At 43.2% G+C, this 70,357-nt stretch overlaps 4 protein-coding genes and 1 pseudogene across 8 annotated transcripts; 3 read left to right on the plus strand and 2 right to left on the minus strand.

The window, feature by feature from the left end:
• Positions 1 to 396: 396 nt before the first annotated feature.
• LOC107509437 (PWWP domain-containing DNA repair factor 3B-like) lies at positions 397 to 13,992 on the minus strand. Of its 3 annotated transcripts, XM_036226985.1 has the most exons (5): positions 13,840 to 13,992; positions 12,480 to 12,546; positions 10,069 to 10,165; positions 8,891 to 8,958; positions 397 to 2,811 (listed from the first exon to the last, which is right to left on the minus strand). In XM_036226985.1, the coding sequence occupies exon 5, from the start codon at positions 2,599 to 2,601 to the stop codon at positions 622 to 624; it is 1,980 nt and encodes a 659-aa protein (XP_036082878.1). In that variant the 5' UTR covers positions 2,602 to 2,811; positions 8,891 to 8,958; positions 10,069 to 10,165; positions 12,480 to 12,546; positions 13,840 to 13,992; the 3' UTR covers positions 397 to 621. The 3 variants fall into 3 exon arrangements, 2 of the variants coding, with proteins under 2 accessions (XP_036082878.1, XP_036082879.1); XM_036226986.1 differs by lacking the exons at positions 12,480 to 12,546; positions 13,840 to 13,992 and adding an exon at positions 10,627 to 10,704; XR_001596543.2 differs by lacking the exons at positions 397 to 2,811; positions 8,891 to 8,958 and having other exon boundaries at positions 9,901 to 10,165.
• A 185-nt stretch (positions 13,993 to 14,177) lies between these two features.
• Positions 14,178 to 21,717, plus strand: LOC107504097 (synaptonemal complex protein 3-like). 2 transcript variants are annotated; one of them, XM_036227157.1, is made up of 9 exons: positions 14,178 to 14,258; positions 15,546 to 15,686; positions 15,998 to 16,079; positions 16,249 to 16,283; positions 17,721 to 17,838; positions 18,699 to 18,798; positions 19,063 to 19,161; positions 21,010 to 21,114; positions 21,229 to 21,717. In XM_036227157.1, the coding sequence occupies exons 2-9, from the start codon at positions 15,560 to 15,562 to the stop codon at positions 21,280 to 21,282; spliced, it is 720 nt and encodes a 239-aa protein (XP_036083050.1). In that variant the 5' UTR covers positions 14,178 to 14,258; positions 15,546 to 15,559; the 3' UTR covers positions 21,283 to 21,717. The 2 variants fall into 2 exon arrangements, with proteins under 2 accessions (XP_036083050.1, XP_015988579.2); XM_016133093.2 differs by lacking the exon at positions 14,178 to 14,258 and adding an exon at positions 14,405 to 14,458.
• A 1,812-nt stretch (positions 21,718 to 23,529) lies between these two features.
• Positions 23,530 to 23,648, plus strand: LOC118607954 (annotated as a pseudogene).
• A 23,267-nt stretch (positions 23,649 to 46,915) lies between these two features.
• LOC107509436 (synaptonemal complex protein 3) lies at positions 46,916 to 55,870 on the minus strand. The gene is made up of 8 exons (XM_036227061.1): positions 55,006 to 55,870; positions 54,439 to 54,520; positions 54,235 to 54,269; positions 52,693 to 52,810; positions 51,750 to 51,849; positions 49,855 to 49,953; positions 47,605 to 47,709; positions 46,916 to 47,490 (listed from the first exon to the last, which is right to left on the minus strand). Exons 1-8 carry the CDS (start codon positions 55,133 to 55,135, stop codon positions 47,437 to 47,439), a joined length of 723 nt encoding a protein of 240 aa, XP_036082954.1. The 5' UTR covers positions 55,136 to 55,870; the 3' UTR covers positions 46,916 to 47,436.
• Positions 55,871 to 56,769: 899 nt separating this feature from the next.
• Positions 56,770 to 70,083, plus strand: LOC107504106 (PWWP domain-containing DNA repair factor 3B-like). Of its 2 annotated transcripts, XM_036227044.1 has the most exons (5): positions 56,770 to 56,922; positions 58,224 to 58,290; positions 60,604 to 60,700; positions 61,811 to 61,878; positions 67,894 to 70,083. In XM_036227044.1, exon 5 carries the CDS (start codon positions 68,104 to 68,106, stop codon positions 70,081 to 70,083), a length of 1,980 nt encoding a protein of 659 aa, XP_036082937.1. In that variant the 5' UTR covers positions 56,770 to 56,922; positions 58,224 to 58,290; positions 60,604 to 60,700; positions 61,811 to 61,878; positions 67,894 to 68,103. The 2 variants fall into 2 exon arrangements, with proteins under 2 accessions (XP_036082937.1, XP_036082938.1); XM_036227045.1 differs by lacking the exons at positions 56,770 to 56,922; positions 58,224 to 58,290 and adding an exon at positions 59,991 to 60,142.
• The last annotated feature ends 274 nt before the right edge of the window (positions 70,084 to 70,357 follow it).

A 70,357-nucleotide genomic window follows, 5' to 3' on the forward strand; every position in this document is an offset into this window, starting at 1 on the left:
CCGCTTTCCCTACAACCGTGCCACGGCGATGACGATGGAGAGAAAACGGCGCTGTCGTTGGGGTCACCGCCCAGAGCTGGTTTTTGTCTGTTCGTTTGTGTCTTTAAACGAGTAAGAATAGCGGGGAAAACTCCGGAATCGTCTTGGGAAGAAATTCCGTCGTTTATGCGGACACATCGCAGGACGAGCACCGTGCGATGTTTCTGGGAGCCAGGCCTCAGGCTTGAAACCGATTGTCGCTTAATGCCTGACGCCAGGGCTCGTTCACGCAGGAAGGAGCACGCGCCGCGTACAGAAGTGCGAAGCGCCCTCGGTCTGAAGCCGGGCACGAAGCTCTCTGGACAGTTCGCGCCGGGCGAGCAGAGGGCAGCGCGTGCGACTGTCGCAGCATTTCCACGAGCCCGTCACGAAGCGTTTGGGACAGGGAGGCGGTGACGGTGCCACCCGCAAATGCCGGAGGCGGAGCCGAGAGGAATTAGGCAGGGCCCCGAGGTCCCGCACTGGCGGGATGTCTTTCTGTGCCCCAGGGGATGGAGGGACCCTACGTTTCAAGTGGGCCGCGGGTCTCGTCGATGGCTCAGCGCCGCGCCTCCATCCCGAGGAGTGGCCGCAGGGGCACAGTCACTTAGCCCTGCCCCTGCCCGTGGGTCTCCTTCTCACTTTCTTTAAGATGTTTCTGTCAAACAGCTCCTTCTCCCGCTTACGCACAGGGGGCCCTTTCAGGTACTTCGCTTCCGCCTGCTTGTAATCGAGCCCTTCGAGCGCGGCGATGGAGCAGATGATGGCTTCTGGCAGGAGGACTTCCAGGACGAAGCTCACCTTGTCGTCCCTGGTCAGGGCCAGCTTGTTCTTGTCCACCTCTTTGTAGATTTCCTGTAAGTGTTTCACCACGACTTCCAACTGGTCCTCGTCCTCCAGGTACGTTTCGACGCAGATGACGTACTTCTCCGACTTGCGGAACGACGCCAGCCACCTGGACTCTTTCCTGCCTTTGACGATGTCCAGAAGATGGTGGTCGGCCCCCTTCGTTTTCACGATGAAGTCCACCAGCTTCCGGTTGGCTCGGTCCCGAGCGGCCTTCATCCGGTCGGGGAGAATTTTCTTGTGGGGCCCCTTCCCCAGCAGGGCGCCCTCCTCCTCGGAATCTTCCAGGTCGGCGTAGTTCACCCTCGGGAAGTCGAGGTCCAGGTCGCCCTCCTGGATGGCCTTCCTCACCGGGTAGCTGACGTCGGCGGCGTAGTAGTCCAGGAAGGAGCCCGTGAAAGCGCCGCGACTGAGCCCCTCTCTGTAGTGGGAAATCACGGACAAGCACCACTTCACGCTCTGCTCGTACGCTCTGCCGGCTCGCCGCACCAGCTTCTCCTTCTCTTTGCAGTCCAGGTGCTTCAACCTGCGCAGGGGCACTCGGATGCCTCTCCTCCCACGGGGCATGAAGGCCTCGATCAGCAGCACCCACGCCATCTGCTCCGGGTGGCTGACGCTCTTGACCACCGCCGGCCAAAACGGGTGATTCTGAAATTTAAACCAGACGATCGTTCCTCTTTCGATGGCGCCCGGGCGCTGTGCGGAAGCCAGGCCTCGTGCGCGTCTCGCCCGCTTGGGGCCACGCTTCTTGCTGGACGCCTCGTGGGGAATGTCCTTGAGGTCGGCCGCAGGCTGACTCTCTTGCCTCCTTTTCTTGCCTGCCAGACGGGCTGACAAGCGCCTGAGGCCAGGGGCACTGGAGGCTGGTGCCGCGTCTTGCGAGCCCGGCCCCCCGGCGGTCCCCTCTCCAGGGTCCTCGGTGTTCGCGGAGACGGCAGGGCACTCGGAGGAGACGGCCAGGGTCTCCGTGCGGCTGCCACGCACCTCTCCTTTGGGAGCGCTGGGCACGGTGACGATGAAGCCGGGTGGCTGAGAGGGCAGGACGCCCCCATCGTTAGCACCTGCAGCCTCCCCGTTGACCGTGCACGGCTGCAGCGCAGCTCTGGGGGCGGCCCTCTGTCCCGAGCCCTCTTCCTCACGGCCGTCTGCCGAAAGCGACGGGACGCCGGGGCACGGGCGGAAGCTCTGCGAGGACCTGGCCGGCGTCGCCCCTGGGACCGGAGCGGCGGACGTCTGCGCCTGGGCTTCGTCTCCGTCCGGGGCACCCTCGCTCGCCAAATGCACCAACAGCGGCCCGGGCTTTTCTTTCTTCCTGAGTCTTCTCCGTGACGTCCATCTGCGCTTTCGAGACTTTCTGCGAGATCGCTTTCGCGGTCCCTTCTGAGGCAGCGGAGTGGCCTCTGGGTCGCCCGATGCTCTGGCCTGAGCCAGGTCTGCCCTCGCCTTCAGAATCTGCAGTGCCGCCGTGAGGGCGCTTCTGTAGGCCACTTCCTCTCCCGGCGGGGCCCTCGCCTTGGGCGGGGCCCCGAGCGAGGAGGCAAGGGATTCCATCTGAGCCTCGTTGAGGACCTTTATGGTGCTTCTTTTCACTCTCACTTTTTTAGCTACCGAGAGGATTTCCACTTGCAGAGAGCGTGCCTTTTTCCTCTTATCTTTGGATAAAGTCCTGGATCTGGGCAAAACCTTGGCTGGCCAGCAGCGGCCCCTCCAGTTGCACAGGACGTACTCGGAGTCCATTGTGATTTCACGTGGGAGTCGAGAGGTCCTCAACCGAGCTTCGGGGCTCTGGCCGTGGGACCCGCGGCGGCAGCAGGTCTTCCCGACGCAGGCCTCCGGCGGGCTCTCGTGCCGATGCCCACGAAGGCGTTACAGCTTCGGTGTCCTGTCCTTCTGCACCTGTCCCTCGGCCGCTGGAGCTCCTGTTTTCGCAGACTATGCTGTGGGATACTGGCATACGGAAAAGGAAAAGAAGAGTATCAGAAAGACTCCTTTTCTGGAAGGCGAAGGGAGCGAGAAGTACACGTGGGTCGTTACGGAACAGCCGCGGGGACGTGGAGTACGGCATGGGGAGTGTAGACGGCATCGGGATGGCCGTGTGCGTGGCCGGATGGCTACGCGTCGAGGCGATTACCTTATGAATTGTGCAAACGACTAACCGTTGTGTCGCATACCTGAAACTAACAGAAAATAAAAAGGATAAAAGGAATCACTTAGAAGTGTTTAAATCTTATCAGATTAATTTCAGGTTCACAGCACATCGGTTAGACGCTTTCGTGGTTTATGAAACGACCCCCCTCATTGCCCCGCCTCCTCCCTGGCTCCCCACCTGCCACTACATTGCCGCCGACTGCGTCCCACGTGCCGTCTCCCCATCCCCCTGACCACCCATCAGCTCCGAAAGAAGAATTCCTTTCGTGGAAGTACAGGAACGGTGGTCAGCGAGAACCGATGAGACATGAAACAAAGAAATACAGTGCGTCCGACTGGAGGGGTGAGTGTGGGGAGGGGGCAAGACGGAAGCAAAGCGTTTGAGAAAAGAGCACACGGTTACCGGAGGAGGAGGGGGGAAGCCTCTGAACCCCGCTCCAGCCCTACGCGCTACCCCTGCGCGCTGAAGGCACCCGTGTGGGGAGCTGGTGTCATGTCCGGCTCGCATTTGTGGTTTTGGCTTCGCCGGGCCCTTGTGGCCCTCGGCGCTCACCGGAGGGGAATGCTTTCGTGCCTCCCCTCTCGAGTGCAGGTGCCCCCCTGTGCACCCAAGGAAGCCAGAGGGGACGTTGGAGCCACTCACGCCAGGTGCCAGCGCAATGGCGTGTTCAAGAGCGTGAGCTTAGACTGCAAACCTTCGCGAAGATCGTCGCGATGGTCACCGGTCACCGCCTTCACAGGCACTGCTGCAGGCACTGGACATGGGCTGGGATTTAGACCTCTCGATTCCTCTACGGGGGCTGACACAGTCCCCCCGGCCAGCACCTCATCAGGGTAAAGTAGTGGCCGCAGAGAGCGAGGAGCCAAATAAATCTCAGCGCAACGTGAAGAAATGGTTGCAGGTGCAATGTTTGGGAAAATGGGCAAGTGTCACCGAACTCCAGCTGGATCTCGGGAGCTGTGTCTGTGTGAGCAGGATCTGTCGATCTGCGAACTCCAACTGCTCCTCTGACAGCCCTTTGACCCTGCTCTGTGCCTCCGAAGGGCACCGTCCCTCCAGGGGTCGAACGTGGACACCAGGCCCCACATATCTCTCATGTCAAGCTGGAAAAGCCAAAAGAGTTAGAAAACCGAGCCCCAGAAGAGGGGAGCGATTCACCCTTTTGCCTTCCCCGGGGCTGGAATGCACGCCGCTCTGAAACAGAAACGGTAGTTAAAGCTCGCTTACCACGCAGCTGTCAGGCGGCTCCTCTCCCTTCTTTCGCAACCGGAAACATTTCCACCTTAAGCTCCTTAGTTCATGCCGCCCCTTCCACTTTCCCAACAGTGCGAACTGCCGCTTTCATGACGGCTCGTGTTTGTCTTGGTCACATGGATTATTTTACAGTAGCAGCGCGCGCCAGCGTGTGTGTGTGTGTGTGTGTGTGTGTCTGTGTGGGGGTGTGTGTCTGTGTGGGGGTGTGGGTGTGTGTCTGTGTGTCTGTGTGGGGGTGTGTGTGTCTGTGTGTCTGTGTGGGGGTGTGTGTCTGTGTGGGGGCGTGGGTGTGTGTCTGAGAGATGCAACCTGGGGCCTGTCATGATAGTGTGTTGTTTTGTGCTTCTAAGATAACAGCAAATGGGCTTGCGGAGGACAGAAAATGTGCCAAGAGAGGTACGCAGAACAACACATTCCAGAGGCCCGCTCTCGGCACGGTGGGGAGCGGGCGCCCACCCATTTCCTGTGCGTCCATGGGCACAGGCCTGCACGTACAACCTCAAGTGTATTTCCTCACTCACGAGCATCGTAGATCACCGTTTCATGTGAATGCCTGTTTCGCACACCATTTTCTGTAATCTCTCGATAAGGTGGGATGTCTGAGATTCAAAAACTTACAGTAGGCTGCGAACATTGAGACGTGTGGAATGCGGGAGATGCAACCTTTTCTCAATGACCCTCTTCCCACCCAGAAATGCCCGGTCATAGGTTCTACTTTTCTGTACACAGTGTACAGGAATGCATTATAATTCACTTACAGATTTTAGTGGAGCTCCTTTTGAACTGTAGCTTTCGTGATTCTAACTGTCCCCGAAACATGGATGTCCATAAAAGGATGAGTTGGCAGTTCCCTTTCTTATAAAGGCACACTTTGTAAAACTACTGTTATGAAGAAAATACATTCTTGTCTATTTTTGCACCTGTCTGTTGCCGGATGAATTTGGAATACACTTTCACCCACAGTTTTTTTAAGTTTTAAAGCTTTTAGGATTCCATTGGGATTGAATCCCCTTTGCAGAATGATTGAGTGAGAACCAATAGCTTTGAATACTTTTTTCCTATGTGGTTCACTAGTTTCATAATTTCATGGAGGTCACCCCTACCTGCAGATCTGGGTTCTGTACATGATATTTAAATGGGAAATGTTACAGACCGAAAAATCATGAACCGCCCTCAGCTTTCTCAAAGGCATAAAAACAGTGAGAGCTGTTTCCCGCCTGCACACGCTCAGCCGTGACTCTACCTCACGTCTGCCTTGCGATTACCAAGCTCGGCCTCCCAGCTTTTCCTGAGCAAACGGGCAGCCCCAGCACCTAGTCTCGCTGGAACTCACGCTCTCGTGACATCTACTCAGAGGGGAGAAGTAAGAGCGCTCGAGGGAAGAACAGCACAAGGCCAAAGCTTCTCAGGAGCGCCTTGTTTTAAGACGAGACTGAGTTCTCTCCCGTTCCCTTTGCAAACTCAGGTGTTGCCTCCCCTCCAGGAGGCCCACTTTTTTTTCACAGACGCTCTGGTAACACTCCGTTTCCTGCCAACGGCCACAAGGAGACCTCCAGTGTCCTCTACAACACTGATGAAATCACTCACAGCATTACGGTTGACAGGTAAGGGGCAGCCTCCTCTTTACTGCAGGCGAGACCTGCATCGTGACCAGCATCCCACAGAGAGAATGAGGCCTGTCCCTCAGAACCTTCCGGTTCCCCTGTGTCCCGCACAAGAGGAAAAAGGTGCCCTTGTTCCCAGGACAATTCAGTGCATTGTAGCTCATCACAACAACATTAGACGTTCGCCAGGGGCTTGCTGCCCACGGGGAAGGACCGACCCACCCCGGGCTACACCAACAAGGGCACGTTACGTATTCGACACAGAGACTGATGCAGACCTTCACGTCCTGACTCGGGGAAAATTCAGAGAGAACTCTGACTGTGGACCATTTGCGTACAGGTTACATGCTTGAGGTCCAACGCACACTCACACGGGGAGCGCTGCCTCCCAGTTTACCTTGGGACAGGAGAGACGGCAAAGGCAAGGAAAAAGTGGAGCGTGCCGACTGCAAATGTCAGCGTCACGACCGGTTCCATCCGAGAGAGACAGGGAACAGGGATGAAGTGGGTGGTGAGGGCAGACGTTACTTTTGCAATCGCGTTGTAAAATATTATAGGGAGAACACAGTTCCTTGTGCGTATGTGCCGAAAGCTGACCTTACAAGCATTCTAAGGGGATAGGAAACGAAATGCGGGATGTTAGTGAACAGCAGCAGAGCGGGTGTAGCAAAATGGCAAAACAGCACGGCACGGAATGCAATGAGACTCTATTGGAAATGTCTGAGAGGCGTTCGAGGCGTGTTTTATACGACCAAGGGAAATATTCACTAGTAAAATGTACGTACCTCACCGCACGGGACATAGTCGATTACAGCAGTCCAGGCAGAGGCGGGGTGGGGGTGGGGGTTGCAGGATGTGTGAAGGAACAAGAGTCAACGACTGTCCACGCTAAAGAAACATTTCAGGTGGTCTATCTGACGTGCGCAGCCACAGGCATGATTCACACGCACACACACACACACATGCACACAAACACGCTCACACAGACATGACAGCACACACAGGGATGGGTCCAACGCCTTTTAGTGAAAGTCCTAGGAACCAAAGTGAAAGACAGGACCTTAAATGCAAAGAGAGGGAAACCCACCTGGCTATTGGGCAGGGTTCGCTTATATTTTAATGAGGGAGAGGGGAGCTCAAGAGAGTGACTTGGAGTCCAGAAAAGGCAAAGAGGGAGCAAAGAGGCACTGAGAAGTGTGCCCTGGGAGGAAGCATGGGCAGCTGCAGTTCTGGAAATAAACACAAGGAGGGAGAAGGTGGTTCCGAGAACTCATGACCTTGGACCAGGAGGCCTCAGAACTTGGGCTGAGACTTCTAAGGAAAGGGGGCTACCTAGCTCCATGAAGTTGCTCAAGGGCGCTGGGGGAGGCACCCATGCATCCCAGTGATGATGGGAAAAGTGATGGGCTCCCACCACAGGGCCAGGATCTGAGGGGACCACCCAAGCCCTTGATCCGGGACCCCGGTCTCTTGGGAAAGAGTTCACCAGTCTGCTGGTGCTGGGCTCTGCTGAAATCACATATCCCTGTCTGTGTTGTGCGAAGGCCCGTTACTGGGGTGGCCCGGAGAGGAGCAGGAACGGAGAGGAAGGGACAGCCAGTTGTCTCACATTGGGACCTCCTGTCGCCCTCCAGAGACCCCACAGGCTGACCCTCGCACGCAGTCAGAAGGTAGAGGAGAAAGGGAGTTGGCAGAGCCCGCTCTCAGCAGCATGTAGGACAGGAGCTGAGCGGCGTGGGGACCTGTCCCTAGGACCTGCTTCTTCTGAAGGCACGTCCGTGGCAAAGAATGCGACGATACATCCTAGAAATGCTGTGTTTTCTCTAGAAACACAAGGACACAAACGCAAAGTGTAACATCAGCACCATTCACTTCCAGACACACAAACAAACAACGCAGAACCTTCTAGAAGAAAGTTTTAGTTATGCTTATATGCTAAAGAAGGAGCCATTTACTGATTCCACTTCAATCTACCTAACTGTGACAGTGGGACATTTGACTTGCAGAGAAGAGCATGCCTCTTAGCTTGTGTGTGTCAGCGACTCGGCGTGGGCACCATAACGTCCCCCGGGTTACACAAAGTTACTTTAGGGCTTCTAATCCTGCCCATTCACCTCTCTGGCCGCCTTCAAATGTTCCTCTCATGTTACACACACGAGAACTTTTTACTATAAGCAGGTGTACATGAGTAAGTTTACATCTCTAAGGGTTTGTGCGACAATCACTGTGAGGCAGAGGCGTACGATGTAAATACTTGGGGACCTCTGCTTTCAAGGACTCAGGTGACAATGCCCTCACGCAACAGGTGTCACCTAGGACCCTGAGGCAGGCTGGGGTATGTGCCAGGTAATCCAGTCAGCTCAGCCCACAACACGAGCAACTGCCCTTCTCTCTGATAAAACGGGAGAGATTCGAGCTTCGAAGGTCTGACCGAAGACCACACCCTGACAACACACACACGCACGCACAAAACTCACATTGACAGCAGACACTGACTAGTCTCGATGTTTCTCCAGTTACTCCAGCTCTCCAGTCTGTAAATATCCTTGTTAAATGTTTCCGCTGGCAGTTAAAAATGGCTTACCCCAGTTGTCATGGAAACCAGAATGTCATCAAAGCGTTCCCCCTGATGTCAGCTTTCTATGGAAAGCAGGAAGTCCTAATACACCCTCAGATGCGGACCATTGATCTGGTTCTGAGTCGATTACACCACCAATCCGATGAGCGAAAGAGTGAACGAATGAATGAATAAATCATTAAATAAATAAAATATCAGAGCCCGTACGCCGTGTCCTCATGGAATAAGCATGGGGAGGGGGCAAGGGAGTTCTCACCAATGGGTATTGGAGGAAATAAAGTAAAAGGATAACAGCTTCTGTCCTACCTTGAGACACGCACGCACGCACCCACATACACACACAACGTACACACACACACACGCACACGCACACACGCATGAAGACACAGACACACAGACACTCAGGATCCAGGTCCTGTTAAGGACCTCCTTTCTACCTACCGGTTCACATGAGGCCAGGGACGTTTGTGCGGGCAGGATCCAGGGAGTCTCCGTGGATTCAGGACGACCTGGAGAGAAAATGTGAAAAGATGAAGCGCTTGGATACCAGAGCAAAGCAAACCAGAAACTCAGGTTGTGGCAAGACCAGAGGACCCTGGGGTTCCCTTGGGGCAAATGCGTATTGAGTGGTTGTCAGGAAAGCGTGATTCCCGAGAAGATAGATGGCTCCTTCAAACGGCCCTGTCCTGGGGCGTCGGGAAAGCAGAGATGAGCCTCTCCCGTTGGAAAATTGCTCACTGTGCACTGTTGCCTGCGCTGCCACTTGACACCGTGCTCAGACGCGGGACCCCCACGCTCCGACACGGGTGCAGGGAACGCGCTGCCTCTCTCCTGGCCACTCACAGTTTGGGACACAGCTGCCCTGACATGCAGCTCTTCCTCTTGTCAGTGAGCTCCCGGCGACCCTTCTTTGCTCCGTCCTGGGCGGCGACGTGCTGGAAACAAGTCCTCAGGAGGGGAGGGTGCAGGGCCGAGTTCCAACCTTTTCCTACTTTCATGACGTAAGTACTCCCATCATGGCCGATCGCAAGCCACTGACATGAGGTCGCCGGATGCCGATTTGGCCACCGATGCCCCAGATCAGCTCTCGTGGGGTGCTGGTTCACACAGACCCAGCACAGCCCTGGAACCCACATTCTAGAGCAAGGTCAACCCACCCCACTCCACATACAACCCACAGCAGAAGGGCAAGCTGGACTTTTTGAGAACTGTGCAGAACCTGAATGCGGGCTTTCCACAGGTTCGCAGTGGGGAGGAAAGGGGGCGAAATTCCAGATATCCCGCCCTCACGAACCTATCCAGTGTGGGCGGGGGCAAACAGTGGGGTGCACTCGCGGTCAATATTTTCAAATCAGAAAGGCTTTCGGAAAGATGGATGTGGGATTGAGCCTCAACTCTGCTTCTCCTCAGCTGTGTGACTTTCGCGTCGTACCCTAACATCTCTGTTCCCTCGCCTCCATTTTTGGCAAATCAAATAAGAGTGTCTCTGCTCTCAGAAGGTCGATTAATCGTTAAGAAAGAACACTGGATCTCAGCAGTGCCCGATGGTCTTTCCTGGAACTCTGGCGGGGGGTCCCTGAGAACATGTTGGGGGACCAGTGAGGTCTCCCTTTCCTTACCCAGTCTCAGCGATCCTGACCGCTTGGTTCCGATCCGTGGAAATGACAGGTCGTAAGAGGGGAGATGAAGCAGCAAGTGAGGACGTCCAGCTCTTTCCTATTCAGGCAGACATTAAACAGATTTGCACAAATGAAAATCCGTGTCACACTATCAATATACATCCAAATATATATATGTGTACACACACACACACGCACACACACACACGCACACGCATGTACACACACACACATTTTTTTGTTTGTTTTCAAATATAGAGTAATGTTTTCATGAAACTCATTTATATGTAAGCAATAATCGGTTCAATATTATTTTGAATAAAAGCAAGAAAATTAATTGCTCAGGTTTCCCCAAACAATTAAATAGCTTAGTAGAGGAGTCTACAAAAGTTGTTTAGGTAGTTGTGAAAAAATTATTTTGAATCGGAACTCTCGCATCATAAAAGCAACCATTTTAAAGTGTCCCATTCAGTGGCATTAAGTAAATCGACAGTATTGCGAAGGCATCGCTTCCATTTTCTTACAAAACACGTTCCCAAGCCCTGAAGGAGACCTTACACCCAGCAAGAAGTCAGGCACTCCGCATCCACTACGTTCTCTCTTCAAGGGCGGGCTTTTTCTGGACCCTTTTGTAAAGCGAATCACACATCATGTGGCCTTCGGTGTCGGGCTTTTTTTCACGTAAAATGACAACTTCCAAGTCTGTCCGCCTTGTCACTCTCCTGCTCACGGCTGCATAACACCCACTGGGTGGACAGCCTACACTGTGTTCACCCATTCCTCAGCCTGTGGGCATTTGGGGTGTTTCCACCTTTGGCTGTTTGAATAGTGCTCCTATGGACATGCAAGTTTGTGAGTTTTCGCATGCTTCGCTTCTGTTTTCCTTTGTGGGGTGCACCCCGAGGGGTGGAATTACTGCGCCACGTACTTTCTATATGTTAAAGGTTTTGAGGGGCTACCCAACCCTTTTCAACAGTCACTGTACCATTCAAAAGTCCCACCAACAATGCACAACATGACTTCCCATTCCTCTGCACTGCCAACAACAACCGGGCTTTTCCTTTCTCTAAGTTTCAGAGAAAGACATCCTAGCAGGCGTTACAGCTTTTATTGTGGCTTTTGATTTGCGTTTCCCAATGACTGGTGATGCTGAGCATATAATCGTGCGATTATGGGCCACTTGGATATCTTCTCAGGGAAATAATCATTTGGATCATTTACCGATGTTTATGGTGGTTTCTTTGCATCATTTGGTTGGAGTCGTAAGGGCTTTTCTATCTTCTGGGTGCTGGACTCTCACTACACGCATGATTAGCCAATGTTTTCTCCCATTCTGTGGGATACCTTGTTTCCCCTTTGATAGTGTCTTTCAATGCAGACAGACGTTCATTTTGATGAAGGCCATTCATCGGTTTTATATCTGTTACCATGTTCGTCCTGTGACAGGCTGTGGTTGGGGCACAGGATAAACGAACTGACCGATGGAAGAGGCTAGAGAAGCAGAATCGGGGACGCACAGAAACTTGGCAGAGCTGACAGTGGGGAAAGCGTACACCATTCAATGAAGGAGGATGGTCCAATCAGCTTTGAAGAGGAAGAAAAAGCAGTACGATCTCTCCCTGACGGAAAACACAAAAATCCATTCTACGCGAACAAAGACTTAAAAATGCACAGCAACATTTTAAAACAATGCTAAGAAAATATGAGGTGGGGGGAGTAGTTCTATGAACTTTGGTTAACATAATTTTATTTAATATGATCCATGAGACAAGAAAGAAAACGTAGATAAATGAGACTACATCAAAGTTTAAAGCTGTTGCCTTTCCACGGCGAGTAGTCTGCAGCCCACAAGAGGGCCCTCATCAACCACACTGGAACCCTGATCTTGGACCTCAGCCTCCAGAACTGATACTTAGCAGCTAACCCAAGATTTGGATTCCTGCCTAAAGTTGCGCTTGCCGGTATCTTGGAAAGGCATCATACATAGAAGCATGCCCAAGTAAATGCAATTCCCTTGATGACCAGCTACGTGAGGCTGGTTTCGGTCCAGGGCAAAACAGGCACTACCTGCTTACCTGTGAGGAATGCGAAACTGAGCATGGATTAAGTGAGAAGGAAAATTCACAGCCTTCGGCTTCCTAGATGCCATATCTGTGGCTTTTGAAATTTCTTAAACCTCGGAATTTGCACACACTTAAAATTTCAAGTGTACTTTAAACGAATATACTTATAGTGAAACAAACATTTTGATTCGCTCATTCTATTGAAATGCTTTCTTGGAAGGTTCTTAATTGAATTGAGCATTGTATATTCTTCTACTTTGTAAGAAGATATTGCGAGCTTTCACACTGCAAAAAAAACAATTATGTTGCATTCTTGTTTACAGCATAAATAAAAAAATTTAGTCTTACCCTCCACAAAAGGTTAAAATCGTTGTGCACCAAAGGAAATAATCAACAGGCAGAGAGAACAGGCAACCTGTGGAATGGAAGAAAATGATTTGAAATAATCTGATAAATGATTAAAATCCTGGACATATAGAGAGCTCCTACAACCTCAGCACCGCCAAAAAAGAAAAAAAGTGGTATATACCTACCATGGTTTATTATTTGCCCTAGTGCCACATGGGTACTAGACTAATCGGGATGGGCGTTACTTCGTAATTTATGTAAATGTCTTACCACTAAGCCGTACACCTGAAATTAATATTAAGTAATATTGAATGTCAACTGTAATTGAAAAAAATTAAAAATGAAGGGAAATTCTGATACATTCTACGAGATGGATAAATCTTGAAGACATTATGCGCAGTGAAATAGTGGAGAATTAGTGTTTAACGGGAACTGGGATTCCGTTTGGAAAGATGAAAAATTTCCCAAGATGGGTGATCGTACAACAATGGGAGTGTACTCAGTGCCACTGAACTGTACACGTAAAAATGGTTAAGATGATAAAATTTGCATTATGTGTATTTCATTGCCACCAAAAACAAAGGAGAACGCTGTCCTAAAGACTGCCGTCTGGACTATATGGAGGGTTTCCGCCAAACTGCAAGAAAGTCGTCCTTACCCAACCGTAAAAAGGTGATGACATCCACACAAATGAGTAATGAAAAGGGAAATGGCCAATCAGCGCTAACAAAGCCCTACCTTACTAGTGATTGGAGAAGTGCTAAAGAACACGCCCCTTCCCTGCAAAAAAAAAAAAGTAATTTTGCACTCACTAAAATGGAAACGTCAAGCCATCTGATTGTACCGAGTACTGGTGGGCATATGGGCCAATCAGAAGTCAGAGTGTGGGCGGGGTCCTCAGCTGGAAAGGATTTGGGGTGCTCCCCTAGCCCAGACCTAGAAATCGCACTCCTTGAATCTCTGGGAAACATGCTACACGTAGGCCAGACATTAGGGTGGATACTCCTAACCCCACTGCTTGTAAGGGCTCTAAAGTGGAAAGTATCGACGGAGGCATCCAAGGACAAGAAAATGGAGGAGTGAATTGAGGGGCGGTTCCCCAATGGGATAGGCTGCAGCAGAGGAGAAGATAGCACTGTCGCTATGGCTACATGTGATAAAACAGACAGCGATACAATGTTGCGCAAATACGGAAGTGGCAGAATAGCACATCGACTGTGATACAATTCGTTGTAATACCCGGACACAAAGAACAGTCAGAAACACTATTTTCGGAGACACACACGTACGCGTGCGTGTGTGCACGTGTGTGCTCGTGCACGCGCATTGAAACACCTAGGGAAGGGAAGGGGTGACTTACGCAGAACACTCAGGAAGAAGATGATTCCGCCACAAGGGGAAGGGGTGTGGGGCAAGAAGTTCAGGGGCACATTGACTAGGAATTGGTGAATTCTCTTTCATCAGGAAGATGGAGGCTTGCGCCCCCGTTCCACACTCCCTTGTCCTTTTGTGATTTTGCGGGAAGCTGAGTGTGAAACGTCCTCGAACGCGCGCACTGGAATCCCCCATTCCGGGGGCGGGTGGGGGGGCAGCCTTGGCTCTGCTATTGGTTGGGCGGTCCACGCAGGGGCGTGGTTAGGAGGCGGCCACGCCTCTCGCATGCGCACTGAACCGGCCAATCAGCGACGCTCCCGCGCAGCTCGCGTCAGGCGGTCCTCAGAAGCTTCGAGAAGTTTGCGCGGTGTGGAGCTCTCGGAGGGCGCAGAGCGGCGGACAGACGTAGGGTCTCGGGACGTGGGTTTAGGTGGCACAATCGGGGTCTCAGGGACACCAGGCTGAGGGGCGGGGATCTGCGGCACTGCGTGGCCATCGGGAGTCTCCTCAGATATAAAGGGCTACACTGTGGGGCCGAGGCGGGCCAGCCAGTCTCTGACGCGGCGACCCCTAGGGTTCCGGCGAGGCGGGATTGGGACCCCGAGGTTGGGCCGTTCAGTCTCTGACATGGCGCCCCCTAGGGTTCCGGCGAGGCGGGATTGGGACCTGCGGGCCGACCTGCCGCTCTCTAACATGGCGCCCCCCAGGGCTGCGGCGAGGCGGGATTGGGACCCCGAGGTTGGGCCGTTCAGTCTCTAACATGGCGCCCCCCAGGGCTGCGGCTAGGTGGGACCCGCGGGCGACCTGCCGCTCTCTAACATGGCGCCCCCTAGGGCTGCAGCGAGGCGGGATTGGGACCCGCGCGGGGACCTGCCGCTCTCTAACATGGCGCCCCCTAGGGTTCTGGCGAGGTGGGAATTGAAACCTGAGGGTCGTTCAGTGTCTGATGTGGGGACCCCTAGGGCTCTGGGGAAGTGGGAATGGGACAGAGGCTGGTTCAGTGTCTGACGTGGCGACCCCGAGGTCTCCGGCGAGATGGGACTGGGACCCCCACGGTGGCCCGGCCAGTCTCTGACATGGCGACCCCGAGAGCTCCGGGGAATTGGAATCGGGCTCCCGATTTGGCTCCCGAGGGCGGCTGGTAGGGCCGGGAGCGGGGAGCGGGTCTGAGGGGCCTACCCTGTGCGCAGCACCGTCGGCTTCTGCCCCTTTGGCTCCGCTGTCTGGAGGGGTAGTTCGGCCCCCTGCTGGTCCTTGGTTTCTGAGGACGTGTCGGCGGCCCCGACACGTGACCGTGCGCCACTGACTGGCACAGAACGGCTTGTCCCCTGTTCATACGGAGAGACACTTAACTTTTATTCTGCCTCCGGTCGGCCCTCGTGATCAGCACTTTGTCCCTTGGAGTCCGAGGGGCAGGGATGGACTCTATCCCAACGTTGGGGCGAGAATCCGGCAGAGGGGCCTGACACTGGGGTTTTCAGAACAGGTGGCAGCCCTAATAACAACCTGGCGGGAGGGGCAGGTGTCCGCGTGTGCTGTGAACCCTTCTGGTCCCGGAAGTGGCACGTGGACACTTGCACACTGTGGTCTGCGCGGAGGGCCCTTGCCCGTCATGGCGGGCTGACCATGTCCCCGTTCCTTTAACATGTGTTGGTGCTCACAAGGTGCTGGGGTGCTGTCTCTATTTTCCAGGACACATAGGGATAATGCCACCTGGGAAGAAGCTAATGCGGAAAGTGGCGAGCGTCCCACTGAGGACTCAGCATGTGGAAACCTTTGCTTGTGAAAAGGAAGATAGTTTTCACTTGAGTGAAACTCCGGATATATTTAAAGGTACCATCTCTCTAATACCTATGCAGGTATAGCACAAGGGCAGGGACCACATCTCTCAGGTCATGTGTGCTAAAGGGCTGTCACTGACATTAACCCTGAGAGGTTTGCAACAGCCTCTTCATTGCATGGTCCTGGCCCCTGACCTATTTCTATCTGACCTAGTCTTATATGAGTGCTTTCATATGTCTGCCTTAAAATCTTTTAGTGGCAAAAAACTTAAAACACTCCATAGTGAGGGGGATTTCTGAGGAAAGTATTAATCAAGTAGAACAGTTCTCTGACAAATGTTTTCCATTCTTATTTCTGTGCAGTAAAGACACCAGAAACTGAAAAAAAAGTGGCAGAATGTCCTGCAGGACAAAGTCCTTCCGGAACAAGTTCAGAAGATCTGGGGTAATATGTTTGCAGTTATTTTTGTTTGCTGGGTAAGGTACTTTAAGAAAAATAAAGGTCTATTCAGGTAACAAGTATTGTATGTAAAACACAGCAAGGCATTTTACCTCCAAAATGAGCATGATATTTGCATACTCTTTATTAAAAACTCATTGTAATTTTTTTACAGGAGTCAATTACAGAATTTGTTGGCTGGAATTGAAGGTATGATTGGAAGATATTGTAGTGAAAGTAAATTGTTTTAAACCATATTATCATTAATCAGTGGGCTGTGAGACTGCCATTTAATGCCTTGTTCTCAGATACAGGACTTTTTCATAAGCATTTAGTGAGGTTTGGCTTCATAGATTTCCTTAGTTTCCCTTTTTATGGTGGATGTGGAGAGAATGGTGCTACCAGTGTGAGGTAAGAGCGATGCTTTTATTTTAAACACGGGGACGTTGGAGGGGCTGTGCCATATTAGAAGAACTTGCACAAAGCAATCTCGGTTCCACTTGGTGTCGCAGAATAAGTGATATGTCAGTTTTCAGTATCAATTTAAATTTTCTCAGTGTAGCGATTTTCTCTGCCTCTCCTAATTTCTTCGTTGCAGCTCAAATTGAAGCCTGTACAATAAGTCTTTATTGTTATACTTACATGAATATAGAGACAACTTTGCTAGCATGCTAGCGATGTAGGATCAGAACCCAAAACCTAAAAGTTTGCAATTGTTCTGTCAGTTATCAGTTACATCAGCTGGGTTCTAGGACAAGACTCTCAGCAAAGAATCGGGGCCAATTTTTGAGTCCTCTGTGCATCATTCGTGCAAACAGGTGTTTTTGGAAGCTTTGCTCTGTTTGGTGGTGGTAAGATGCTCGTTTTCTGAGCTGTCTCGAAAATTGATCATTATGCACAGTAATGGGGCCATATAAAATATTTGTGTAATTGTGCAGCTCTCTTTTTATTAGTGAAAATCATTATTCATGGTGCATCCATACCATAAAATCGTGTTCTTATTAAAGCATTATTTAACGTATTAAAATTTTTACACAACAGTACATTTTTTACACGAATTACAGAAAACCCTTATGAAGGTGTTTAGGATGTGTTCTTGAATAACTTCTTGATTTCTATGCAGGGTCTTTCCTTTTTAGTAAAATATATTTAAATTCTGAGAATAATTTTAAAATAACTTTCTTGTATGAAAAATGATTTTGATCTTTTTGGAAACTTTTTAAATGGAGTAATTTCATGTGTTCTATATAATGAGATCTAACAATATTTATCTAACTGTCCTTTGAGTTAGAGGATATGTTATAAATTTGTCAAATATTAGACTTTATAACTTTTCTTATGAAGAATATAAGATTGTCTTTAAGACTCTTTTTATACATTTTTGGAAAAGTTTTCTTTCTTAATATTTTTTATCCTAACTAACTCATGGTAGTGAGTTATAAAATTTAGAATTAAAGTACCAGTAACTGAAAGTTTGTACAGCTGCCATATAAAAGTAAATGATCTTGGTTTTTATAAATGATGTCTGTTATTTAATGCTACTTGTCTTTTCAATACTACTGACCAAACATTGCTCATGCTGTCTCGAACAAGCAGGAAAAAATAATTTCAACATTAAATGTTAATAAGTATATTTATTTAATATAGATGAGTTTAAAAGTGTTCTTCGTGCAAAGAGAAGAAGATTCATAACGAGTACCAGTGCTTCCATCAAGATCATTAATGACAAACTTGGACATGTGGGGAGAAACCAGAAAGAGCAAAGGTAAGGTTGTTGGTTTTTCAGAGGCAGAACCTTTGTATCATTTGTTAGTATTCATAGGTAAAAATTAGTTAAGAATAATACTACTTTTACATTTATTAAGGTTCTATTGAAAAGGTGCTTGGCTTGACTTTCTCAAAGCAGAAAAAAAATCCATTATTCTTATAACCTCACACCTTAATTGAATGGATAGGGGTTATCTAGAGGTCAAAAAAGATGACCATTTACCCCTTTCAAATTACATACAGTTGTGTTTTCTTGCTATTCAAGTTATCTGTATATCTTTGTTCTAAGAATATACTATCTGAATTAAAGATAAATGTATTTTGCTATTTAGCTGTATTCAGTAAAGTAGAAAATGGTGAGTCTTGTATTGTAAATGTTTTCTAAATTTCCCTGAAGTGGATTTACTCTTCATATGTACAGAAATTTTATTGTGCCGAAGTGCTAAAAAGTGAAATGTTCCACTTTGGAAATGTTATATGGTAAATGAATATATTATCTACAATGTTTTTATGTATCATAGTACAACCTATATGATTTTTTATTAAGTAAAAATTATAATATTCAGTTGTATATACAATGCACTTTTTTGGGAAAGTTATAATACAATAAATCTTCCCTAGTTTTAAAGCGCTATGGCATGTGAGATAGCTTCACTCTTAGCCAGGTAGTGAAAAATTATCTTGGGATGACAGTAAATTATGCATTTCATTTTCCTGTTTCCCATCAGGAGATTTCAGCTTCTCTTCCTCCCTTCTCCCTTTATCGTATAAGTTATGTCAAACCAATGTTGTTTTGAATTTCTTTACTTTTTTCTTCATAATATGAAGGATGACACTGCTCATTATTATGTTTTACAGGCAGAAGGTTTTTCGCAAATACTCTCAGCAGTTTATGACTTTGTTTCAAGAATGGGATGCAGATATGCAGAAAGCCAAGACAGAAGGAGAAAAACTGGCTGTGGGTATCAGGCTTCACTTTATAATTACTTTATGTAGCATGTCTCAAGTAGGAATGGAGAGTTAGGTCATGTTTTTTGAATATGAGTAAGAATGAAAATTTTCTGTTTTAGTGGTGACCAGAAATATCTGAGCTTTGTTATAAAAGTTAACACAGAAAATTTTTAAAATATTGGTTTAAAAATAATCCTTTTACCTTAATGTATAATTGGGTTTTTTGCTAAATGTTAACCACATTTTTCCTCAATTTTTTTTATATTTATAGAATTTGCTTCTGGAGCAACGGAAGTTTCATCAGGAAAATAGATTGGTTCAGAGCAAGAGACTGAATAAGATTATAATGTTATATGACGAGTTCTTAAAGGTCTGTTGTATTTGGTAACAGAATACATTATAATAAAACATAATGTCTCTGATGTGTGTAAAACAGGAAATAGCAATTGTAATTATTGAAGATTTCTTTTATTTTAAAATATATGAGTGTTCTATGGAACATTTGCTGCTAGAATTACTAGTGACTTAAAGTGGGTTTACATGCCAACTTACAATTATAAGAGAAGGCCAGGTTCATGACAGTATGAGAAAGCCACAGGAGGGCAAGATGCTTATGAATTGAGAACCCCATTCTTCCTTTAGCAAATTGTCTTCATGACATCGTCCTCTGCTTCATACAGATGCACACTTGTGTAGGAGGTGATGGAATCCTGGATATATCGCTTTTTTTTGGATGGGATATTCTTTTCATCTTATTTAAAATACATGTTACTGTATATGTTAAGTACATGTCAAACACATGTCACTCTTCTAAGCTAATTGAGATGGGTTAAGTAGTAAGAGTCTAAAAATGAATATTCTTTTAAAAACTGCAGAATTATATGTATGAAAAATTTATATATGAATATATGAAAAATTATTCATATATATATATATATATGTCATTTTATCAGTGATTCCAGGTAGACAGCACATTGTTCTAATGGTCCCTGGGAGCCAGTTTTTTCATTGAGGTATAGATTTCATAAAGTACTGAGGGAGATTTGTCCTAAAGTTTATTACTCCATGTCAGCACTTAGAGTAGGAGCTTCAGTATTGTCTTTGACTCCTCCAGACTCTCTTCCTCTTCCTATCCAGTTATTTCTGGGCTCTGCAACTGTACTTTATTTTCTTTCTTTGAATTCTTGCTGCTGCTCCCCTAGTTCAGGACCTCACCATCCCGTGCTCGTACTATGACAGTTTGACCTGTTTCTGTCTTCTCCAATCCATCCTTTACAGTCTGCAATATCATCTTCCAAAACGTATACCTTCCCTCCTGAAAACATGTCCTTAGCTTCCCATTTTAAGAGCTCAGGTTTTCAACATCTGCCCCATAACGAGGCTCCCTTTGTAGCTTCAGACTTGTATTCTTTCCTCCCATCCCTCCAGATGAGTTGCTTTCTCTGAACTAACTCGCCATTACTTCCTTTACTTATGCTGTTCCCTTAGAGCACTTTTCATTTCTTCTTTCCTTTCCTTATTGAAATCTTATTCTTTTGCCATCTAAATAATTATCAGTCTTACTTTGCACTACACAGCTACAGCAAGATGTGCTTCCTTAATTGTTGTATAAAAACAAGAACAATTATAATTTTGGTGCTATTTTTATTTAGGTTTTGTATTCATTTTTAACTTCCTCCACAGCACTTAAAAGAGTACTTTTTATATAGGATGCGCTAGATGACCACTTGTTGAACGAAGAGTAAAAATTTACAACATAAATTTGTTTTCCATAACTTTAAGAAGTTATATTACAGATCATTTTATTCCCTCCAATGGAATCATGTTACCTTGATTAATAGTCACTATAAGCACATTGTCACCTGATGTTTAAAGCTTATTCGAGAGTTTTTAAATTATGGTATTTCATGATACGGGACTGTCAGTCTTTTCCTGTTTTTGCTCCACCTTGACTTCAGCTATTCATTACCTCATCATTTCCAGTAAAGTGTACTACTGTCGCACTTGTCCCAAAATAATATTTGACTCATCTACGAAGTTTAAAATTTGTCTTAAGTGGTAATTTTGATCTACATACGTTCGTTATAATCTTAATATTTAAATAAATAATGAGCACCTGTGAATATTAAGTGTCGTTTCTTTTGAAATTTAATTGTACAAGTTTGGAATGTGAGCTGAAAAGTGATGGTTTATAACTGAGCTTGACTTTTTGTTTTAGGGTATGGAAGATATGGAGGAAGATTATGGACATTTTCTTACCAATGAAGAAGGTGACCTCAAAAAAGAATTGGCCAAGTACCAAGAAACATTGGTGGTGGGAGCTGTAAGTAGTATATACTTAATATTAAGAACTAATGAAAGATGTGAACACTGGGGTATTTTGTTTGCCAAAATGTACACAATAGTTACCTAAATAATATTTTCTTTCCTGAAACAGCAAGAGCAAGAGCTGGCGATTGTGAAAATGTCTCTTCAATCCCTGTTATTCTAACTGAAGAAAGAACATGAGCCTAAGTTATATGATACAGATGCAACAGGAACTACGCAAAGCACATTACAGTATAACAATTTCTAGTTAAATAGCATGTATTATTTACCATTATTTACATTACAGTATAACAATTTCTAGTTGAAATAGCACATATTATTTACCATTTGCTTATCTAAGTGCAAGAATCCTTTTCTGTTAACCACCAAGTGAATTAAACAGTTATGTGGGTAGAAGCAATCCCACAGGCAAATGTATCAAGCTTTCGACCCTTTGGTAGCAATGGAGACTTTTTCTTTCTGACACTGTCAATTAACTTTTAGCAATAAATTGACTTAATTTTATGTTTTGTACCTGGCAAATCTTTGTCAGTTCGCAAGGGTCAAGTGCACAAGTATGGAATGTTTCATTGTTGTTCTTTATGGAAAAAAATAAAGACTATAGAATCTGTTTTGTATGTGTACCCTTTTGTGTTTTCATTAGGTTACAGGGCCAATTCCAATTAAAACAAAACTTCAAAAGAAGATCTATTCTAGGGCCTTATGAAAGTTATTAAAAGCCACTTGGCTTTGCCTTCTTGAATGAATTAAACTGGTTAATAGCATTAAAGCAAGTGAAGAAGACATAAATATCAGTGCACAGACATGGGTTTGTGACTGTGTCATTTCCACAAAGACATCAAAATATTTAATTGGTGTCGGTTCACTCTTAAATGTATCCCTTTAGCATTGATTAAAAATTTTTCATTAACATATTTATACACCTAATTTCTTATAGTTTACATTTTTCACATATTTCTTTAGACATAACTTACTTGAAAATTTTGGTTTTCCTAGTTTGATATTCAGTGGGAATATGGGGATTTGATTGTATATTCATCTAAAACTTGATTAATTGGTGTACTTTTTTTGTAATGGACATTTTTATCTAAAACAGCATTCAGAACCTTATTTGGAAACATGTTTTAATGAATTTCAAATTATCTCAGAATATATTAGGGATAAGTCAGTTAACTGTATTCTTGTTCTGAGTTACTGAAAAGATTTTCAGTATTTTATTTTAAACTCTTAGAGACCAAAACATACACCAACATTTTATTAGCATAGTGATGATTAAAAGGAAATCAAGTCTGAAAATGTGTGTATGAGTTTTTTTTAATGTGGGGAGGGAGGAGGGAAGGGAAGAGCAAGATTGTGAGGAGAAATGGAGATGGGCGGGACCTGCAGGGTCAGGGGTCATACCAGAAGGTCCACAGTTAACCAAACATTGGAGAAAAGGACTGGGGCAGGGCTGAGCACTAAAAACAAACTTGTGAGCTTGTGAGGTTTTCTTCTTCCGGGGAGCCTGATAACCCTTCGACCAAGTACCAAGCCAGTACCATAATTTTTTCCATCATATTTCCTTAGCCCTCCCTGAAACATATATTAAAAGAAGAAAAATTTTGATTCAACTCCTTTACTGGGAAAAAGTTATTTTTATAACTGGGAAGAGAGGTAGCACGCTTCATATTCCCATACGTTGGAGACACAGATGTAATGTCTGCACTATACCTATCCTGTATTTAAATGCCTTTTTACCATCAGCTTTATTCAAATCAGAATTCAAGAAAGATGTTTAGACTGTTTCCTTGATACATTTTATAAATTTTTTAAAACCCATATTAGTTCTCCCTTCCCTTTTGCCTTTCATTTATTTGTTGAAGAGACTCTGTCATTGTGTCATTGAATTTAGGAAATCCTGGATATGGCCGAGTGAATCCCTGTCTTCTTTCTTAACATATTCTTCTCACTGGTGTTGAGTGTGAACTGATAGAGCTTGAAGCTTCATCAATCCAGGCTTGAATATTTGGCAGTAATATGTCATAGGTGGTGCTTCATAATTCCTATTGCATCCACTGCCTATAGAGATAACGTCTCTGTCTTTTTTTTTATTGTGGTGTTAAGATAGAACAGTTTTTCGGATGTTATTAGCCTTCCACATTCATTACAAAGTTTCCTATTGCCAGGTTGTAGAGGGGGTGAAGGAAGGCGTAGTATTAGTAATGATGATAAGACAGCTAATATAAATCAGATCTTGTCCCAGAAAAACCATGGTGCATGTTAACAGGGCATATCAACCACTACATGCTAGTTTTAGAAGCCAGTGGGAGTTATCACCAAGATCCATTAAGTTTTGCAAAATGGTGATTTTTTCTAACTTTATAATTTTTCTACGTTCATTACCTAAAATTCTCCCATAAAGAACAATAATGTCTACAGCCATGCTACCCTGAACAAGCCCGATTCCGTCTGATCTCAGAAGCTAAGCAAGGTTGGCCCTGGTTAGTACTTGGAAGGGAGACCACAGAGAAAGACCAGGTGCTGTAGGTGTAAAAAATAAAAATAAAAAAATGAGGGATTGTAAACTGACAAGGTCCTTGCAATCTGTGAGGTCAATCAAGGGTCGCCTCACCTAAAAAAAATAACAAACTATTTGGTTTTCTTGAAATACGATTCATACATGAAACGTAGAATTAATGCTCTGTTCTTTCCCTTTCAGAATGCTGGGGTGCTGACCTAGCTTCAATCACTTAATGTGACCAAGGATTGTTTGGGGATTCTTTTTACTATTTAATGTAGTTAAGGGTGTTAATGAATCTGTAAATCAAATCATTGCACTTACTATTCTTTTTTTTAAGTCTTCCTACTTGGTTTTTTCTAGCTTTATTGAAATATAATAGGTAATTAGTTGCTCGTATTTACATTATACAATTCGATGAGTTTTTTTTTCAATTATATTTGGCATACAATAAAATACCAGTTTCACTTGTACAGCATAGTGATCAGAGATATACATAATGATCAGAGATCTACATAACTTGCAAAGCAATCACCCCCTAAATCCAGTACCCCACTTCCCCCTTAGATATTTATTACATTATTAACCAGCTTCCCCATGCTATACTCTATATCTCAATGTCTATTCTGTAGCTATCCATTTGTACCTCTAATCTCTTTGCCTTTTTCTGCCATCCTTCCAACCCCTTCTCCTGTAGTAGCCCTCAAAATATTATCTGTATCTATGAGTTTATCTCCATTTTTTTGTTGTCATTTTTTTCTTCTTTAGATTCCATATGTACATCAAATCATGCAATATTTGTCTTTATCTGATACATCTCATTCAGCACAATACCTTCTAGATCCATTGAGGCAATATCTTTTTCCATCCTCTTCCTTTTAATCTGTATATGTGTTTTAATCTGAAGTGAGTCTCTTGTAGGCAGCATATGTAGGGATCTTGTTTTCTTATCTATTCGGCCACTCTATCTTTTGGTTGGAGCACTTAATTCTTTTCTGTTTGACGTACTCATTGATAGGAATGTAGTTTTTATCATTCTTTATTCCTGTTTTGGATACATGTTTTTTCTTCTTAAAGAAGTTCCGCCAACATTTCGTGTAACACTGGCTTGGTGTTGATAAATTCCCTTAGCTTTTTTTAGTCTGAGAAGCTCTTTATCTGTCCTTCGACTCTAAATGATAGCTTTGCTAGATAAAGTATTCTTTATTATAGATCTCGAGTTTTCATCACTTTGACTATTTTGTGCCAAGCCCTTCTGTCCTGCATAGCTTCTTTTGAGAAATCAGATGCCACTCTTACGGGTGCTCTCTTGTAAGTAATTAACTGCTTTTCTCTTGATGCTTTTTCTTCTATTTTTTAAAATTAAGTTTATTGGTTAATACAATTATATAATATTCAGGTGTACATTATAATTTGACATCTGCATGTTCTATTGTGTTCACCACCCAAAGTCCAGTTTCCTTCAGCTACCATATGTTTGATCCCTTTTACTCACTTCACCCTACCCCTACCCCATTATATTTGACCCCCTTTACTGCTTCTACCTCCCCCTGCTCCCCCACCCTCTACCCTCTGGTAACCACTAGTCTATAGCCCATGTCCATGAGTCTCTGTTTGTCCTGTTCATTAGTTGCTTTTGGGTTCATATCCCACATATAAGTGACATAATGTGATTTTCAACTTTTTCTGTCTGGCTTATTTCACTTAGCATGATTATCTCAAGGTCCATCCATGTTGCCGCATATGGCAGTATTTCGTCTCTTCTTAAGGCTGAGTGATAGTTCATTGTATATATGTACCACAGCTTCTTTAGCCAATCATCTAGTATAGGACACTTCGGTTGCTTCCATGTCTGGCCACTGTGAATAATACTGCTATGAACATTGGTGTGCAAATATCTCTTTGGATATGGGTTTTCAAGTCTTTGAGGGAAATACCCAATAGAGGGATTGCTGGATCATACAATAGATCAATTCTTAGTTTTTTTGAGGAACCTCTGCACTGTTTTCCATAGTGGCTGTATCAATTTGCAGTCTCATCAGCAGTGTGTGAGGGTTCCTATTTCTCCTCATCCTCTCCAACATTTGTTATTACTTGTCCTGTTGATGATAGCTACTCTAACAGGTGTGAGATGATAACTCATTGTGGTTTTGATTTGCATTTCCCTAATAGCAAGCAATGTCGAGCATCTTTTCAAATATTTGTTAGCCATTTGTATGCCCTCTAGGGAGAAGTGTCTGTTCAGATCCTCTGCCCATTTTTTGATTGGATCATTTGGTTTTTTGTTGTTATTGAGTTGTATGAGTTCTTTGTATATTTTGGATATTAGACCCTTATCGGAGGTGTTGCTTGCAAATATATTTTCCATTTCAGATGGTTGTCTCTTTACCTTGTTGATAATTTCTTTTTCTGAGCAGAAGCTTTTTTGTTTGATGTAGTCTTATTCATTTATTTTAGCTTTTACTTCCCTTGCTTTTGAGGTCAAATTCATAAAATCCTCTTTGAGTCCAAGGTCCTTGAGTTTAGTGCCTATGTTTTCTACTATGCATTTTATTGTTTCAGGCTTTATATTCAGGTTCTTAATCCATTTTGAGTTAATTTTGGTGCGTGGTGATAGACAACAGTCTAGTTTCATTCTTTTGCAGGTGGCTTTCCAGTTTTCCCAGCACCATTTATTGAAGAGGCTTTCCTTTCTCTACTGTATGGTTTTGGCTTTATTTTTGTCAAAAATTATTTGCCCGTATAAATATGAATTTACTTCTGGACTCTCAAATCTGTTTCACTGGTCCATGTGTCTATTTTGTTGCCAATGCCATGCTGTTTTGATTACTGTCACGTTATAGTATAATTTGAAGTCAGGCAGAATGAGGCCTCCAGCCCCGTTCTTTTTTCTCAGGATGGCTTTGGTAATGTGGTGTCTTTTGTGTTTCTATACAAATCTGATGATTTTTTGTTCTATTTCATTAAAAAATGCCAATGGAATTTTGATGGGGATTGCATTAAATTTGTATAATGCTTTAGGTAATATGGTAATTTTTAACTATGTTGATTCTTCCAGTCCAAGAACACAAAATAAATTTCCATTTCTTTGTATCTTCTTCGATTTCTTTTTATAGGGTCTTGTAATTTTCATTATATAGATCCTTCACATGTTTTGTTAAATTTATTCCTAGGTATTTTATTCTTTTTGTTGCAATTGCAAGAGGAATTATTTTTTCCACTTCCTTTTCTGACATTTCATTATTAGATTATAGGAACACTATGGATTTTTGAACGTTGATTTTGTATCCAGAAACTTGACTGTATTTGCTTATTGTTTCTAGCAGTATTTTTGTGGAGTCTTTAGGGTTTTATGTATAGAGAATTATGTCATCTGCAAATAGTGACAGTTCAACCTCTTCATTTCCTATTTGGATGCCTTTAATATCTTTCTCTTGTCTGACTGCACTTGCTAGGACCTCTAATGTTATATTGAATAATAGTGGCAGTAGTGGACAGCCTTGCCTTGTTTCTGATTTTAGAGGGAAAATTTTTAGTTTTTTACCATTAAGTATAATGTTGGTTGAGTTTGTCATAGATGGCCTTTATTATGTCAAGGTACTTTCCCTCTATATCAATTTTATTAAGTGTTTTGATCATAAATAGATGCTGTATCTTGTCAAAGACTTTTTCTGCATCTATTGATATGATCATATGATTTTTTAAGTTGTTTGTGTAGTGTATCACATTGATCAATTTGCATATGTTGAACTGTCCCTGTGCCCCTGGGATGAAGCTCACTTGATTATGGCGAATAATCTTTTTAATATGTTGCTATATTTGGTTCACTAGTATCTTATTTAGGATTTTTGCATCTGTGTTCATGAGAGATATTGGTCTGTAGTTTTGTTTTTTGTGTTATCTTTACCAGGTTTAGGTATCAGAGTAATACTGGCCTCATAAAATGAGTTGAGAAGTATTGCGTCCTCTTCAACTTTTTGAAAGAGTTTGAGGAGAAGAGGTATTAAATCTTCTTTGAATGTTTGACAGAATTCACTGGTGAAGCCATCTGGTCCTGGACTTTTACTTTTTGGTAGGTTTTGATGATTGTTTCAATTTCCATACTGCTCGTCGGTCTATTTAGATTTTACAGTTCTTCTTGATTCAGTTTAGGAAGATTGTATTTTTCCAAGTACTGGTCCATTTTTTTCTAGGTTATTAAATGTGGTGTTATAAATTTTTATAGTATTCTTGTATGATCCTGTATGTTTCTGTAATGTCAGTCATAATTTCCCCTCTTTCATCCCTGATTTTGTTTATTTGTGTCCTTTTTCTTTAGTGAGTCTAGTCAGGGGTTTGTCAATTTTATTAACCTTCTCAAAGAACTAGCTCTTTATTGCATTTTTTCTGTTGTTTTTGTTTTCAATTGCATTCATTTCTGCTCTAACTCTGATGATTTCTCCTTCTGCTGACTTTAGGCTTCATTTGTTCTTCCTTTTCTAGTTTTTTTTTTAAGATGAGGCATTAGGTTGTTTATTTGGACTCATTCATGTTTTTGGAGATAGGCCTATAATGATATGAACTTTCTATAATGACCACCTTTGTCATGTCCCAAAAGTTTTGATATGTTGTGCTATCATTATCATTCGTTTCTACATATCTCTTCATCTCTTTTTATTTTTTCTCTGACCCAGTTATTCTTTAGTAACATGTTGTTTAATCTCCATGTATTTGTGATTCTTCCTGATTTATTTTTGCCGTTGATTTCTAGTTTCAAAGCATTATGATCAGAGAATATGGTTGGTATGATTTCGACCCTCTTATATTTGTTGAGGCTGTCTCTGTGTCCCAGTATGTGGTCAATTCTTGAGAATGTTCCATGTGCACTAGAGAAGAATGTATAAGCAGCTGTTTTGGAATGGAAGGCTCTGTAAATGTCAATTATGTCCAGTTCGTCTAATGTGTCATTTAAGAATGTTATTTCCTTATTGATTTCCTATTTGGATGATCTATCCATATCTGACAGTGGGGTATTTAGGTCCCTTACTATGATAGTGTTTTGGTCTATTTCTCCCTTTCGTTCTGTTAATAATTGCTTTACATATTTTGGGGTACCCTGATTGGGAGCATAGATATTAATAAGTGTTATGTTTTCTTGGTGCATGATTCTCTTTATCATTATGAAGTGTCCCTCAGTGTCTTTCCTTACCGTTTTTATTTCGAAGTCTGTTTCATCTGATATTAGTACTACTACTCCTGCTTTTCTCTGAATGCCATTTGCTTGAAATATCATTTTCCACCCTTTCACTCAGAGTCTAATTTTGTCTTTGAAGCTGAGATGTGTCTCCTGGAGACATATATGGTCGGGTTTTATTTTTTGATCCATTCTGCAGCTCTGTGCCTTTTTATTGGTGAGTTCAGTCCATTTACATTTAGGGTGATTACTGAAATATGAGGTCTTCTTATAGCCAGTTTATCTCTTGCTTTCTGGTAGCTCGGTGTTTCCATTGCTTCCTTGTCCTTGTGCTTTCTTTCTTTTGGTTGGTGTTTGTGGGTTTTGCCTCTGGTTCTTCTTGTTTTATGTTATATACTTGAGTTCTGAATTTTTGGTATGTGGTTACCATTACGATTATGAAAAGGATAGTTAAATATATACGGTCTTCCATTTTCTTCTTTATGTGCCTTGTCTCCATTATCCTTTGCAAGTTTGGATCTTTGAATCCTCCCCTTTGCAGTCATTGTTGTCTCAGTTTGTCCCTATGTGTGCTGAACGTTCATTACTATCTCGCTATAGCAATTCTCTTATTATTTAAGCTTGCAATGTCCTGTCCTTAGTAAGGGTTGCACTCCTCTGCTTCGATTTGCCTGATAGTCACTTTACTCCTAATTATGTATTTTTTTTTGTCATTTCGTTTTAGGTGAGCTGACCCCTTTCAGTATTTCCTATAGTGCAGGACTTGTAGTGGAAAATTCTCTCAATTTTTGTAAGTCTGGAAAAGTCTTAATTTCTCCTTCATATATAAAGGAGAGCTTAGCTGGATACATTATTCTAGGCTGGTGGTTCCTTTCACTTAATAGTTTAAATATTTGATTCCATTCCTTTCTGGCTTGTAAGGTTTGCGCTGAGAAGTCCGATGATCTAATGGATTTTCCTTTATAAGTTACCCTTTTCTGCTCCCTGGCTGCCCTGAGAATTCTGTCTTTGTCGTTGATTTTTGATAATTTTAATACAATGTGTCTTGGTGAAGGCCTTTTCGGGTTGAGATAATTGGTGTTCTGTTGAATTTTTGAATTCCAAGCTCCAGTTTATTCCTTAGGTTTGGAAAATTCTTGTCAACTATTTGTCCAAAAATGTTTTCTAAACCCTGCTCCTTTTCCTTGCCTACGATTATGCCCATTATTCTTATGTTTCCTCTCCTGATGGTATCAGCTAGTTCTTGAATTTCTCTTTTGTTATTTTTCATTCTTTGCTTTCTCTCTTCTTCCTCCTGATTTATTTCTTGATTTCTGTCTTCAGTATCACTGATCATTTCCTGCATTTGGTCGACTCTATTTTGCAAGCTTGCTATTTCATTTTTCAACTCTTGCAGTGTGTTTTTTATCTCCAGAAATTCTACTTGGTTCTTTTTAAGGGTTTTAATCTCCTTGCCCTGCTCGTCGAGGTGTTTTTCCAATTCCTGAAATTATTGATGTGACTCGTTTCAGAATTCACTGAGTTTTTTCAGAAGTACCATCCTGAATTCTCTGTCATTTAAGTTGTATATTTCTGTGTCTATAAGCTTATTTCCTGGAGATTTTTCTTTCTTTCTGAGATGCCTTGACACCTTGGTTGTTCATGGTGTTTAATGGACTATTTCTCTGCCTGGGCATTAATGGAAATCTATTCTGCTTTTTTTTTTTCCCAGAAAGATTTATTATATAAAGGTCTCTCTTCAGTCTGCAGCAGAAAAGGTGCTTTTGTTTTGGTTTCCAGTAGATAGAGTCTAAGCCTCTTGTATTCCTGCTTTATATAAAGCCTTAAAAATACCTTTTCATTTTCTCATAGATATTTAATCACACTCACTACCCTCAGTTTCAGTCTCTGCCAGTGTTAGCAACAGTTTCAGTAGCATTGCCTCAGACTCCCCTGAGGCTCCACGGTGTTCAATCTCAGAGGTATGGGGGCAAGGACTCTCTGGGTTGGGTGTTGGGGGCTGCGGCCCAGCCTCGGTTTTGCAACTGTAGTCAGTAAAAAACAACTTGTTGTTTTTCTTCTGTCCCACTTCTCTGCTTTCTTCCCTGATATCTGGGCCCTGCTGCCCGCTGTGTGGAACTCACAGCTCTCCTGGGCAGGGCTGTTGAGGGAACTAGCTGCTCCCTCTCCCTTCCCCCTCCTCCTACAGTGAGCTCTGGCTGCAAGAGGCAGGTTCTTTATTTCACCCAGTCCACTGCCTGGCACCCAGGGTTCCGACCTATGTTAGCTCTTATGTGCAGATCCCATGCCCAGACATGCTGGTGTGCAGTTTGTGTACTTTTCGTTCAGTTTTAAATGTTCAGCTTATTGTTGTTTCAAGGGGAGAGACCTGAGGATGTTTCTCACTCCGCCATGTTTCTGACATCCTTCTTTTACTGCTTTTAAGCTTCTCTCTTTGTATTTAACCTTTGGCATTTTAATTATAATGTGTCTTAGTGTGGGCGTCTTTGGGTTCCTCTTTTTTGGGACTCTCTGAGCTTCCTGGGGTTGTATGTCTATTTCTTTCACCAGGTTACGGAAGTTTTCCATCATTATTCAAATATGTCGTCAATATCTTGTTTTCCTTCAAGTATCCCTATGACCCAGATATTTTTACATTTAATAGTGTTCCATGATCTCCTTAAATTATTATTATATCTTTTTTTTTTCTTGTTGTTCTGATTGGGTATCCTTGGCTTCCCCATCCTCTATATCGGTGGTTAAATCCTCTTCTTTATTTACTCTGTTTATTCCATTTAACATACTTTTCATCTCAGATAATGTGTTCTTCAATTGTGACTGGTTCTCTTTTATAATTTCCATTTCCATTTTTATGCTTTTTAAAAATCTCTTTGTGAAAGTTCTCACTGAAGTCATCTACACTTCCTCTGAGTTCGTTAAGCATCTCTATAACCAGTGTTTTGAACTCTGCATCTGTCAGATTGCTTGACTCCATTATTCCTGGACCTCTGTTCTGTTCTCTCATGTGGTTTCTGCTTCTTTGTCTTCCCATTTCGGCTGCCTTTCCATGTCTGTTTCTATGTACTAAGCAAAGCTCCTAAGTCTCCTGGTCTTATTGGTGTGATTTTGTGTGGTAGGTGTCCAGTGGCCCAGTCCTGAGAGGGTTCAGCTGCAGGCCAAGGTTAGCCCCAGCCTGTGCCCCTCCAGGGCCACCTGTTAAGATTCAGCAAGCAATCCACAGATGCTGTGCTTATAGTTGCCTCAAAAGGCCACGCCAGAAACCAAGGCCAGCTGCCGCCAGTGTGAGTCTTGACAATGCTCAGCAAGTGGCCCAGGACTCGTGTAGAACACGCCTGGATGTAGCTTGGGTGAGCCGTGCGTTGGGGGAGGCCGAGTTTCAGGGAATCCTTGGTGGAGCGACTTCTGTTTTCCAGTTCGATGATGTCTCAGTTATGGCAGCGCTGCATCCGCACACTAGGGCGGAAAGAGCTCAACGGAGGAACAATGGATACTGCCAGCACTTCTGTACTGAGCGAGCCTCACATCCAGCCCTCCCTCCAACAACTCAGAGTCCCGCTGTACGTCCCTGGTGCACCTGGAGCAGCCGACTCGGCGCTGGTGCTCAGAGTGAGCAGGTCTGTCACTGCCTAAGTCCATTTACAGACACGGCCCCTTTAAGAGGCACCTGCAGCTGCCACGGCTTCTGTCCTACTCGGCAGCTTGGACGGGGCAGTGTCACATATTTGCCTCCTCCTACCTTCTACCATTGCAGGGCAATTTCTTATTTCTTTTCCTAGTTGTAGTGCTTCCGTTCCTCTAGATCCCAGATGACTTTCCTTGTTGTTTGCTCCTTGTTTCTGTCACAACTTTGATTTGGTTACAAGAGGGATGAACAGAGCCTCTATCATCTGTACCATTTTTTCTCCTCCACCTGCTTATTATTACTTTATTGTTCATCGTTCTACATTTGTGAACACTTTCATACTGCCTCTTGAGTCTTTTTGACATTACCTTAACATATTTTTAGTTTGGGGTGTATAAGATGTTCCAGACTCATCTTGTCCATATTCCACCTCAGATCTGGAACCAGCTATTTCTTCAAGGGGCTCTGGTTTCTTTTAGAGACTATAATGCAGATACTAAGGGTACTCATTGCAACCGATATTGCTTCAAGGTCTTTACAGTGGACAGAGCTAGAATACATGCTTTTTTTGAGAATCATTACTGATATTTCGGTTTATCCTGAATGATTTTATGCTACTATTTCATGAGGTAGCATAATAGCTACTTTCATTTAAATTTAAGATAGGCTAATTTTAAAAATCTATTACTTTTACACTAAATACCCTGATTTCTTAAGACATTCACAAAATGGCTTATTCCTTGCTCTTTCTCTTTATATTTACTCTCAAAATAATAATTGCAATATTCTTAGTAGCAATATGGTTGCCTAATATAGTTCAAGATACATTGTGCTTTTTATTCTTATGATATATTTCTCATTTGGGATACAGTCAACTTACTATGTTTTAAAGACATTTGAAAGAGTTGAATTCTGCAGAATGAACCCATAAATTTTATCTGGAACCCTAAACCCATTTATTTCATTTATTTTTCTTTTTAATTTTTAAAGCTTGTCTTATTAAGTTTGTTTTATTTTGTAAATCATTTTATGCTTCTAAAACCAAAACCATGAAATACCTTAAGAAAAGTCTAACTTCCATTCTCTACTCTTTACTCTGGTTCCTCCTTCCCCCAATTTGTAATCATTTCCTTTTTTCCCTTGGTATATCTTTCTTTACATATAAATATAAATATAAATATAAATAAATATAAATATAAATATAAATAAATATAAATATAAAAACAAACACATGTTTCCAAAGAGGCATACACACACATATTATCCCCTTGCTTAGATACATAATAACATGCATATTGATCGACATCTTTCCTTTTTTACATAATAATATACTCTGAAAACCACTCATAGTAGTGAACAGAGATCTCTGCTATAATTTCTTCAACCATTGATCCATTGATGAATATTTAGGTAGGTTCTAGAATTTTACTAACATAAAAGGTAATAAATAGTGCTCCATAAACAGACTCAAACATACGACATTTTGTATTGTGTTGATATATCTGAGATGAAACCTTATAAATTAGATTATTGAAACAAAGGGCACATGGATCCATTTTGCTGGCTGTTGCCATGTCCCCATACATTGGGATTGTACCATGTTGCAGTACCATCAACAATATTTGAGAATGCCTGTTCCCGTATCCTGAATAATGTTGACAAACATTTCCCCAGTCCCGTAGTGAGGAATAATCTCTGTAGGGATGGCTCCCCTCATTACCTTTCCTTTTCAAGATTTTCCTATCCACTTATCCTGTTCATTCATCTTCCTAAATGGACTATATAATACACTCACCTAGCTCCAGAAAAAAAAAAAAACTTATAATATCAGAAGGTCTGAATATGTTGTTTTTAGAAGTTAGTAACTTTTTCATATATTAATAAATATTTGTATACCTATTTCTGCAAATTATTTATTCATTTTTCTAATGTATTCTATTAGTTATTTGTCTCTTCTCAAATTTTGGTAGCTGTTCTAGAATCTAAACAAATCTCAGTTTGTAAAATAATAAACAAATATTTTTATTCAAGTCAAATAATTTTATATGGTTTCATTTGTACATTAGATATCTGATCCTTTTATAATTTATTCTTTTATACAGCATAAGAAATAAATCAAGCTTTGCTTTTCATATGTCTATTCGGTTACCCCAATGAGATTTTTAAAAATTTTATTAGTTTCAATTATACAGTACATTTGTTAGACATTTATATAGTTTATAAAATGATCCCCTTAATTGCTCTTTCTCTCTTCTGGCTCTCCACCTAGCCAATACATTAATGCTAACTTCATTCCCTATGCTGTGCCCCCCCTCCCGGTGACTATCTATCTGTTAACTACTAATTTGTACTTTTTTAACCCTTCACTCCAATCTCCCAGCTCCCCAATCCCCCCCCACTCTGGCTGTCACCAGATTGTCTTCTATATTTGTGAGGCTGTTTTCGATTAGTTTGTTCTTTTTGTTCCTTAGATTCTGCATATAAGTGAAATCATATGATATTTATCTTCCTGTCTGACTTATTTCACTCAGCATAATGGCCTCTAGGTCCACCCATGTCATTACAAATGATAGGATTTCATTTTTTTAATGACTGAGTAATATTCCATTGTAGATATAAATCATAACTTCTTTATTTAGTCATCTTTTGATGGCCGTTTAGGTTGCTTCCATATGTTGGCTATTGTAAATTATACTTCCATGACCACAGGGGTGCATAGATCTTTACGAAGTATTGTTTTGGTTTTCTTTGGATAAATACCTAGAAATGCAATTGCTGGGTCAAAACATATATCCATTTTTAATTTTTTGAGAAACCTCCAGACTGTTTTCCATAGTAGCTGTACCAATTTGCAATCCCACCAACAGTGTATGAAAGGTCCCTTTTCTCCACATCCTCGCCAACATTTGTTCTTTGATTTATTAACAACAGACCTTCTGATAACTGTAAAGTGATATCTCATTGTAGTTTTAATTTGCATTTCTCTGATGATTCGTGACCTCGAGCATCTTTTCGTAAGTCTATTGGCCATCTGTATTTCCCCTTTGGAGAAATATCTATCAGGATCTTCTGCCCATTTTTAAATCGGATTGTTTTTTTTTTTTGTCGTTGTTGTCGTTGTTGTTGTTCCCAATGAGTTTTGTGTAAGTCTTTTTTTTCTCTCTTATTTGGCATAGACCAAATTTCTATTTGTATTTTTTCTCTTATGTCGCATCGTTCCTATTAAGACGCCAATACTACACTATTTTAATTATATCAATTTTATAATAGGTTTTAGCATCTGTAAAGGTGACTCCCCTCATTGGTCTTCTTTCCCATGGTTTTCTTGTCTCTGCTTGCACATTTGTTTTCTCTAAGTGGTCATTACAATAAACTTGTCTAGCTCTCAAAAAATACATGCTATTTTTATTGTGATTACATTAAAGTTATAAATTTATTCAGAAGCAATTAACTCTTTATGATGTTGAGCTTTCTGACCCAAGAGAGTGGCATGTCTTTTCATCTGTTCAAGTTTACTTTTGTGTTTTTCAGAACACTTTCTACTTTTCCTTATTCATATTTTGATTATTTCTTGTTAAAATTATGTCTAGGTATTTTGTTTGTGCCATTGGTAATATAATCTTCCTTCTTACTTTCTACCTGGCTATTCTTCTAAATATAAAAACTTTGATTTCTGTTTGTTAGTTTTATTACCTGTTACTTCACTAATATCTCTTCTGTTGTTTATAGTGGTTTCCCCATTAATTTTTTCATTCTAATTTTATGTGTGTATTTCCTCTCTCTTGTCTAATTATATTGGCTCATATCTCCACTGCAATGGTAAAGAGTAATAAGATGTTAATCTTCTTTTGTTTCTGATTTTACTAGTGGAGTCTCTAGTTAGTGTTTCCCCATTAAGCAGGTTATGGGCTTTGGAGCTGAGATTTGTATATTTGATTAGTTAACATAGTTTATCTGGCTACATTATTAGTGAAAAGTCACTAAACACAACACTCACAAAATCCAATTTCAAAAAAGAAGTGGCTGTTTTTACAGACATTTTTCTGTTTAATACCAACTCCCACTAATTAGAATACCTATTTGAAAGAGGACAAATTGGAGGACAAGTATAAAGGGCATATGCTAAGTAATGTATCATATTCACATTATATTAGATAGCAAACCATTTGGCAATAGAGATGCTGGACTATTGTAGTTAACATTACCTTCTTTGGGTCATTAAGCAATAGAATTTAATAATTTTTGAGGTCTGTTAAGAGAAAAAATTTAAATATGTGGAATAAGAACTTAATGTGGCGATAGTAGTTAACGTTTTACTTATTACATGTTTGCTACTTAATAATTCTCCAATTTTCAAAGCCATCTACTATTATTTATTAGTCAGTATCAATTCTGCTTCAAGTGTAGTAAACACACATGCTATGAAATCAGACTTTTACCATTTCTATTTAACATAGTACTGGACATCCTAGCCAGAACAATTAGAATAGAAAAAGAAATTAAAGGCATTCGAATCAAAAAGGAAGAAGTAAAATTATATCTGTTTGTAGATGACATGATCATATAAGTAGAAAACCCTAAAGACTCAACAACAACAAATTCAGTAAAGTTTCAGGATACAAAATCAACATTCAAAAATCAATGACATTTCTATAACAAAAAATGAACTATCTGAAAGGAAACTAAGAAAACAGTTCCATTAAAAATAGTAACAAAAAGAATAAAACACTTAGGGATAGACTTAACAAAAGTGGTAAAAGACTTGTACACTGAAAATTATAAAACGCTAATGAAAAATTTTCAGAAGAAAGATACATGAAAAGATATACCATATTCAAGGACTGGACAAATGATTATTGTTAAAATACCCATATTATCAAAAGTCATCTACAGATCCAATGCTATCCCTGTTGAGATACTAATGGATTATTTACAGAAATAGAAAAAAGTCCTAAAATTCAAATACAACCACAAGAGACCCCAAAGAGCCAAAGAAATACTGAACAAGAAGAACAAAGCTGGAGGTATAACACTTCTTGATTTAAAAAGACATTACAGGGATATATATAAACCTAAAAGCAACAAATAAACAGGACAAACAGAGAGTCAAGGACATGGACTATAAACTAGTGGTTATCAGAGGGTAGGGGGTAAGGGGAGGGGAGAGGTAGATGGGGTAAAGGGGGTCAAATATGTGGTGACAGAAAGAAATCTAACTATGGGTGGTGAACACACAATGTAAATATATATATGCTTTACTGTTAAAATGTACAGCTGAAACTTACTGGAGTTCATTAACCAATACCACCATAAAAAATTTAAAAATTCAAAAAAAAACCCTGTATGGTGCTGACATAAAAGTGGACATAGACCAACAAAATGGAATAGAAACCTATAAATAAATACACAAATTTAGAGTCAACTGATCTTTCACAAGAGTGCTAAGAACACATATGGGGAAAGGATAATATCTTCAATAAATCGTGTTGGCAAAACTGGATATCCACATGCAGAAGAATGAAATTGAACTCTTATCTTACACCAAGCACAAAAATATCAACTAAAAATGGATTAGACTTAAGCATAAGACCTAAAACCACAACATTTCTATAAGAAAACGTAGGAGAAAATCTTGACATTGGTCTTGGCAATGATTTTTTGAATATGACACGGAAAGTACAGACAACAAAAGCAAGTTAGAAACGTGGGACTGCATCAGACTAAAAATCTACTGCACAGAAAAGGGAACAATGAACAGAGTGAAAAGGCAGCCTATACAATAGATAAAAATGTTTGCAAATTGTATATCTGACGAGGGGTTAATATCCAAAAACATAAAAAATTCATACTATTCAATAGCATAAATAAATAAATAAATAAGAAATAAGAAATAACCTGATTAACAATGGGCATAGAAATGCATAGACATTTCTCAAAAAAAACAAAGACCTATAAATGACCAACAGGCATAAGAAAGGTGATCAACATCACAGTCATCAGAAAAATGTAAATCGAAACCACAGTGAGATGTCACCTCACACTTGTTAGGATAGCTATTAACAAAAAGACAAGAGATAACAAATGTTGGCAAGGATGTGGACAAAAGAGAACACTTGAACGCTGTTGGTGGGAGGTGTAAATTGATACAGCCATTATAGAAAACAATATAAAGTTCTCCAAAAATTAAAAATGGAACAACCATCTGATCCAGCAATCCCACTTCTGGGTATATAGTCAAAGGAATTTAAATCAGGATCTCAAAGAGGTATCTACACTCCTATGTTCATTGCAGCATTATTCACAATAGCCATGATATGGAAACAACCTCAATGTCCACCAACAGATGAATGGGTCAAGAAAATGTGATACAAACAGAATGAAATATCATTCAGTTTTTAAAAAAGAAGGAAATTATGTCATTTAAAACAACATGGATGAATCTGGAGGATACTATATCAAGTGAAATAAGCCAGAGAAAGAAAAACAAATATGACATAATCTCCCTTATATGTAGAACCTAAAATAGACTCAGAGAAGCAGAAGGAAATGGGAAGATGCTTGCAAAAAGGTACAAAGTTTCATTATACAAGATGAATAAGTTTTGAAGATTTAATGGACAGCATGGTGACTAGAGTTAACAATACTGTATTGTACACTTGAAATTTGCTAAGAGGGTAGATCTTAAGCATTGTCACTCAGGAAGGAAGGAAGGAAAGAAGGAAGGAAGGAAGGAAGGAAGGAAGAAAGGAAGGAAGGAAGGAAGGAAGGAAGGAAGGAAGGAAGGAAGGAAGGAAAGAAGAGAGGAAGGGATGAAGGGAGGGAAGAAGGAAGAAAGAAAAGAAAGAAGGAAGGAAAGGAAGGAGGGAAAGAGAGAGAACAGAGGGAAGGAGGGGAGAGGAGGAAGGGAAGGGAAAAGGAGGGATGCAGGGAAGGAGGAGGAAGGAAAGAAGGATGGAAGGAAGGAACAAAGGAAAGGAGACAGGGTGGAGGGAGGAAGGAAAGAAGGAAGAAAATGGAGACTATGTGAGGTGATGGATATTGTAATTAACTTGATTGTGGTCAATATTTCACGAAGTATACATATATGAAAATACCATGCTATACATCTTAAGTAGGTACAATTTCTGTTTGTCAATTAGATCTCATTAGACGTCCAAAAAATTAAAAAGAACTGTTAACCAGTATTGAGGAAACAGAACAGACAGCGTTACAAAGTACAAGATTCTGAAACTGCTTTGTGCTAGAAGTAAGCAGCCCTACATATCTGTAGGGACCTGAGAAGAGCCCTACAGATGTTATTTGTATTCATAATAATGAATCTAAGTCATCAAGTAAATATTAAATTGTCACTGATTATACTCTACTTAATAAAGGGATGTGAATGATACATATATTTTTATTCAAAATGCTTATAAATACAGAATTATGATTTTTGAGAAACATAGCCATCAAGGAAAAAATATCATCGTCAGTTAACATCTCAATATAGGATAATTATTAAACTTGGTATTTAGTCGGGATGTATTATGATAATGATTGTTCTTCAAATGATTGTCATTTGGAACAATTTTGTTGCATTTTAATGTACTTCTGGACCTCACAGAACATCAAATTGTTAGTGATATACAAACACACAAGGAAGTGCATGAAAAGAAAACTTGAAGTGAATCATTTGCTGATTTGAAAAATTTCACCTGTTTGTTTAATGTAGGTTTTGTCAGAAATAAAAAAATCGATATCCACACAAAAGTTTTCCATTCTTCCTGTGCTAGTGAGATGTAATTCTTTATCTTCCTAGGTGGCCAATGAAACAGTTCTTCAGGCAATATTCTAAAAAGTGTTTTGAAACTAGAATTTTTGATTTGCAAACCCTTAAAAGAAATTTTAAAGTTTCAAAACAATCCAAATGTAATACATAAAGGTGATTATTCAAAATGTCTGAATATCCATGTTAGAATTACCTTTACATACTTAGATATGCATTGCCATATGGGACTGGTAATACACATCTAAACCATTAGGTAGCTAAAACTCCAGCACCAATTTTGTAAAGGAGTGAGCTGGCCCGTTGTTCCCCATGGCACTATGGTAAACTGAGGATGCAAACCCTATCTACATAGATCAAATTCAATTTTTCTGTAAAACATGTGAATCAAACAAACTGGGTGTGCCCTTAGGCATTGAGATTATGGCTCCAGGTACAAATTTCCAGCCTTGGAGAGAAAAGGGCAAGATGGAGCTACTCAAGTAAAGTTAAGGAGAGAATATGGAAATTTCCCCTCACTGGGTCGGAGAATCCTCTCTACTGAAGGCAGAAAAGCAAGAGGCTCCCTTTCCCCCTGGATTTCACTGTTGGAAGACAGTACTTACCCCTGGTTTGTAGGCGAACTTTCCGAAGAGCTATCTTTGAGCCTTCAGCCCCAAGTTTGCATGCAGCCCAGTTTCGTATTCGCCTCCCCTCAAGTATGGTGTGTATTCCAAGACTCTTATCTTCTTAGAGATAATCTCTAATTACAATTATCTGATGGAGCGAGTTGATAATGACTGATAGTCCCTTCAGGTAGGAAATATGTGGCTTCTTTGCACAGCAGAAAGTCAAAACATTCTGAAGTAGAAGTGTTGGGTTCGGGGACATATTTTTAACACGGTTTCAGATATCTGAATACGTATTCGGTAAATAACTTTTTTATGTTAGTTTCATGTATACAGTACAATGGTTAGACATTTGCATAATGTAGGAAGTGATTCCCCGATTACTCTAGCACCCACCTGGCACTATGCGTAGCCATTACTTATGGGTTCTGTAACTTTTGAGCTTTAGCATTTCGGCCTAGTCCTTTTACTCTTGTGACTCAGTCTCTGTGATTATGAAATGCCCTGCATATTCCATACAACTTCGGTGAGGTTCACATATGAAATACACGAAAAGACAACCGACTGAATGTGAGAAAATATTTGCCTAAGATACATCCAAAATTTATAAAGAACTCATACAACTCAACAGCAAAAAACAAACAACCCAATCAAAAAATGAGCAGAAAAACGGAATAGACATTTCTCTAAACAAGACATATAGATGGCCAATAGACATATGAAAAGATACTTAAGGCCATGAATCATCAGAGAAATACAAATTAAAACCACGATGAGATATCACCTCACACCTGTCAGAATGGCCATCAATAAATCATAAAACAAGTGTTGGCAAGGATGTGGAGAAAAGGAACCCTCATATATTGTTGGTGGGATTGCAAAATTAGTACAGCCACTATGGAAAACAGTCTGGAGGGTTCTCAAAAAATTAAAAATGGATATACATTTTGACCCAGCAATTGCATTTCTGGGTATTTATCCAAAGAAAACCAAAACGCTAGTTTGTAAGTATCTATGCACCCTTATGTTCATAGCAGCACTATTCATAGTAGCCAAGATATGGAAGCAACCTAAATGCCCATCAATAGATGACTGGATAAAGAAGTCATGGTACATATATACAAGAGAATAGTACTCAGCCATAAAAAATTAAATCTTACCATTTGCCAACAACATGGATGGACCTAGAAGGTATTATGCTTAGTGAAATAAGTCAGGCAGGGAAAGATAAATGCCGTATGATTTCTCTTACATGTGGAATCTAAGGAACAAAATAAACAAACAAGCTAAATGATAACAGACTCATAGATACAGAGAACTAAGTAGCAACTGCCAGAGTCGAGGGGTTTGAGGGGCTGAATGGAAAAGGCGAAGGGATGAAGTACAAATTAATAGTTACAAAACAGTCACAAGGATGTAGAGTACAGCATAGGGAATATAGTCAATATTATTGTAATGGCTGTGTGTAGTGCCAGGTGAATGTTAGAGTAATTGGGGAGATTGCTTCATAAATTATAGAAATGTCTAACTTTTGTGCTGTATACCTGAAACTAATACAAAATTTTTTTTAAAGAAATGCATGGAAGTACTCTAAAATGTAGTATCTTTAGTGAAAGATTTTAAAGATTTGATTTTGTAAAAAGGAAAACAACTGCTATTTTATGACATATGATAATTTTTATATTTTATTTTTGTTTCTAAAGGTCATCGCATCATTGATATGGTGTCATATTTAGTGCTTTATGTTGGCAAATTTTAAGACATCATTGTAACATCCTCAAGACATCATGTCATCAAGCTTAATGACCGACTAGCATGCCATGGATAACAGGAGTTTAGGGGAGCCTCTGGCTGAGGGGATTCTCACTTGGCAAGAAGACACAGCACTACCAAATAGGTTCATATTTGAATGTAAAACAGAAGTCGTGCAGATTCTAGTATGTCTATCTTAGTTATAGAGCCCCCCATAATTGGCAACATTTAGGTTCATGGGTATGACCAGAGGGCAAGTACAATACATTAATTAGAAACATGACCAATAAATAAACTCAATCCTGAAGATCAGAAAGGGAAACATGGTAGTCAAAGGAACAATCTCTGTGTCTTGGAGACATCCTTATCAGCCACGTGGGATTTCATCGCTGAAAGAGTAGATAAGAGACATTCAGTACATGAAGAATTTTAGCCCCATTGAGGGTTGTGCTTACTTTGATTGCTACAAATCGAAATGTGAAATCATGATACTGCAACCTATAATTCTGTAATTGTTGGATCAAATGATATTAGAAAAAATGACTTTCTTAACATTAATAATTTTTCAAAGAAGGTGTTTAATTATTACAGAGCCAAAGAAAATATGAGCTATAGTACAGTAATTAAAATTTTAAAGGGGAGAGAGTGGGCAAAATGTTGTACATGATATAAGCTTCATTCATCCCCTTTTGTGATCACATCAAAGTTGTGACTGAAGCACGGAGTGAACGGCAAGCAGAGCTGACTGGGGTCTAGATGAACAGAAGCCCTATAACTAGAAAGAGAAATAAGAAATCACCTTACGACAGTAGGAGGTGAGAGGGGGCAAAGATGGGAGGCTGCCCAGTCCGGAGAGGTTGAGTGGGACGGAAGCTGTGGCCGTGGCAGCTGGCAGGGGCAGATGCTCCTCTAAAAAAGGCCGGGTCTGCGATGGGACTTCTGCAGTGTTCTGAGCACCAGCTCCAGGTCAGCTGCATTGGGGGGAGGGCCTGGGGACTTACGGGGGACACAGTTGTTGGAGTGAGGGCCGGGGGCGAGGCTCTCCCCCAGGCAGAAGTGCTGGTGGTATCCACTGTTCGTCTTTGAGCTCTCCTCTCCCCCAGTGTGTGGATGCAGCGCCACCATAGCTGAGATGTCATCAAACAGAGAAACAGAGGTAGCTCTGCCAAGAGGATTCTCTGAAACTCTGCCTCCCCCAACTTGTGGCTCCACTCAAGCTACATCCATTTGTGTCCTCGGCAAGTCCTGTGCCGCTTGCTGAGCAATGCCAAGACTCACACTGGTGGCAGCTGGCCTCGGTTTCTCGTATGGTGTCTTGAGGCAACTATAAGCAGAGCATCTGTGGATTGCTTGCTAAATCTTAACAGGTGGCCCTGGTGGGAGGGGCACAGGCTGGGGCTCACCTTGGCCTGCAGCTGAACCCTCTCAGGACTGCGCCACTGGACACCTACTACATGAAACCACACTAAGAAGACCGGGAGACTTAGGAGCTTTGCTTAGTACACAGAAATGGAAAGGAAGCCAAAAGGGGAAGACAAAGAAGCAGAATCCAAATGAGAGAACAGAAGAGAGGCCCAGGAATAATGGAGTCAAGCAATCTGACAGATGCAGAGTTCAAAACACTAGTTTTAAAGATGCTCAATGAACTCAGAGGAAGTGTAGATGACTTCAGTGAGAACTTTCACAAAGAGATAAAGAAAAGTATTTAAAAAAAAGAAATGGAAATTATAAAAGGGAACCAGTCACAAATGAAGAACACATTATCTGAGATGAAAAGTATGTTAAATGGAATAAACAGAGTGAATAAAGAGGAGAATTGAACCACTGATATAGATGGGGAGGCCAAGGACACCCAATCAAAACAGCAAGAAAAAAGAATTCAAGACTGTAACAATAATTTAAAGAGCTTATGGGAAACTACTAAATGTAAAAATATCCATGTCATAGGGGAACTTGAAGAGGGGAACAAGAAGTTCAATATATATTTGAAGAAATAATGATGGAAAACTTCCCTAACCTAGTGAAGAAAATAGACATACGACCCCAGGAAGCTCAGAGTCCCAAAAAAGAGGAACCCAAAGAGGCCGACACCAAGACACATCATAATTAAAATGCCAAAAGTTGAATACAAAGAGACAATCTTAAAATCAGCAAGAGAAAAGCAGTCAATTACCTACAAGGGAGCACCCATAAGACTGGCAGCTGATTTCTCAAAAGAAACTATGCAGGACAGAAGGGCTTGGAAAAAAATATTCAACAGGATAAAGACCCAGTATCTACAACCAAGAATAATTTATCCAGCTAAGCTATCATTTAGAGTCAAAGGACAGATAAAAATCTTCCTAGACAAAAATAAGCTAAAGGAATTTATCAACACCAACCCAGTTTTATAAGAAATGTTGCAGGGACTTCTTTAAGAAGAAAAAACATGTATCAAAAACATGAATAAAGAATGATAACTACATATCTATCAATGAGTACCTCAAATGGAAAAGAATGAAGTGCTCCAACCAAAAGATAGAGTGGCTGAATGGATAGGAAAACAAGACCCCTACATGTGCTGCCTACAAGAGACTCACCTCAGATTAAAACACACACAGACTAAAAGGTGATGGAAAAAGATACTGCCTTGATGGACATAGAGGGCATTGTGCTGAATGAAGTCAGTCAGTTAGAGAAAAATACATGATTTCACATACATGTGGAATCTAAAGAACAAACTAAACAACAACAGGAACAAACTCATAGATACAGATAATAAAGGTCTACTAGATGGAAGAGGTTTAGGGGGATGGCAAAAAAAGGGCAAAAGGATTAAGAGGTAAAAAGGAATAGTACAAAGTAGTCATGAAAATATAGTGTAGGATAAGGAAAATAGTCAACAATGTTGTAAAAAATATGTAAGGGGGAAGAGGGGTAATTGATTTAGTGGGGTGACCACTTTGTGAGTTATATAGATTTCTAATCACTATACTATATAACTGAAACTAATATATTATTGTATGCAAACTATAATTGGAAAGAAAAATTCATTGAATTGTAAAAAAATATTTAACAGGCAAAGTGGGATTTTCTACAACTTGTACTTTGTAAAGCTATCTGACCAGTTTTGGAGAAAAATGAATCTTTACATTTGCTTTAGGGGAACTTGTTCCTTGATATTCTGAATTTAAAAATTACTGTTACAAAAAAGCTGACATTAAACATTACTATTTATGCAAAATAAAACAGTAGCTAAAACACAGTTGAAATGTTAGAAAATAAGACATTCCACAAAATGGTAAAAAAATCTTTTCTTTACAATATCAGGGAGTAACCTCAAGCACACATTCACCTGTTTGAGGTGGCGAGGAAAGAAAATAAATATCAACAGTTTGATCACCAAATGCATTATGTCCTGATTCTTGTCTGTGTACACTCATAAAATTATTTAGATTGCTCAGTATAACTACTAGAACTCTCATGAAAACTTTTGGAGTACTTACTTTCCCTCTGTGACTACGAACTTAAATAAGGACCTTTTTCCAAGTTTTCAATAGTACTTCAGATTTATACACCAATGTATGCTTTGGCTTAAAAAGAAAATCCTTTAAAATGCAAAATATAAGAATTAAACTGTCCAATTAATATAAAATATTGAATAATGGTGCAGAACTCACTCCAGTTAGAAAAAGTAATGTGTGTACTTCTTTATACAAGCTCGAAAAACCTTAAAAGGAAGAGAAGGGTCTTGTTTAGGGGCAATAAAAATTTAAAACATGCAGGGAAAAAAGATAATGTCACTCCTACCTTCCAAATGGATTTTTTCATGACATATTAAAAGCAATTTCAATAACTGAAACAAGTTTAACTGACCTATTTAAAATATATTCTGAAACAATTTCATATTTACTAAATCAAATGTTTTCAAATGAAGACTTGGAAATATAAAAGGAAAGGTATAAAATTAATTATTCAAGTTTTTAGGTAACTATATAATGGAATATCCATATATTTTCTGAGTATTAGCTTGGAAATACAAACTTTCTAGGTAATTTATCTCTAAAAACAGGAGTAAAATATATAAACTGTAAGTAATTAAATATATGTATATGCTAAGGGAACACTTTTAATCAATGTTAAGGGGAGATGCATTCAAGAGTGAACCGACACCAATTAAATGATATTTTGATGTCTTTGTGGAAATGACAGTCACAAACCCATGTCTGTGCACTGATATTTATGTCTTCTTCACTTGCTTTAATGCTATTAACCAGTTTAATTCATTCAAGAAGGCAAAGCCAAGTGGCTTTTAATAACTTTCATAAGGCCCTAGAATAGATCTGCTTTTAAAGTCTTGTTTTAATTGGAATTGGCCCTGTAACCTAATGAAAACACAAAAGGGTACACATACAAAACAGATTCTATAGTCTTTATTTTTTTCCATAAAGAACAACAATGAAACATTCCATACTTGTGCACTTGACCCTTGCGAACTGACAAAGATTTGCCAGGTACAAAACATAAAATTAAGTCAATTTATTGCTAAAAGTTAATTGACAGTGTCAGAAAGAAAAAGTCTCCATTGCTACCAAAGGGTCGAAAGCTTGATACACATGCCTGTGGGGTTGCTTCTACCCACATAACTGTTTAATTCACTTGGTGGTTAACAGAAAAGGATTCTTGCACTTAGATAAGCAAATGGTAAATAATATGTGCTATTTCAACTAGAAATTGTCATACTATAATGTAAATAATGGTAAATAATATGTGCTATTTCAACTAGAAATTGTTATACTGTAATGTAAATAATAGTAAATAATACACGCTATTTCAACTAGAAATTGTTATACTGTAATGTGCTTTGCGTAGTTCCTGTTGCATCTGTATCATATAACTTAGGTTCGTGTTCTTTCTTCAGTTAGAATAACAGGGATTCAAGAGACTTTTTCACAACCGCCAGCTCTTGCTGTTGCTGTTTCAGGAAAGACAATATTATTTAGGTAACTATTGTGTACATTTTGACAAACAAAATACCCCGGTGCTCACATCCCTCATTAGTTCTTAATATTAAGTATACACTACTTACAGCATCCAACATAATTTTTTTATGCATAGAGGCCAATTCTTGTTTAAATTCACTTTCTTCGTTGGTAAGAAAATATTCATGGCTCTTCTCCAAGTCTTCCATACTCTAAAACAAAAAGCCAAGCTTAGTTATAAACCATCACATTCCAAACTTGTACAATTAAATTTCAAAAGAAACGACACTTAATATTCACAGGTGCTCATTATTTATTTAAATATTAAGATTATAACGAACGTATGTAGATCAAAATTACCACTTAAGACAAATTTTAAACTTCGTAGATGAGTCAAATATTATTTTGGGACAAGTGCGACAGTAGTACACTTTACTGGAAATGATGAGGTAATGAATAGCTGAAGTCAAGGTGGAGCAAAAACAGGAAAAGACTGACAGTCCCGTATCATGAAATACCATAATTTAAAAACTCTCGAATAAGCTTTAAACATCAGGTGACAATGTGCTTGTAGTGACTATTAATCAAGGTAACATGATTCCATTGGAGGGAATAAAATGATCTGTAATATAACTTCTTAAAGTTATGGAAAACAAATTTATGTTGTAAATTTTTACTCTTCGTTCAACAAGTGGTCATCTAGCGCATCCTATATAAAAAGTACTCTATTAAGTGCTGTGGAGGAAGTTAAAAATGAATACAAAACCTAAATAAAAATAGCACCAAAATTATAATTGTTCTTGTTTTTATACAATTAAGGAAGCACATCTTGCTGTAGCTGTGTAGTGCAAAATAAGACTGATAATTATTTAGATGGCCTAAGAATAAGATTTCAATAAGGAAAGGAAAGAAGAAATGAAAAGTGCTCTAAGGGAAGAGCATAAGTAAAGGAAGTAATGGCGAGTTAGTTCAGAGAAAGCAACTCATCTGGAGGGGTGGCAGGAGAGAAAGAATACAAGTCTGAAGCTACAAAGGGAGCCTCGTTATGGGGCAGATGTTGAAAACCTGAGCTCTTAAAATGGGAAGCTAAGGACGTGTTTTCAGGAGGGAAGGTATACGTTTTGGAAGATGATATTGCAGACTGTAAAGGATGGATTGGAGAAGACAGAAACAGGTCAAACTGTCATAGTACGAGCACGGGATGGTGAGGTCCTGAACGAGGGGAGCAGCAGCAAGAATTCAAAGAAAGAAAATAAAGTACAGTTGCAGAGCCCAGAAATAACTGGATAGGAAGAGGAAGAGAGTCTGGAGGAGTCAAAGACAATACTGAAGCTCCTACTCTAAGTGCTGACATGGAGTAATAAACTTTAGGACAAATCTCCCTCAGTACTTTATGAAATCTATACCTCAATGAAAAAACTGGCTCCCAGGGACCATTACAACAATGTGCTGTCTACCTGGAATCACTGATAAAATGACATATATACATATATATATATGAATAATTTTTCATATATTCATATATAAATTTTTCATACATATAATTCTGCAGTTTTTAAAAGAATATTCATTTTTAGACTCTTACTACTTAACCCATCTCAATTAGCTTAGAAGAGTGACATGTGTTTGACATGTACTTAACATATACAGTAACATGTATTTTAAATAAGATGAAAAGAATATCCCATCCAAAAAAAGCGATATATCCAGGATTCCATCACCTCCTACACAAGTGTGCATCTGTATGAAGCAGAGGACGATGTCATGAAGACAATTTGCTAAAGGAAGAATGGGGTTCTCAATTCATAAGCATCTTGCCCTCCTGTGGCTTTCTCATACTGTCATGAACCTGGCCTTCTCTTATAATTGTAAGCTGGCATGTAAACCCACTTTAAGTCACTAGTAATTCTAGCAGCAAATGTTCCATAGAACACTCATATATTTGACAATGAAAGAAATCTTGAATATTACAATTCCTACTTCCTATCTTAAATGAACCAGGAATACAACAGAAATAAAAGAACCTAATCATAGACTTTTCGTGCTATTCTCCTAAAAACTGATTGTTGAATACAAAATTATAATTAAAATATCAATTTTAATTACAAATATCTACTTCTGAGTAATAGCCCCTATATACTATTTCTTATTTTAATAATATCGCAACACTCAATCTCTCCTGAAAATAAATTTAGCACTAATCTTAAGCTAGGAACAATAAGTCCAAATGGAAAACAGTTAAAAATTTAAAATGTATAACCAAACTACTGTTTCATTAAAGTATGAAACAATTTTATTTCTACTTCAAAAGTGACATTATTTTATAAGAATGTATTATATTATGAAATAAAACAGACCTTTAAAAACTCGTCATACAAAGTTTTCATTTTTTTCAGTTTCTGGATCTGAGCAAGTCTAGCTTGTTGAAAAATCTTTCGTTGCTCCTGAAACAAAATCTACAAGTATAAAAGAAAAAATCTAGATTAAATGTAGTTGATTTATATTTAGCAAAAAATAATTCAACATTGTTAAAGATTATTTTTAAATCAATAGTTTTACCATTATCTGCATTAACTTTTATAACAAAGCTGAGATGTTTCTAGTTGCCACTAAGATAGAAAATTTCCATTACTTTCCCCATATCCAAAATAAGTTACTTAATTCTTGGTAGTTTTGAAATCCACAGATGACCCCTACAATCATCTCATTAGCAAAAATAAGTAAATACTGTGATAAACTGACTTAGTAACTAAATAGTAAAAATTCTTTCCTAACAGTATTCAAAACATGTAATAATTATTGTCCATTCGACATCCACATAGATGAATTTTCCAATAATGCAGGTTCTTTGACTTATTCGACCTAGTCTTCGGAAGCAATTTTGTCTTCTCCTCTAGTTTAGCCATTTACTGACATGTCTGCATCCAAGATTCTGTCATGCCCCAAAACTGTGACACATATGTAGTAAGAAGGGCAGACTGTATGTCAGGTCTTGCCCTGAAAGATTTTAAACGAACTTAGTATAGAGGACCTTGTTTATTTTCACAATAAACCTATGATGTGGGCACTCTTATTATGTCTCCTTAGATGAGGACCCTGAGACACAGAGATACATAATCTGCACATGCTCCACAACTATTAATAAGTCTTGAACCCAAAGATTATGGTTCCAGAGCCTAAGGTCTTGAACACGGTATTAGATGCTGTTTCTCCATTTTCCCCAACATTCATCCTGTACCTCCTATGTTTGTAGTTCACGTTCCTTCATACTACAGCTAAATACTCTATCAAGGCCTAACATCCGCCTAACATCACTGTCCCTTATTCCATCCCAGGTCTTCACTTTCCTCCCTCCCAGCTTAATTCCATGGTTGACTGTAATACCTACACTGTTGCATATATACCTCGCCCCCTTCTCACTCCATTCATACACGTGTGTGCACTCGACCCTGAAGAATCCAACCCTCCAGCTGCTCTGCCGTAGCATCGCAGACTCGACTCATGATGGATTCATAATCACTGACATTAATCTAAGCTGGGCCCATAATGATACTTGGCAATGATATTTCCCTAGTCCACTCACTGGCCTCTTCTCAAGAAACAATTCCATGCTTTCTCCTCTGCCCTCAAAAAGTAACACCTTCTCCACCATCCTTCCTCCTTGAATATGATTGGTTCAGTACATTAAGAGTGAACCATGCGCTGACTACCACAACTGGTTTGGGAATGAGCAAATGATCCCAACCAGATGAGTGATATTACTCCAGAGAACTATTCTGTCAAAGAATACTGACAAAGATTGTCTTTACTGAGAAAGATTGTGTCAGTCCACAGGGACTATTAACCTGGTGGTGACTCTAGCATTGGAAGCCTAGATTCTGACCCCATGTTGAGAGCCTAAAAGGAGATGAAGACACGGCCCAGATGCCATTGCCTGAACAACCTTTTCCCAGCCCCATCCAGCTGTTCCTGGAGCTAACCTCCCTTCCTTAGATAAAGCAAAATGTCTCTCTTCTGTACTTTAAATATTGTGTTACTTGGAACTGCAAGAGGGAAAACAAAGATCAAGGACTTTTACGAGGTGGGTGTGTGCCTGTAACTCTGATTTTCTGTGACCAAGGCACAACCACAAGGCCAGCAATGGCAATGCGACTCTGGCACAGGTCTATAGGTCTAACACATGGCCAGCTTCTCCATTCCTACTTGAGACTTGCTACAATAAAGTAATTATCAAGTGAAGCCTGATACTCACAGCCAGTCTTTCTTCTTGTGCCTTGGCTTTCTGCACATCTGCATCCCACTCTTGAAACAAAGTCGTAAACTGCTGAGAATATTTATGATAATGTTTCAGCCTGTAAAACATAATGAGCATGAAAAAAAATAAATTCAAAACAACATTGGTTTGACATAACTTATATGATAAAGGAACAAGAGAGGAAGAGAAGCTGAAATCTCCTGATAGGAAACAGAAAAATGAAATGCATAATTTACTGTCATCCCAAGATAATTTTTTGATACTTGGCTAAGAGAGAAGATATCTCACATGCCTTAGCACTTGAAAACTAAGGAAGAGCTGTATTATAAATTTCCCAGAAAAGTGCATGTTATCTACAATGGGTTTTCACAGTTTTTTCTTAATAAAAAAACATATAGGCTGTGCTGTGATACATAGAACCTTTAGAAAAAGTATATTCATTTATCATATAACATTTCCAAAGTGGAACATTTCACTTTTTACCCACTTTGGCAATATAAAAATTTTGTACACGTGAAGAGTAAATCCACTTGAGGTTAATTTAAAAATTATTTACAATATAAGATTAACTGTTTTCTACTTAATTGAACACAACTAAATAGCACAATAATTTATTTTTATTCAGTTAACATATTCCTAGAATGAAGACATATAGATCTCTTGAATAGAAAGAAAATACAACTGTAAATTGAAAGGGGAACCTGGTACTCTTTATTGACCTTTAGATAATCCATCTCTATTCAATGAAGATGTGAGGTTATAAGAATGGAATTTTTTTTTGTTTGAGAAAAATGAAGCCAAAAACATTTTTCAATAGAGACCTCAATAAATAAAAAATAGTGGTATTATGCTTAAAAAATATGTACCCACGCATACTAAAAAAGATATAAAGATTCTGTCTCTGAAAAAAAAACGAACAACTTTACCATTTTTCCCTTACCTTTTCTCCTGATGTTTTTTCCTGGAACCTATAAGTTTTTGGTTAATGACTTCGAGGGAAGCATTGGTATTTGTTATGAATCTTTTTCTCTTTGCCTGAAGAACCTTTCTCATATCACCTATGTTAAACATACATATTTATTAACATTTAATGATAAAATTATTTTTTCCTGCTTGTTCATGTCAGTATGAGTAATGTTTGGTCAGCATTAGAGGAAAGTCAATTAACATTAAATAATAAGTATCATCTATAAAAATCTAAGATCATTTGATTTTTTATGGTGACTGTGCAAACTTTTAGTTACCAATACCTTAATTCTAAATTTTATAACTCACTACCATGAGTTAATTAGATTGAAAAAAAACTGAGACAAACTTTTCCAAAAATGTACAAAAAGGGTCTCAAAGACATTCTTTAAATTCCTCATAAGAAAACACATATAAAGCTGAATATTTGGTAAGTTTATAACATATCCTCTAACTCAAAGGACACAGTTAGATGAATATTGTTAGATCTCATTATATAGAACGCATGAATTTACTCCATTTAAAAAGTTTCCAAAAAGATCAAAATCATTTTTCATACAAGAAAAGTTATTTTAAAATTCTCAGAATTTAAATATATTTGACTAAAAAGGAAAGACCCTGCATAGATTAAAAAAATCAAGAAGTTATTCAAGAACACATCCCAAACACCTTCATAAAGGTTTTCTGTAATTCGCGTAAAAAATGTACTGTTGTGTAAAAATTTTAATACATTAAATAATGCTTTAATAAGAACACGATTTTATGGTATGGATGCACCATGAATAATGATTTTCACTAATAAAAAGAGAGCTGCACAATTACACAAATATTTTATATGGCCCCATTACTGTGCATAATGATCAATTTTCGAGACAGCTCAGAAAACGAGCATCTTACCACCACCAAACAGAGCAAAGCTTCCAAAAACACCTGTTTGCACGAATGATGCACAGAGGACCCAAAAATTGGCCCCAATTCTTTGCTGAGAGTCTTGTCCTAGAACCCAGCTGATGTAACTGATAACTGACAGAACAATTTCAAACTTTTAGGTTTTGGGTTCTGATCCTACATCGCTAGCATGCTAGCAAAGTTGTCTCTATATTCATGTAAGTATAACAATAAAGACTTATTGTACAGGCTTCAATTTGAGCTGCAACGAAGAAATTAGGAGAGGCAGAGAAAATCGCTACACTGAGAAAATTTAAATTGATACTGAAAACTGACATATCACTTATTCTGCGACACCAAGTGGAACCGAGATTGCTTTGTGCAAGTTCTTCTAATATGGCACAGCCCCTCCAACGTCCCCGTGTTTAAAATAAAAGCATCGCTCTTACCTCACACTGGTAGCACCATTCTCTCCACATCCACCATAACAAGGGAAACTAAGGAAATCTATGAAGCCAAACCTCACTAAATGCTTATGAAAAAGTCCTGTATCTGAGAACAAGCCCACTGATTAATGATAATATGGTTTAAAACAATTTACTTTCACTACAACATCTTCCAATCATACCTTCAATTCCAGCCAACATATTCTGTAATTCACTCCTGTAAAAAAATTACAATGAGTTTTTAATAGAGTATGCAAATACCATGCTCATTTTGGAGGTAAAATGCCTTGCTGTGTGTTTTACATACAATACTTGTTACCTGAATAGACCTTTATTTTTCTTAAAGTACCTTACCCAGCAAACAAAAATGACTGCGAACATATTACCCCAGTTCGTTCGAATTTATTCCTGAAGGACTTTGTCCTGAAGGAGATTCTCCCGCATTGTTATCAGGTACTGAATTGTTTCCTGCATGGAAATAAGAATAAAAAAATATTTCTCAATGAACTATGGTACCTGTAGTAGTTACCAGAGAAATCTCACTATGGAGTGTTTTAGCCTTTTGCCAACAAAAGATTTTAAGGCAGATGTATGAAAGCACTCATCTAAGAGCAGGTCAGATAGAAATAGGTCAGGGACCAAGATCATGCTACAAAGAGGGTGTTGCAAGCTTTTCAGGGTTAATGTCAATGACAGCCCCTTTAGCACACATCAGATATTTAGCCAGAAGGACTGCCAGTGGCCAGAAGACCCGCTGTGTCAGCTTCAGACATCACGGGTGGGGGTAGGAAGCTCAAATGGGCAACCTCCAGAACATAACACTACTTTTCACACATGTGGATTTTACAGTTTACAATGTGGAGGGATCAGAGCAGGGACCTTAGGGATGCGGTCATTGCACTTGTTCCCTGCCCCCAGGCACTGTATCTGCAAAGGTGTCAGAGAGATGGTACCTTCAAAAAGATCCTGGCTTCCGCTCATCTCCAATCTCTCTTGTGCCAAAAAGTCATAGGGATCCACATCCTGATCCTTCATCGTGGCCTCTGACATTCTCGGCAAATTCTTCCTCCCAGACGACATCATCCCTACGTGACCCAAAAAGTAGAGACAGCACCCCAGCACCTTGTGAGCGCCGACACATGTTAAAGGAACGGGGACATGGTCAGCCCGCCATGACGGGCAAGGGCCCTCCGCGCAGACCACAGTGTGCAAGTGTCCACGTGCCACTTCTGGGACCAGAAGGGTTCACAGCACACGCGGACACCTCCCCTCCCGCCAGGTTGTTACTAGGGCTGCCACCTGTTCTGAAAACCCCAGTGTCAGGCCCCTCTGCCGGATTCTCGCCCCAACGTTGGGATAGAGTCCATCCCTGCCCCTCGGACTCCAAGGGACAAAGTGCTGATCACGAGGGCCGACCGGAGGCAGAATAAAAGTTTAGTGTCTCTCCGTATGAACAGGGGACAAGCCGTTCGGTGCCAGTCAGTGGCGCACGGTCACGTGTCGGGGCCGCCGACACGTCCTCAGAAACCAAGGACCAGCAGGGGGCCGAACTACCCCTCCAGACAGCGGAGCCAAAGGGGCAGAAGCCGACGGTGCTGCGCACAGGGTAGGCCCCTCAGACCCGATCCCCGCTCCCGGCCCTACCAGCCGCCCTCGGGAGCCAAATCGGGAGCCCGATTCCAATTCCCCGGAGCTCTCGGGGTCGCCATGTCAGAGACTGGCCGGGCCACCGTGGGGGTCCCAGTCCCATCTCGCCGGAGACCTCGGGGTCGCCACGTCAGACACTGAACCAGCCTCTGTCCCATTCCCACTTCCCCAGAGCCCTAGGGGTCCCCACATCAGACACTGAACGACCCGCAGGTTTCAATTCCCACCTCGCCGGAACCCTGGGGAGCGCCATGTTAGAGAGCGGCAGGTCCCCGCGCGGGTCCCAATCCCGCCTCGCTGCAGACCTAGGGGGCGCCATATTAGAGACTGAACGGCCCAACCTCGGGGACCCAATCCCACCTCGCCGGAACCCTAGGGGGCGCCATGTTAGAGAGCGGAAGGTCCACCTGCGGGTCCCAATCCAGCCTCGCCGGAACCCTAGGGGGCGCCATGTTAGAGAGCGGCAGGTCGGCCCGCGGGTCCCAATCCCGCCTCGCCGCAGCCCTAGGGGGCGCCATGTCAGAGACTGGCCGGCCCACTGTGGGGGTCCCAGTCCCACCTCGCCGCAGCCCTAGGGGGCGCCACATCAGACACTGAACCACCGTCGGGTCCCAATCCCGCCTCGCCGCAGCCCTAGGGGTCGCCGCGTCAGAGACTGGCTGGCCCGCCTCGGCCCCACAGTGTAGCCCTTTATATTTGAGGAGACTCCCGATGGCCACGCAACACCGCAGACCCATCTCCCCACAGCCCCGTGTCACTGAGACCCCGATTTTGCCCCTAAAACCCACGTCCCGGGATCCTACGTCTGTCCGCCGCTCCGCGTGCTCCGAGAGCTCCACACCGCGCGAAATTCTCGAAGCTTCTGAGGACCGACTGACGGCGAGCTACACGTGAGCGTCGCTGATTGGCCGGTTCAGTGCACATGCGAGAGGCGTGGCCGCCTCCTAACCACGCCCCTGCGTGGACCGCCCAACCAATAGCAGAGCCAAGGCTGCCCCCCCACCCGCCCCCGGAATGGGGGATTCCAGTGCGCGCGTTCGAGGACGTTTCACACTCAGCTTCCCGCAAAATCACAAAAGGACAAGGGAGTGTGGAACGGGGGCGCAAGCCTCCATCTTCCTGATGAAAGAGAATTCACCAATTCCTAGTCAATGTGCCCCTGAACTTCTTGCCCCACACCCCTTCCCCTTGTGGCGGAATCATCTTCTTCCTGAGTGTTCTGCGTAAGTCACCCCTTCCCTTCCCTAGGTGTTTCAACGCGCGTGCACGAGCACACACGTGCACACACGCGCACACACACGCGTACGTGTGTGTCTCCGAATATAGTGTTTCTGACTGTTCTTTGTGTTCGGGTATTACAACGAATTGTATCACAGTCGATGTGCTATTCTGCCGCTTCCGTATTTGCGCAACATTGTATCGCTAACTGTCTATTTTATCACATGTAGCCATAGCGACAGTGCTATCTTCTCCTCTGCTGCAGCCTATCCCATTGGGGAACCGCCCCTCAATTCACTCCTCCATTTTCTTGTCCTTGGATGCCTCCGTCGATACTTTCCACTTTAGAGCCCTTACAAGCAGTGGGGTTAGGAGTATCCACCCTAATGTCTGGCCTACGTGTAGCATGTTTCCCAGAGATTCAAGGAGTGCGATTTCTAGGTCTGGGCTAGGGGAGCACCCCAAATCCTTTCCAGCTGAGGACCCCGCCCACACTCTGACTTCTGATTGGCCCATATGCCCACCAGTACTCGGTACAATCAGATGGCTTGACGTTTCCATTTTAGTGAGTGCAAAATTACTTTTTTTTTTTTTGCAGGGAAGGGGCGTGTTCTTTAGCACTTCTCCAATCACTAGTAAGGTAGGGCTTTGTTAGCGCTGATTGGCCATTTCCCTTTTCATTACTCATTTGTGTGGATGTCATCACCTTTTTACGGTTGGGTAAGGACGACTTTCTTGCAGTTTGGCGGAAACCCTCCATATAGTCCAGACGGCAGTCTTTAGGACAGCGTTCTCCTTTGTTTTTGGTGGCAATGAAATACACATAATGCAAATTTTATCATCTTAACCATTTTTACGTGTACAGTTCAGTGGCACTGAGTACACTCCCATTGTTGTACGATCACCCATCTTGGGAAATTTTTCATCTTTCCAAACGGAATCTCAGTTCCCGTTAAACACTAATTCTCCACTATTTCACTGCGCATAATGTCTTCAAGATTTATCCATCTCGTAGCATGTCTCAGAATTTCCTTTCATTTTTAATTTTTTTCAATTACAGTTGACATTCAATATTACTTAATATTAATTTCAGGTGTACGGCTTAGTGGTAAGACATTTACATAAATTACGAAGTAACGCCCATCCCGATTAGTCTAGTACCCATGTGGCACTAGGGCAAATAATAAACCATGGTAGGTATATACCACTTTTTTTCTTTTTTGGCGGTGCTGAGGTTGTAGGAGCTCTCTATATGTCCAGGATTTTAATCATTTATCAGATTATTTCAAATCATTTTCTTCCATAGGTTGCCTGTTCTCTCTGCCTGTTGATTATTTCCTTTGGTGCACAACGATTTTAACCTTTTGTGGAGGGTAAGACTAAATTTTTTTATTTATGCTGTAAACAAGAATGCAACATAATTGTTTTTTTTGCAGTGTGAAAGCTCGCAATATCTTCTTACAAAGTAGAAGAATATACAATGCTCAATTCAATTAAGAACCTTCCAAGAAAGCATTTCAATAGAATGAGCGAATCAAAATGTTTGTTTCACTATAAGTATATTCGTTTAAAGTACACTTGAAATTTTAAGTGTGTGCAAATTCCGAGGTTTAAGAAATTTCAAAAGCCACAGATACGGCATCTAGGAAGCCGAAGGCTGTGAATTTTCCTTCTCACTTAATCCATGCTCAGTTTCGCATTCCTCACAGGTAAGCAGGTAGTGCCTGTTTTGCCCTGGACCGAAACCAGCCTCACGTAGCTGGTCATCAAGGGAATTGCATTTACTTGGGCATGCTTCTATGTATGATGCCTTTCCAAGATACCGGCAAGCGCAACTTTAGGCAGGAATCCAAATCTTGGGTTAGCTGCTAAGTATCAGTTCTGGAGGCTGAGGTCCAAGATCAGGGTTCCAGTGTGGTTGATGAGGGCCCTCTTGTGGGCTGCAGACTACTCGCCGTGGAAAGGCAACAGCTTTAAACTTTGATGTAGTCTCATTTATCTACGTTTTCTTTCTTGTCTCATGGATCATATTAAATAAAATTATGTTAACCAAAGTTCATAGAACTACTCCCCCCACCTCATATTTTCTTAGCATTGTTTTAAAATGTTGCTGTGCATTTTTAAGTCTTTGTTCGCGTAGAATGGATTTTTGTGTTTTCCGTCAGGGAGAGATCGTACTGCTTTTTCTTCCTCTTCAAAGCTGATTGGACCATCCTCCTTCATTGAATGGTGTACGCTTTCCCCACTGTCAGCTCTGCCAAGTTTCTGTGCGTCCCCGATTCTGCTTCTCTAGCCTCTTCCATCGGTCAGTTCGTTTATCCTGTGCCCCAACCACAGCCTGTCACAGGACGAACATGGTAACAGATATAAAACCGATGAATGGCCTTCATCAAAATGAACGTCTGTCTGCATTGAAAGACACTATCAAAGGGGAAACAAGGTATCCCACAGAATGGGAGAAAACATTGGCTAATCATGCGTGTAGTGAGAGTCCAGCACCCAGAAGATAGAAAAGCCCTTACGACTCCAACCAAATGATGCAAAGAAACCACCATAAACATCGGTAAATGATCCAAATGATTATTTCCCTGAGAAGATATCCAAGTGGCCCATAATCGCACGATTATATGCTCAGCATCACCAGTCATTGGGAAACGCAAATCAAAGCCACAATAAAAGCTGTAACGCCTGCTAGGATGTCTTTCTCTGAAACTTAGAGAAAGGAAAAGCCCGGTTGTTGTTGGCAGTGCAGAGGAATGGGAAGTCATGTTGTGCATTGTTGGTGGGACTTTTGAATGGTACAGTGACTGTTGAAAAGGGTTGGGTAGCCCCTCAAAACCTTTAACATATAGAAAGTACGTGGCGCAGTAATTCCACCCCTCGGGGTGCACCCCACAAAGGAAAACAGAAGCGAAGCATGCGAAAACTCACAAACTTGCATGTCCATAGGAGCACTATTCAAACAGCCAAAGGTGGAAACACCACAAATGCCCACAGGCTGAGGAATGGGTGAACACAGTGTAGGCTGTCCACCCAGTGGGTGTTATGCAGCCGTGAGCAGGAGAGTGACAAGGCGGACAGACTTGGAAGTTGTCATCTTACGTGAAAAAAAGCCCGACACCGAAGGCCACATGATGTGTGATTCGCTTTACAAAAGGGTCCAGAAAAAGCCCGCCCTTGAAGAGAGAACGTAGTGGATGCGGAGTGCCTGACTTCTTGCTGGGTGTAAGGTCTCCTTCAGGGCTTGGGAACGTGTTTTGTAAGAAAATGGAAGCGATGCCTTCGCAATACTGTCGATTTACTTAATGCCACTGAATGGGACACTTTAAAATGGTTGCTTTTATGATGCGAGAGTTCCGATTCAAAATAATTTTTTCACAACTACCTAAACAACTTTTGTAGACTCCTCTACTAAGCTATTTAATTGTTTGGGGAAACCTGAGCAATTAATTTTCTTGCTTTTATTCAAAATAATATTGAACCGATTATTGCTTACATATAAATGTGTTTCATGAAAACATTACTCTATATTTGAAAACAAACAAAAAAATGTGTGTGTGTGTACATGCGTGTGCGTGTGTGTGTGTGTGTGTGTGTGTGTGTACACATATATATATTTGGATGTATATTGATAGTGTGACACGGATTTTCATTTGTGTAAATCTGTTTAATGTCTGCCTGAATAGGAAAGAGCTGGACGTCCTCACTTGCTGCTTCATCTCCCCTCTTACGACCTGTCATTTCCACGGATCGGAACCAAGCGGTCAGGATCGCTGAGACTGGGTAAGGAAAGGGAGACCTCACTGGTCCCCCAACATGTTCTCAGGGACCCCCCGCCAGAGTTCCAGGAAAGACCATCGGGCACTGCTGAGATCCAGTGTTCTTTCTTAACGATTAATCGACCTTCTGAGAGCAGAGACACTCTTATTTGATTTGCCAAAAATGGAGGCGAGGGAACAGAGATGTTAGGGTACGACGCGAAAGTCACACAGCTGAGGAGAAGCAGAGTTGAGGCTCAATCCCACATCCATCTTTCCGAAAGCCTTTCTGATTTGAAAATATTGACCGCGAGTGCACCCCACTGTTTGCCCCCGCCCACACTGGATAGGTTCGTGAGGGCGGGATATCTGGAATTTCGCCCCCTTTCCTCCACACTGCGAACCTGTGGAAAGCCCGCATTCAGGTTCTGCACAGTTCTCAAAAAGTCCAGCTTGCCCTTCTGCTGTGGGTTGTATGTGGAGTGGGGTGGGTTGACCTTGCTCTAGAATGTGGGTTCCAGGGCTGTGCTGGGTCTGTGTGAACCAGCACCCCACGAGAGCTGATCTGGGGCATCGGTGGCCAAATCGGCATCCGGCGACCTCATGTCAGTGGCTTGCGATCGGCCATGATGGGAGTACTTACGTCATGAAAGTAGGAAAAGGTTGGAACTCGGCCCTGCACCCTCCCCTCCTGAGGACTTGTTTCCAGCACGTCGCCGCCCAGGACGGAGCAAAGAAGGGTCGCCGGGAGCTCACTGACAAGAGGAAGAGCTGCATGTCAGGGCAGCTGTGTCCCAAACTGTGAGTGGCCAGGAGAGAGGCAGCGCGTTCCCTGCACCCATGTCGGAGCGTGGGGGTCCCGCGTCTGAGCACGGTGTCAAGTGGCAGCGCAGGCAACAGTGCACAGTGAGCAATTTTCCAACGGGAGAGGCTCATCTCTGCTTTCCCGACGCCCCAGGACAGGGCCGTTTGAAGGAGCCATCTATCTTCTCGGGAATCACGCTTTCCTGACAACCACTCAATACGCATTTGCCCCAAGGGAACGCCAGGGTCCTCTGGTCTTGCCACAACCTGAGTTTCTGGTTTGCTTTGCTCTGGTATCCAAGCGCTTCATCTTTTCACATTTTCTCTCCAGGTCGTCCTGAATCCACGGAGACTCCCTGGATCCTGCCCGCACAAACGTCCCTGGCCTCATGTGAACCGGTAGGTAGAAAGGAGGTCCTTAACAGGACCTGGATCCTGAGTGTCTGTGTCTTCATGCGTGTGTGCGTGTGCATGTGTGTGTGTGTGTACGTTGTGTGTGTATGTGGGTGCGTGCGTGCGTGTCTCAAGGTAGGACAGAAGCTGTTATCCTTTTACTTTATTTCCTCCAATACCCATTGGTGAGAACTCCCTTGCCCCCTCCCCATGCTTATTCCATGAGGACACGGCGTACGGGCTCTGATATTTTATTTATTTAATGATTTATTCATTCATTCGTTCACTCTTTCGCTCATCGGATTGGTGGTGTAATCGACTCAGAACCAGATCAATGGTCCGCATCTGAGGGTGTATTAGGACTTCCTGCTTTCCATAGAAAGCTGACATCAGGGGGAACGCTTTGATGACATTCTGGTTTCCATGACAACTGGGGTAAGCCATTTTTAACTGCCAGCGGAAACATTTAACAAGGATATTTACAGACTGGAGAGCGGGAGTAACTGGAGAAACATCGAGACTAGTCAGTGTCTGCTGTCAATGTGAGTTTTGTGCGTGCGTGTGTGTGTTGTCAGGGTGTGGTCTTCGGTCAGACCTTCGAAGCTCGAATCTCTCCCGTTTTATCAGAGAGAAGGGCAGTTGCTCGTGTTGTGGGCTGAGCTGACTGGATTACCTGGCACATACCCCAGCCTGCCTCAGGGTCCTAGGTGACACCTGTTGCGTGAGGGCATTGTCACCTGAGTCCTTGAAAGCAGAGGTCCCCAAGTATTTACATCGTACACCTCTGCCGCACAGTGATTGTCGCACAAACCCTTAGAGATGTAAACTTACTCATGTACACCTGCTTATAGTAAAAAGTTCTCGTGTGTGTAACATGAGAGGAACATTTGAAGGCGGCCAGAGAGGTGAATGGGCAGGATTAGAAGCCCTAAAGTAACTTTGTGTAACCCGGGGGACGTTATGGTGCCCACGCCGAGTCGCTGACACACACAAGCTAAGAGGCATGCTCTTCTCTGCAAGTCAAATGTCCCACTGTCACAGTTAGGTAGATTGAAGTGGAATCAGTAAATGGCTCCTTCTTTAGCATATAAGCATAACTAAAACTTTCTTCTAGAAGGTTCTGCGTTGTTTGTTTGTGTGTCTGGAAGTGAATGGTGCTGATGTTACACTTTGCGTTTGTGTTCTTGTGTTTCTAGAGAAAACACAGCATTTCTAGGATGTATCGTCGCATTCTTTGCCACGGACGTGCCTTCAGAAGAAGCAGGTCCTAGGGACAGGTCCCCACGCCTCTCAGCTCCTGTCCTACATGCTGCTGAGAGCGGGCTCTGCCAACTCCCTTTCTCCTCTACCTTCTGACTGCGTGCGAGGGTCAGCCTGTGGGGTCTCTGGAGGGCGACAGGAGGTCCCAATGTGAGACAACTGGCTGTCCCTTCCTCTCCGTTCCTGCTCCTCTCCGGGCCACCCCAGTAACGGGCCTTCGCACAACACAGACAGGGATATGTGATTTCAGCAGAGCCCAGCACCAGCAGACTGGTGAACTCTTTCCCAAGAGACCGGGGTCCCGGATCAAGGGCTTGGGTGGTCCCCTCAGATCCTGGCCCTGTGGTGGGAGCCCATCACTTTTCCCATCATCACTGGGATGCATGGGTGCCTCCCCCAGCGCCCTTGAGCAACTTCATGGAGCTAGGTAGCCCCCTTTCCTTAGAAGTCTCAGCCCAAGTTCTGAGGCCTCCTGGTCCAAGGTCATGAGTTCTCGGAACCACCTTCTCCCTCCTTGTGTTTATTTCCAGAACTGCAGCTGCCCATGCTTCCTCCCAGGGCACACTTCTCAGTGCCTCTTTGCTCCCTCTTTGCCTTTTCTGGACTCCAAGTCACTCTCTTGAGCTCCCCTCTCCCTCATTAAAATATAAGCGAACCCTGCCCAATAGCCAGGTGGGTTTCCCTCTCTTTGCATTTAAGGTCCTGTCTTTCACTTTGGTTCCTAGGACTTTCACTAAAAGGCGTTGGACCCATCCCTGTGTGTGCTGTCATGTCTGTGTGAGCGTGTTTGTGTGCATGTGTGTGTGTGTGCGTGTGAATCATGCCTGTGGCTGCGCACGTCAGATAGACCACCTGAAATGTTTCTTTAGCGTGGACAGTCGTTGACTCTTGTTCCTTCACACATCCTGCAACCCCCACCCCCACCCCGCCTCTGCCTGGACTGCTGTAATCGACTATGTCCCGTGCGGTGAGGTACGTACATTTTACTAGTGAATATTTCCCTTGGTCGTATAAAACACGCCTCGAACGCCTCTCAGACATTTCCAATAGAGTCTCATTGCATTCCGTGCCGTGCTGTTTTGCCATTTTGCTACACCCGCTCTGCTGCTGTTCACTAACATCCCGCATTTCGTTTCCTATCCCCTTAGAATGCTTGTAAGGTCAGCTTTCGGCACATACGCACAAGGAACTGTGTTCTCCCTGTAATATTTTACAACGCGATTGCAAAAGTAACGTCTGCCCTCACCACCCACTTCATCCCTGTTCCCTGTCTCTCTCGGATGGAACCGGTCGTGACGCTGACATTTGCAGTTGGCATGCTCCACTTTTTCCTCGCCTTTGCCGTCTCTCCTGTCCCAAGGTAAACTGGGAGGCAGCGCTCCCCGTGTGAGTGTGCGTTGGACCTCAAGCATGTAACCTGTACGCAAATGGTCCACAGTCAGAGTTCTCTCTGAATTTTCCCCGAGTCAGGACGTGAAGGTCTGCATCAGTCTCTGTGTCGAATACGTAACGTGCCCTTGTTGGTGTAGCCCGGGGTGGGTCGGTCCTTCCCCGTGGGCAGCAAGCCCCTGGCGAACGTCTAATGTTGTTGTGATGAGCTACAATGCACTGAATTGTCCTGGGAACAAGGGCACCTTTTTCCTCTTGTGCGGGACACAGGGGAACCGGAAGGTTCTGAGGGACAGGCCTCATTCTCTCTGTGGGATGCTGGTCACGATGCAGGTCTCGCCTGCAGTAAAGAGGAGGCTGCCCCTTACCTGTCAACCGTAATGCTGTGAGTGATTTCATCAGTGTTGTAGAGGACACTGGAGGTCTCCTTGTGGCCGTTGGCAGGAAACGGAGTGTTACCAGAGCGTCTGTGAAAAAAAAGTGGGCCTCCTGGAGGGGAGGCAACACCTGAGTTTGCAAAGGGAACGGGAGAGAACTCAGTCTCGTCTTAAAACAAGGCGCTCCTGAGAAGCTTTGGCCTTGTGCTGTTCTTCCCTCGAGCGCTCTTACTTCTTCTCCCCTCTGAGTAGATGTCACGAGAGCGTGAGTTCCAGCGAGACTAGGTGCTGGGGCTGCCCGTTTGCTCAGGAAAAGCTGGGAGGCCGAGCTTGGTAATCGCAAGGCAGACGTGAGGTAGAGTCACGGCTGAGCGTGTGCAGGCGGGAAACAGCTCTCACTGTTTTTATGCCTTTGAGAAAGCTGAGGGCGGTTCATGATTTTTCGGTCTGTAACATTTCCCATTTAAATATCATGTACAGAACCCAGATCTGCAGGTAGGGGTGACCTCCATGAAATTATGAAACTAGTGAACCACATAGGAAAAAAGTATTCAAAGCTATTGGTTCTCACTCAATCATTCTGCAAAGGGGATTCAATCCCAATGGAATCCTAAAAGCTTTAAAACTTAAAAAAACTGTGGGTGAAAGTGTATTCCAAATTCATCCGGCAACAGACAGGTGCAAAAATAGACAAGAATGTATTTTCTTCATAACAGTAGTTTTACAAAGTGTGCCTTTATAAGAAAGGGAACTGCCAACTCATCCTTTTATGGACATCCATGTTTCGGGGACAGTTAGAATCACGAAAGCTACAGTTCAAAAGGAGCTCCACTAAAATCTGTAAGTGAATTATAATGCATTCCTGTACACTGTGTACAGAAAAGTAGAACCTATGACCGGGCATTTCTGGGTGGGAAGAGGGTCATTGAGAAAAGGTTGCATCTCCCGCATTCCACACGTCTCAATGTTCGCAGCCTACTGTAAGTTTTTGAATCTCAGACATCCCACCTTATCGAGAGATTACAGAAAATGGTGTGCGAAACAGGCATTCACATGAAACGGTGATCTACGATGCTCGTGAGTGAGGAAATACACTTGAGGTTGTACGTGCAGGCCTGTGCCCATGGACGCACAGGAAATGGGTGGGCGCCCGCTCCCCACCGTGCCGAGAGCGGGCCTCTGGAATGTGTTGTTCTGCGTACCTCTCTTGGCACATTTTCTGTCCTCCGCAAGCCCATTTGCTGTTATCTTAGAAGCACAAAACAACACACTATCATGACAGGCCCCAGGTTGCATCTCTCAGACACACACCCACGCCCCCACACAGACACACACCCCCACACAGACACACACACACACACACAGACACACACACACACACACACACACACGCTGGCGCGCGCTGCTACTATGAAATAATCCATGTGACCAAGACAAACACGAGCCGTCATGAAAGCGGCAGTTCGCACTGTTGGGAAAGTGGAAGGGGCGGCATGAACTAAGGAGCTTAAGGTGGAAATGTTTCCGGTTGCGAAAGAAGGGAGAGGAGCCGCCTGACAGCTGCGTGGTAAGCGAGCTTTAACTACCGTTTCTGTTTCAGAGCGGCGTGCATTCCAGCCCCGGGGAAGGCAAAAGGGTGAATCGCTCCCCTCTTCTGGGGCTCGGTTTTCTAACTCTTTTGGCTTTTCCAGCTTGACAGCAGAGATATGTGGGGCCTGGTGTCCACGTTCGACCCCTGGAGGGACGGTGCCCTTCGGAGGCACAGAGCAGGGTCAAAGGGCTGTCAGAGGAGCAGTTGGAGTTCGCAGATCGACAGATCCTGCTCACACAGACACAGCTCCCGAGATCCAGCTGGAGTTCGGTGACACTTGCCCATTTTCCCAAACATTGCACCTGCAACCATTTCTTCACGTTGCGCTGAGATTTATTTGGCTCCTCGCTCTCTGCGGCCACTACTTTACCCTGATGAGGTGCTGGCCGGGGGGACTGTGTCAGCCCCCGTAGAGGAATCGAGAGGTCCAAATCTCAGCCAATGGCCAGTGCCCGCAGCAGTGCCTGTGAAGGCGGTGACCGGTGACCATCGCGACGATCTTCGCGAAGGTTTGCAGTCTAAGCTCACGCTCTTGAACACGCCATTGCGCTGGCACCTGGCGTGAGTGGCTCCAACGTCCCCTCTGGCTTCCTTGGGTGCACAGGGGGGCACCTGCACTCGAGAGGGGAGGCACGAAAGCATTCCCCTCCGGTGAGCGCCGAGGGCCACAAGGGCCCAGCGAAGCCAAAACCACAAATGCGAGCCGGACATGACACCAGCTCCCCACACGGGTGCCTTCAGCGCGCAGGGGTAGCGCGTAGGGCTGGAGCGGGGTTCAGAGGCTTCCCCCCTCCTCCTCCGGTAACCGTGTGCTCTTTTCTCAAACGCTTTGCTTCCGTCTTGCCCCTCCCCACACTCACCCCTCCAGTCGGACGCACTGTATTTCTTTGTTTCATGTCTCATCGGTTCTCGCTGACCACCGTTCCTGTACTTCCACGAAAGGAATTCTTCTTTCGGAGCTGATGGGTGGTCAGGGGGATGGGGAGACGGCACGTGGGACGCAGTCGGCGGCAATGTAGTGGCAGGTGGGGAGCCAGGGAGGAGGCGGGGCAATGAGGGGGGTCGTTCCATAAACCACGAAAGCGTCTAACCGATGTGCTGTGAACCTGAAATTAATCTGATAAGATTTAAACACTTCTAAGTGATTCCTTTTATCCTTTTTATTTTCTGTTAGTTTCAGGTATGCGACACAACGGTTAGTCGTTTGCACAATTCATAAGGTAATCGCCTCGACGCGTAGCCATCCGGCCACGCACACGGCCATCCCGATGCCGTCTACACTCCCCATGCCGTACTCCACGTCCCCGCGGCTGTTCCGTAACGACCCACGTGTACTTCTCGCTCCCTTCGCCTTCCAGAAAAGGAGTCTTTCTGATACTCTTCTTTTCCTTTTCCGTATGCCAGTATCCCACAGCATAGTCTGCGAAAACAGGAGCTCCAGCGGCCGAGGGACAGGTGCAGAAGGACAGGACACCGAAGCTGTAACGCCTTCGTGGGCGTCGGCACGAGAGCCCGCCGGAGGCCTGCGTCGGGAAGACCTGCTGCCGCCGCGGGTCCCACGGCCAGAGCCCCGAAGCTCGGTTGAGGACCTCTCGACTCCCACGTGAAATCACAATGGACTCCGAGTACGTCCTGTGCAACTGGAGGGGCCGCTGCTGGCCAGCCAAGGTTTTGCCCAGATCCAGGACTTTATCCAAAGATAAGAGGAAAAAGGCACGCTCTCTGCAAGTGGAAATCCTCTCGGTAGCTAAAAAAGTGAGAGTGAAAAGAAGCACCATAAAGGTCCTCAACGAGGCTCAGATGGAATCCCTTGCCTCCTCGCTCGGGGCCCCGCCCAAGGCGAGGGCCCCGCCGGGAGAGGAAGTGGCCTACAGAAGCGCCCTCACGGCGGCACTGCAGATTCTGAAGGCGAGGGCAGACCTGGCTCAGGCCAGAGCATCGGGCGACCCAGAGGCCACTCCGCTGCCTCAGAAGGGACCGCGAAAGCGATCTCGCAGAAAGTCTCGAAAGCGCAGATGGACGTCACGGAGAAGACTCAGGAAGAAAGAAAAGCCCGGGCCGCTGTTGGTGCATTTGGCGAGCGAGGGTGCCCCGGACGGAGACGAAGCCCAGGCGCAGACGTCCGCCGCTCCGGTCCCAGGGGCGACGCCGGCCAGGTCCTCGCAGAGCTTCCGCCCGTGCCCCGGCGTCCCGTCGCTTTCGGCAGACGGCCGTGAGGAAGAGGGCTCGGGACAGAGGGCCGCCCCCAGAGCTGCGCTGCAGCCGTGCACGGTCAACGGGGAGGCTGCAGGTGCTAACGATGGGGGCGTCCTGCCCTCTCAGCCACCCGGCTTCATCGTCACCGTGCCCAGCGCTCCCAAAGGAGAGGTGCGTGGCAGCCGCACGGAGACCCTGGCCGTCTCCTCCGAGTGCCCTGCCGTCTCCGCGAACACCGAGGACCCTGGAGAGGGGACCGCCGGGGGGCCGGGCTCGCAAGACGCGGCACCAGCCTCCAGTGCCCCTGGCCTCAGGCGCTTGTCAGCCCGTCTGGCAGGCAAGAAAAGGAGGCAAGAGAGTCAGCCTGCGGCCGACCTCAAGGACATTCCCCACGAGGCGTCCAGCAAGAAGCGTGGCCCCAAGCGGGCGAGACGCGCACGAGGCCTGGCTTCCGCACAGCGCCCGGGCGCCATCGAAAGAGGAACGATCGTCTGGTTTAAATTTCAGAATCACCCGTTTTGGCCGGCGGTGGTCAAGAGCGTCAGCCACCCGGAGCAGATGGCGTGGGTGCTGCTGATCGAGGCCTTCATGCCCCGTGGGAGGAGAGGCATCCGAGTGCCCCTGCGCAGGTTGAAGCACCTGGACTGCAAAGAGAAGGAGAAGCTGGTGCGGCGAGCCGGCAGAGCGTACGAGCAGAGCGTGAAGTGGTGCTTGTCCGTGATTTCCCACTACAGAGAGGGGCTCAGTCGCGGCGCTTTCACGGGCTCCTTCCTGGACTACTACGCCGCCGACGTCAGCTACCCGGTGAGGAAGGCCATCCAGGAGGGCGACCTGGACCTCGACTTCCCGAGGGTGAACTACGCCGACCTGGAAGATTCCGAGGAGGAGGGCGCCCTGCTGGGGAAGGGGCCCCACAAGAAAATTCTCCCCGACCGGATGAAGGCCGCTCGGGACCGAGCCAACCGGAAGCTGGTGGACTTCATCGTGAAAACGAAGGGGGCCGACCACCATCTTCTGGACATCGTCAAAGGCAGGAAAGAGTCCAGGTGGCTGGCGTCGTTCCGCAAGTCGGAGAAGTACGTCATCTGCGTCGAAACGTACCTGGAGGACGAGGACCAGTTGGAAGTCGTGGTGAAACACTTACAGGAAATCTACAAAGAGGTGGACAAGAACAAGCTGGCCCTGACCAGGGACGACAAGGTGAGCTTCGTCCTGGAAGTCCTCCTGCCAGAAGCCATCATCTGCTCCATCGCCGCGCTCGAAGGGCTCGATTACAAGCAGGCGGAAGCGAAGTACCTGAAAGGGCCCCCTGTGCGTAAGCGGGAGAAGGAGCTGTTTGACAGAAACATCTTAAAGAAAGTGAGAAGGAGACCCACGGGCAGGGGCAGGGCTAAGTGACTGTGCCCCTGCGGCCACTCCTCGGGATGGAGGCGCGGCGCTGAGCCATCGACGAGACCCGCGGCCCACTCGAAACGTAGGGTCCCTCCATCCCCTGGGGCACAGAAAGACATCCCGCCAGTGCGGGACCTCGGGGCCCTGCCTAATTCCTCTCGGCTCCGCCTCCGGCATTTGCGGGGTGGCACCGTCATCACCTCCCTGTCCCCAAACGCTTCGCGACGGGCTCGTGGAAATGCTGCGACAGTCGCGCTGTCCTCTGCTCGCCCGGCGCGAA

Source organism: Rousettus aegyptiacus, unplaced genomic scaffold (assembly GCF_014176215.1).
Source record: "Rousettus aegyptiacus isolate mRouAeg1 unplaced genomic scaffold, mRouAeg1.p scaffold_m13_p_9, whole genome shotgun sequence".
NCBI lineage: Eukaryota > Metazoa > Chordata > Mammalia > Chiroptera > Pteropodidae > Rousettus > Rousettus aegyptiacus.

Bases quoted from the DNA above. Each gene is read 5' to 3' on its own strand.
- LOC107504097 (XM_036227157.1), top strand. From the start codon at position 15,560: ATGCCACCTGGGAAGAAGCTAATGCGGAAAGTGGCGAGCGTCCCACTG. The intron at 15,687-15,997 runs GTACCATCTCTC...ATTTCTGTGCAG, and splicing joins AACTCCGGATATATTTAAAG to TAAAGACACCAGAAACTGAA. The intron at 16,284-17,720 runs GTATGATTGGAA...TATTTAATATAG, and splicing joins TTTGTTGGCTGGAATTGAAG to ATGAGTTTAAAAGTGTTCTT.
- LOC107504106 (XM_036227044.1), top strand. From the start codon at position 68,104: ATGGACTCCGAGTACGTCCTGTGCAACTGGAGGGGCCGCTGCTGGCCA.
- LOC107509437 (XM_036226985.1), bottom strand. From the start codon at position 2,601: ATGGACTCCGAGTACGTCCTGTGCAACTGGAGGGGCCGCTGCTGGCCA.
- LOC107509436 (XM_036227061.1), bottom strand. From the start codon at position 55,135: ATGATGTCGTCTGGGAGGAAGAATTTGCCGAGAATGTCAGAGGCCACG. The intron at 54,521-55,005 runs GTACCATCTCTC...ATTTCCATGCAG, and splicing joins AAGCCAGGATCTTTTTGAAG to GAAACAATTCAGTACCTGAT. The intron at 52,811-54,234 runs GTATGATTGGAA...TGTTTAACATAG, and splicing joins TATGTTGGCTGGAATTGAAG to GTGATATGAGAAAGGTTCTT.